Below are 72,089 nucleotides of genomic sequence, written 5' to 3'. Positions count from 1 at the left end.
GCCACACACACCATCTCTGCATTGGCCTCCAGCTTCCTTTGCTAGTCCATTTTTCCCTTACCTTTATCTGCAGTATAAGAAAAATAGAATCTGTAAGCTTAAAGCTTAGTAAGAAACCAACTACCTCACTAAAACATGCAACGATGCAAACATGCTTTTAAAGAATGCTATTTGAAAACATGTACTGGCATGGCATACTATGGTTGCAAGCATAAACTGAAATAACTGAACATGTATACTGAACATGGCATGACAACTAATCATATGAATCAATAAAGATAACTGAACTGAACATATAATAAGCTAAACTGATACTGAATTCCAACTCAACAAACATAACTAATTTGAGCTTTGAAAACTAATTCATAATAAGTGAAAATACATAATCATGTTGTTTGGGCCGGCAACTGTACTTGCTGTGCGCGCATCCCTAACTAGACCCGGGTTTGCAAGTCCCGAATTTAGTAGGGTTAACTAGGTTATCTAAACCTAGGGACGACTGTGGGAGTCCAACCCAATGGATATCTGATCTAGTACAGTGCCACTGAAAATAAAATACTGAATATAGCTAACTGTTTTAACTTGTTGTTTCTAGGTTATCTGAACCTAGAGCTAGGTTGTCTGAACCTAGAGGCGACTGTGGGAGCCCACCCATTGGACCGTGGTCCCATATAAGCTAAAATAAACTGATTTACTGATTTAAATGCTTCTAATGCATTTAACTAAGCTATTAAAATGCCTAATTTGCATTTTAACTTAACTAGCTATTTTATCGAACACCTAGTGTACCCCAACTCTCCCCTCTATTAGGGAGACCACTTCTAGGCACCCGACAACGTCTAGGAACCCCCACTGAAGAGGGAATACGTGTCCGGTCCATCTAGAAGTACTCACTAAATCCCTAAATCTGCGAGGAGGGTCAAATTCACCCTATGCGTCGATAAAAACTACATATAGCTAAACTAGTACGTATAAAACCAAACGGAGCTACTTATACTGCAGGTGAGGGGTTTCTTACATCGTATATGAAGTTTCTTACGATTCTAATCGCTGAAATTCCGGTGGAGGTGACCCCTTCGACAAACTTCTCGCGTTTATGCATTCCTCTCGCGAAGGAGTGCGTCCTCGTGCCGGAGTTGTCGCCGGAAGGTGTCCTTGGGGCCCTAGGGAGAGAACCCTAGGTCTCCTTGTGGTTTGTTTGGGCGCCGAGAGGAAGAGGGAGGAGAGGGGCGGCGTGAGGTCTCGGTGGAGAAGGTTTTTGCCGAACCAAAGAATAAACCCAAACCAACTTATGTTTTCCTATTTATATTAAGTGGGTATTTTGGCCCAACTCAATTATAAATATATTTGATTCTCCTTTCTCTCAGCATGGCCCTTCTGGGTTCACCGGTTACTAAGGCTAACTAAAGGTTTAGCGGACCCGAGAGGTCCCGGGTTCGATTCCCGCTTAAACCATTTTACTTTTCTATTCATTTTTGCTACTTCCGATACTCTAAAATTTCCATAAAAATATCTAATAATTCCAGAAAAATCATAGAATATTCCTAAAATAGTTTTGAGAATTTTCGGGTGTTACATAACTCTATTCTATTTTTCTCTCCTCTCTTCTTCCTTGGTGTGGCCGACCATATCCTCCTCTTATCTTATTCTTTAGTGGTCGGTTCATCTATCTCTTGGAGCTCTTGTTGGTGGCCGGTTCTAGCTAGGAGAAGGAGAGAAAGGAGGCTTTGCTCTTGCATCCCTTAGAGCTTGAAGGTTGGTGGCCGGACCTCTACATCCTTGGAGGAGTTTTGGTGGCCAAAACTTGGTGAAGAAGAAAGAAGGGCTTGGGTGGTTCTCATCTCGGAAGATCGTTGCCCACACAACGTCCGAGATTAGAAGAGAAATAAGGTAGAAGATCAAGAGGCTAGTGATTCTAAATTTTCGGATTAGATATTCGATGTTGTGTTTCTTTTGTTTTGTTTTTCAATCTTGTTATTCGATTGTTCCTTTTGGTTAAACCTAGAGTTATATAAGGAAATTAAATATTAAATTTCTTTAAAAGAATTTGTCTAGGAAGTGGTGGTTGCTCCCATATCCAAGAAGGCCTAGTGCCTCGCCATGTTTAACCTGGAAGTCAATTTTAGAAATTAATATTTAATTGAATTTATAACATAGGTGGATTTAGATCAATAATGTTAAGTATCGTTTGTGATCTAAGTTTAAACCATTAAGAACAGATAAGTTAAATTTGGAATCAATAATATTAATTTTCGTTTGCGATTCCGAATTTAATTTCTAAAGAACACAATAGGTTGTTAGGAAAGGTTCAACACTTGTACAAAATTTTTGTACAATGGAACCAGTATGATCTTCCTAGGACCAACCAACACTATCATCTTGATTTGGATCGAAATATTTACGATCTTCTTGTCTTCGGTTCTTTTCTTTTGTATCATGGAGTAAATCTTCTTGTTCTAGGATGGAGGGAGTATTTGTGATGTGAACTGATGTAAGATTTCAAGGATTTGCCATCTTCTTGTTTCAATGACATTGTTATGTTTTGTATCAATTCAATCTTGAGTGGATTGTTGTGTTTTGAATGTAATTACCATTCTTGGTTGATTATTTGCATTTCTTGTGGAATCTTGTAGAGTAATTCTCTAGATTGTATGACCGAGGGGTGTCGTGACAGGGCTGCCCCGTTAATGGACATTTAGGGGATCATCTTGAAGGGTGAAGCAAGAACCTACAAAGAAGTGGGATAGATAGATGAGCTGAATTCTATATCTTGATGTAAATTGATTAGTGAAGTATTTCTATGTTGTATGACCAAGGGGTGTCGTGACAGGGTTGCCCCGCTAATGGACTTCATAGGAGTCATAACTATTTAATTGCTTTAGGTGTAGATAAAAGTCCCTTGACAGATGTTTTCTGCAGGAAATAACCAGTGACTTCTTACAAATACATTGCAATTGAGGATAAGGATTGGTAGATCGTATTACATTGATGAGTATCACAAAGAAACCAAAACTCCTAGAACCTTCATTAAACCTAGTTTTCTATATTTACCTTTTATTTCTATTTTCTAATTGGTACTTAGATTATATAATTCTTTGATCGATTGTTTAGCTAATTCACTTTGAGACATCTTTAGTGGTTATAACCAGTCCCTGTAGATTTGATATTCTTTTATTACTAACGACGTAACCGTACACTTGCGGTAACATAACAAAGTTCAAATCAAAACTTAATCTAATTTGGTTTTAAACTCCTACCTATTGTAGGAAACCAAGTGGATATTGGACAGTGGTTGCTCCAAACACATGATTGGGGATCACACCAAATTCACTCAATTAACATACAAAAGCTTAGGAACAGTTGCCTTTAGAAATAACGGTAAACTCAAGATAATTGGAATAGGTAATATTGAACTCAAAACTAATTTTATTATTAAGAAAGTATTACTTGTTGAAAATCTCAAATACAATCTCCTTAGCATCAGTCAATTGTGTAATTCTGGATATAAAGTTATGTTCTTATCCTCGGAATACTTAATTAAGCACATAGATAATCCTACCATAAAACTAAAAGGGTTTAGAAAAGACAATATCTATGCAGTTAACCTGACTAGTTCCTCACTTAAGTGTCACTTGATACAAAAAGAAGAAACTTGGTTATGACATAGAAGAATATCACACATAAACTTTAGAAATATAAGTAAATTAAATGGATTAGTTAGAGGCTTACCAAAGTTACCCAACTTAAACTCAACAATTTGTAATGTCTGTCAACAATGAAAACAAACAAAGTTAACTCATAAGTCAACTAATCAACTTCAAACAAATTCTATATTAGAATTATTGCATTTAGACCTATTTAATTCCCATGGAATCAAAGCAATAAGTGGGAGTCTTTACTGCCTAGTAATAATGGATGATCACTCTAGATTCACCTGGATAAATTTCTTAAAAAGTAAGGATGAAACATTTGAAGTATTTAGTAATTTTTACAAACAAATTAAAAATAAAAAGGACAGAAAAATTAAAAGAATCAGAAGTGATAATGGAAGTGAATTTAAAAATCACAATTTCAATCAATTCTGCCTTGAAAATTGATATTATCACAAATTTTCTTGTCCTAGGACACCCCAATAAAATGGAATAGTAGAAAGAAAAAATAGAACTCTACTTGAAACCTCTAGGACAATACTAAATGAGTATAATCTACCAAAATATTTTTAAGCAAAAGCGGTTAGCACAGCTTGCTATGTACAAAACAAAACCACAATAAATAAAACTTATAATAAAACCTCATTTGAACTCTATTATAATAAACAACTTAATATAAAATACTTTAAAGTATTTGGATGCCTGACCTACATACTAAACACAAGAGAATACTTAAGAAAATTTACTTCAAAAATAAAAAATGAAATCTTTGTAGGTTACTCATTAAACAATAGAGGATACATAGTATATTACAAAGTAACACTAAGAATTGAAGAAACCTCTAATGTAATATTTGAAGAGACCAACCAACACTTAAAATAGACTCAGGTTCAAACTCAAGGTAACAGTAGTGATACGGGTTATGATAGGTCGACCTGTCAAATGAAGAAGGAGTCAGGTTATGATAGGTCGGCCTGTCGAATGAAGAAGGAGTTATGATCAAGAAGGATAGGAGAGCTATGTAGCCAATGAACCTTCACGTGTATATTACCGGCCGAGTAAAAGTCGAGCGAGCACCAAGGTGCCTTCACACACTTGGTCAGGCAAAGCCCAATCGAGCATAAAGGTACTTAGCATTATAGAAGCTCATAGTATATTACCGGCCGAGTGAAGACCAAGTGAGCACCAATGTGCCTACATGCGCTCGATCAGGCAAAGCCCGACAGAACGTAAAGGTACTTAGCCTTATAGAAGCTCATAGTACATTATCGACCGAGTGAAGGCTGAGTGAGCATCAAGGTGCCTTCACGCGCTCCGTCAGGGAAAGCCCGATCGAGCGTAAAGGTACTTAGCCTTATAGAAGCTCATAGTATATTACCGATTGAGTGATGGCCGAACGAGTACTAGTATGTGTATATGCGCTCGGTCAGATAAAATCTAACCAAGCATAAGGATACTTAGCCTAATCTACAGTTTTTAGTACGATCCTGGTTGAGGGCCGAGCGAGCACCCATGTGCTTACATTCACTCGGTCAAGTAAAGCCCGACCGAGCGTAAAGGCATTTAGCTTTATAGAAGCTCTTAGTATATTATCAGCCGGTTGAAATCCAAGTAAGCACCAGTGTGTGTATATGTGCTCGGCCGGGTAAACCCCGACCGAACATAAAGGTATTCATCCTTATAAAGCTCATAAACATTCTTAGTCGGAACATGCTTAACAAAAGGTATTGTTAAGGTATTCTCAATGTATATACGACCAGCTTAAACGATCGGTCGAGAAATGCTTAACAGAAATATGTAAGTGTGACAACCTGGTAAATTCGGCGGAAGATGTCTTCTAGAAGCTTCTTCAGTTATAATGATGTGTTCATATGCATATCTCATCATAAATATGAGTCACAAATGACAAAAGAGTTACATCTGGAGTACAAAAAAGATTTCTTAAAAATATTATTACATGAAGCTCAGGAGATGACTTCATCTCCTAAAAAACTCTAACAAACTGGGGACCACTTCATGACTACGGAGGTTACATGAGGTAGTATAAAAAGGGGGATTCTCTCCATTAGCAAGGTACGCAAACTCTAGCATCTCAAACTCCACTTCAAAGTACTTTCATTACTATACTTCTTCGGCTTCTTCTTCTTCTTTCCACCTTCAACAGAGGAACTAACTTGAGCGTCGGAGGGTCTAGCTGTTGGATTTTTCAGGCCGCGAAAACCGCTTTTTCGCGTCGCGGAAACCCCGAATCACCCATGCCACTGGATCTCGTGCGAAGAAAAATTTCGAAAACACGAGTACGAGTTTCAAACTACGATCTACAGTAGATCTACAAAGGAAAAACATTTTACCTTCGAAGCGTGCCCTCGCAAATCCCACTCGTCCAACGGTACGCCAGATCTCAAAGTTGTCAACGTAGACAACTCTCTAGTGATATCCACACGAACAAGAGGTGTTCTCTAACACTCAAGGATGGAGAAGAGAGCACCCAAGTGTGCTAGCACTCTCTAGGGCTCTCGGGTAGGATTTAAAAAGGGGAGAAATGAGAGAAAGAAAAGGGATCTCACATAATCCTCTAGGTACCCTCCTTTGTGACCTTCACTTCACCCTTTTCTTGGAACACAACTCATACACCTTCTCCCTCCATGAAAGCTCACGGCAACCACAGCAAAGGAGGAGGAAGAAGCTAGGAAGAAGATGGAATAATTACCACCTAATCAATTGCCACAAAAAAAATGAAACCTCCTTTCATTATGTGGCCGACCACACATGGGTAACCCCCTCATTTAATGTGGCCGGCCACATTAAATGGAGGATTGTAACCTCCTTGACAACTAGGAGATGATGTGGCTGCCATGTAGGATGAATCATCCTCCATGAAGTGGCAATTCATCAAGTCAAACTTGATGTTTCAACTTCCCATTTTGGTCAAGTCAAAATTGACCAAATCTCTTCCATGTTGAGTTGAATTCATTCTTTGATTCAAGCCAATTTCAATCTAATGAATCTCAATTCATTAATATAAATTGACTTAATGAATCAAATTTAAATTAGACTCATTCAACAATTGAATCTAATTGAGTCTAACTCAATAAGTCTAATTTAAATCAATCCGAATCCAATTGGTTCATCATATGAACCTAATCCAATTGGTTCATCATATGAACCTAATCTCCATCCACTTGTTCTTTGTGTGTGACCCAATAGGTTCTTGTAACGTTGGCAATGTTTCTAAACTCCTTTAAAAACATAAGCAATGAGCGGCATCTAGCAATACATCATTGCTACCCAAGTTACAAGAAATGTTGAGATCCAACATCACCTTGTGACTATTAATTGTAACTCCTCACAATATATGACAAGTGTCCTTCTATCCTAGACATCTAGATTGATCAATATGAGGCATAGACCGTGTCATCCTCTGATCAACCTAAATCCTGAACTCCAAGTAGACTCACTAAATCAAATGAGCTCAATATCTCATATTGACTCATTTGGGCATGGCCATGCACTTCGTGGTCTCACTCTATCAGGAATACCGATGTCTCTCCCATCATATAGGAGGGATAGATCCCATCTACATCACTCACATCCCTCCACATAATTTGTTACATACCCAGTAGTCGCCTTTATAGTCCACCCAGTTACGGGTGACGTTTGACGAAACCAAAGTACATAACTCCTTATATAGGGATCTATGGTGACTTCAGGTCTAAGGACTAGTAGTCATACTAATAGCCACATGATAAAGTATATGACACTCATATAATGATCCATGATACTTTCTCATGGCGGGTCATTCAGTATACATTCTCTAATGTATACCCATGTGTCAACTTGATATCTCTATATCCATGACTTGTGAGATCAAGTCATCAAGTTGACCTACATGCTAGTCTTATTGCATTAACATTGTCCCTGAATGTTAATACTCGACTAGGAATGATTAAGAGTAGTGTTCCCTATATCATCTCACTATCGGTTCAACTAACCGATTGATATAGGTGAGAACCGTCTACTCAAGGACATTATTATACTTAGTTTATTTGGCACCAATACAAGTAAGTATAATAACCAAAATCCAAATGCCTTTATTTATATAGAATATGATACAATAACTCCAAAATACAATCATCAAATGATTGGCTCTAGGGCTCTAGCTAACACTAGCCAGGGATCCCCACCCCGGTCTTAGGTCACTACGCTTTGTTGGCTCATCTCACTCTGTGCAGGATCGTTGAGGGGCTTCTTTCGGATCCTCGAGAGGTTATCTTCATCAGAGATCATCATTCACCGGAGCTAGCGCACCACTTCAAAGATTTCAGACAGGTTCAAATTTGGCGCTGTCTGTAGGAACTATTCACCTGAATCTAAAGCTACGAAGATGGAGAAAGCTGAAAAACTCAACACCATTACTATATCACAGGAGGATCTGGATCTGCTCATCCAGGCCAAAGCGCAAAAGCTTTTTCAACGACATCAAGCCAACATTGGAGAGCATTCTTTTGTACCCCTTTAGAACAAGGAGGTCGAAAGGAATTTCCCCAAGAATCCTCTAGAGAAGCGCCAGTACGTGATAAGTGCAAAGGGAAGATAGTGGCTAGTGATAGCTCTCCGGAATGGATCGTCACTCCATTCTCTCAGCGGATGCTAGATGATCCGCTTACAAAGCATTACCCAGAATATGAATATCAGAGAATATTCGGGAACAACTGATTCTGAGGACCATCTATTGAAATTTGAAAACACTACTTTGCTTCAATAATTTTCTAATGGTGTCAAGTGCTGAATGTTTCTTACTACATTTGGAGGAGCGGCACAAAGATGGTTCAAGCGATTACCAGATAATTCTATTTGGCGCTTCAAGGACTTTCACAAGGTATTTCTACATCATTTTTCTAGCAATCGGAGGTATAACAAAATCCCTTGGAGTCTTTTTTTCAATCAAGAAAGGACCTAAAGAATCTATCAGAGCTTATATTAAACGGTTCAACCAAGTGGCCATCGATGCCCCTTTGGCCACCACGGAGATTTTGGTAAGCGTCTGTTCGCAAGGGATTAAAGATAATGATTTCTTTAAAGATTTAGTCAAGAACCCTCCCACCAATTTTGATATATTAATTGAGCGAGCTTCAGAGTTTAACAATGTGGAGGAGGCTCAAGCCGCATGGAGGAAGGATACTACCACTTCTACGTCAGTTCCTACTGTAGTACATCCGGGGGGACCTGCCCAGCCTCCTAAAGGACCTCGGGCGGATCCTCATTATCGTCACCCAGAGCCTTGGCCTCAAGCAGTACAACATGTGGATGTTCCTCCATATTTTTCTCAAAGGTGGTGCACGTATCATCTGACAAATACTCACAATACGGAGAATTATTTTACTTAGAAGAATCAACAGGAGGGTAATACTCGTTATCGTCAGCATTCCCCAATTCCAAATCATCGACAATATCCATGACAGAATAGTCTTCTCAAAATTGAATATCATCTGAGCGGATCATAGACGGAAATTTTACCCCTCCCGGTAGGACAAACTCAAGGGCTGGATCAAGTACAATGAGAAAAATCGTCAACTCGGCAAGAAGAAAATCACAACAATGTTGCTCGAGGCAGTATAAATATGATAGCGGGAGGACCCACTGATGGTGATTCCAACTGGGTGAGAAAGTCGCATACTCGGCGGTTAGTAATTCATGTTGTCGAATGCAGTGCCGAGAAGGCGGCGGGGTCAGAAATCAGTTTTGGGCCCAGAGATTTAGTAGCGGTAGAGGTGCCCCATGATGATGTACTAATAATAAAGGTTGTTATAGTCAATTATAACATTTCTCGTACTTTTATTGATACCGACAGCTCTGTTAATATTATATTTAAACAAGCTTTTGATCAGCTGTAGATAGACCCAAGTGAGCTTTAGCCTATGGTTACTCCATTATATGAGTTTACTGGCAATGAAGTACACTAGGTCAAATAAAATTGGGCATAACTTTGGGGGAGGAGCCCCTTATATGGACATGTCGATCATCCTTCATGGTGGTGGACGCTCCATCAGCATATAATGGTATATTGGATCGGCCAGCCTTGAATGAGTTCAGGGTGGTCATTTTTACTTTTTGTCAGAAGATTAAATTCCCTATTGATGACCAAGTGGGTGAGGTCAAGAGAGATCAAGTAATGGCACACAAATGCTATATGGAGGTGGTTAAGGATAGAAGCCAATGCTGCCCGAAAGATACAAAGGATGGAGATTAATGTCATCCATGAAAAGTCGCTCGTTCTTGTATATGAGGAAAAGGAAGAGGTGTAAATACAAATCGGTCGGCCGGAAGCTACTACTCACATTGTGTCTGATCTCTCTCCTGAACTCAAAAAGGACCTGGTAAAATGCTTGATGAAGAATAGTGATGTGTTCGCATGGACACCTAAAGGGGTAAAAGGAGTGGCACTAATAGTTATGGAACACGCTCTTCATGTGTATCCAGACGCTCGGTCGGTCAAGCAAAAGAAAAGAGACTTCAGAGCTGATCAGAATAAAATTAACAAAGAAGAAGTGGACAGACTATTGGAGGCTAGATATATTCAGGAAGTACAATTCCCGAGGTGGTTGACTAATGTCGTCCTGGTTTCTAAACCAGGGAACAAGTGGAGAGTTTGCATTGATTTTTGGAATCTCAACAAAGCTTGCTCGAAAGATTATTATCCTCTGCCTCGCATAGATTAAGTGGTGGATTCCACTGCTGGATATGAATTTATCAGTATGTTGTATGCTTATCAGGGATATCATCAGGTCCCGCTCGCCAAAGAGGATTAGGAAAAAGTTAGTTTTATAACTGCTGAAGGTACTTATTGTTATAATGTTATGTCTTTTAGTCTAAAGAATACAGGAGCTACTTATCAGTGGCTTATGAACAAAGTTTTTCAAAAATAGATTGGAAGAAACATAGAAGTTTATGTGGATGATATCCTTATTAAATCTATACAAGCTTCCTTAAGGGGAACCGGAGACTTTAAACCTCCATCTAGTCGATCGGGGATCTTAAGGAATGACCAGATAGGCTTCCTTAAGGGGAACCGGAGACTTTAAACCTCTATCTAGTCAATCGGAGACTTTAAGGAGTGACCGAACAGACTTCCTTAAGAGGAACCGAAAAATTTAAACCTCCATCTAGTCTATCGAGGACCTTAAGGAGTGATCGGACAGGCTTGCTTAAGGGGAACTGGAGACTTTAAACTATTATACAGTCGATCGGGGATCTTAAGGAGTGACCAGACATGCTTCATTAAGGGGAACCGGAGACTTTAAACCATCATATAGTCGATCAGGGACCTTAAGTAATGACCGGACAAGCTTTCTTAAGTGGAACCGAAGACTTTAAACTCTTAGCGAGTTAATTAAAGTATATGGATTATGGATATTATCTTTATCTCACTTCGTTCAGTGATATAAGGTTGTTCGATCTATCTCTTATAAGTTATCTTGTTCAGGAACCATCATATAGTCGATCGAGGACCTTAAGGAGTGACCAAACATGCTTTCTTAATGGAAACTGGAGACTTTAAACCATCATATAGTCGATCAGAGACCTTAAGGAGTGTCCAGACTAGCTTCCTTAAGGGGAACTGGAGATTTTAAACTCTCAGCAAGTTAATCAAAGTATATGAATTATGAATATTATCTTTATCTCACTTCGTTCGGTGATATAAGGTTGATCGATCTATCACTTATAAATTATCTTGTTCTGAAATATACGCTCGACCGGCCTACTAGACGAGTCAGGGATTCTTTATAAGAAAGACATTCAGCCCATCATAAAAACCCAGAGATCATCAAGAAAAATTCATTCAGCATTATATATCACTCAGGAGATGATTATGAGGTCTACTTCTTTTGATTATAATTTCTCTATGGGATTTTTCTACAAGATATATGTGGCGAATATATTGTAGGAGTTAATCTATATGAATACTTGGGTGGTTCTGAAGACAGAAGAAGCTACACAAAGAAAGACAAGTAATTACAAATTTTCATTAACATTTGATAAACAACAAGTAGTATACAGTAGTGATGAAATGATAAGAAGGTATAAATACAAGATTCCAAGTTCACTCAAATTTACTTAGAAAGTCTTTTGGAAGCTCTTGGTTAAGTCATTGGTGATCTACGAACAAGGGAGGAGGTTCTCTTGATATGTAACCCCCTTCTCTTAACTATTGAATTACCCCTTCAATAGAATGGGTAAGGGTTCCTACGATGCGCCAAGCGTATTCTCCACCAAACTCAGGAGAATCCAAATAGGATCTGCGCTTGCTCTACTAGCGCTCTTCCTCACTTGCCTTATATGTCTAGAATTCAGATTGTAGGTTGTCCTTCTCCCCTTATAAGGTAGCTTTCTCTGCCTTAGCCTCCTCTAGTTCTTTCAAAAGTGAGCTTATCTGCGAGTCTTGGGCTCATAATCTTTCCTGTTGTTGAAGCAAAGCAAAATCTTTAGAAGCTAGTTCTGGGGCTAGCTCAGGAGACCTCGAGCTATATGAGGATTATAGTTGAGCAGCGTTTGAGAGAGCTTTATCTTTTAAGGCCTTTTCAACATTAAGCTGAGAATTAAGCCCTTGTAATTGTAGTTCTAAGCTTTTCTTTTTCTCGCAATCGTAGCAATTGGAGATAATCTTATAGAGTTTTTTCTAGGTTAGCGTTAAGTTCAGCCTGTGAATTCACTTTATCCCATAGTTGAATAAATTCATTGTTAGGGAGGTTGGAAGTAACTTGTAATTCCTCCACTTTATCTTTTAAAGATTGATTGGTCCTTTCTAAATCTATAACTAGCTTACTCAGATGTAGGCTCGAAACATAGAGCTAGATGGAATAACATTATGGTTACGTTCTGTAGTTACAAACTAAGGAAGTTTGGTTAGAGACTTACCGCAATACCTTGGCAATTATGATCATCGGCACATTCAGATACGGTGCTTCTTTTCATATATGCATGTGACTGTAACTAGGATTCACCTAATGACTCCTTCTTAGCTCAGTTGGTTAGAGTAAACAAAATTGAAACTCGTGTTTAGTTAGTCGATCATACCTTCTTCGACTAGACTTGAAGGGGAGGCTAGTGATATGGGTTATGATAGGTCGGCCTGTCAAATGAAGAAGGAGTCAGGTTATGATAGGCCGGCCTGTCGAATGAAGAAGGAGTCAAGTTATGATAGGTCGGCTTGTCAAATGAAGAAGGAGTCATGATCGAGAAGGATAAGGGGAGGTATATAGCCAATATACCTTCGCGCACTCGGTCAGGCAAAGCCCGACCGAGTGTAAAGGTAATTAGCCTTATAGAAGCTCGTAGTATATTACCGGCTGAGTGAAGGCCGAGTGAGCACCAAGGTGCCTTGATGCACTTGGTCAGGCAAAGCCCACCCAAGCATAAAGGTACTTAGCATTATAGAAGCTCGTAGTATATTACTGGCCAAGTGAAGACCGAACGAGCACCAATGTGCCTACATGCGCTCGGTCAGGCAAAGCCTAACCGAGCGTAAAGGTGCTTAGCCTTATAGAAGCTCGTAGTACATTATCGACCGAGTGAAGGCTGAGGGAGCATCAAGGTGCCTTCACGTGCTCGGTCAGGCAAGGCCCAACTGAGCGTAAAGGTACTTAACCTTATAGAAGCTCGTAGTATATTATCGATCGAGTGAGGGTCGAACGAGTGCTAGTATGTGTATATGCGCTCGGCCGGATAAAGTCTGACAGAGCATAAAGATACTTAGCCTTATCTATAGTTTTTAGTACGATCCCAGTCGAGTGAGGGCCGAGCGAGCACCCATGTGCTTACACGCACTCGGTCAAGTAAAGCCCGACCGAGGGTAAAGGCATTTAACTTTATAAAAGCTCTTAATATATTATCAATTGGTTGAAAGCCAAACAAGCACCAGTGTGTGTATATGTGCTCGGTCAGGTAAAACCTGACCGAACGTAAGGACATTCATCCTTATAAAGCTCATAAACATTCTCGCTCAGAACATGCTTAACAAAGGTATTCTTAAGGTATTCTCAATGTATATACGACCGGCTTGAACGATCAGTCGAGAAATGTTTAACAGAAGTATATAAGTTTGTCAACCTGGTAAATTCGACGGAAAATATCTTCTAGAAGCTTCTTCAGTTATAATGACGTGTTCATATGCATATCTCATCATAAATATGAGTCACAAATAACAAAAGAGGTACATCGGGGTACAAAAACGATTCCTTAAAAAGATTATTGCGTGAAGCTCAGGAGATGACTTCATCTCCTAACAAACTCTAACAAACCAGGGACCACTTCATGACTACGGAGATTACATGAGGTAGCATAAAAAATGGGATCCTCGCCATTGGCAAGGTACGCAAACTCTAGCATCTCAAACTCCACTTCAAAGTACTTTCATTACTGTACTTCTTCTTCTTCTTTCCACCTTCAAGAGAGGAACTAACTTGAGCGTCGGAGTGCCCAGCCAGAGATCCCCACCCCGGTCTTATGTCACTAATGCTTTGTTGACTCATCTCACTGTGCATAGGATCATTGAGAGGCTTCTTCCGGATCCTCAGGATGTTATCTTCATCAGACATCATCGTTCATCAGAGCCAGCGCACCACTTCACAGATTTCAGACAAGATCAAGTAGTAAAGGAGAAGGCAGTGAAAACCTAAGTCATGAATATGAAGAAGAAGATCAACCTCAAGTAAAGGAACCTACTAGAACTGTAAGAGTCAACCTAAACCATCCAATTGACCAAATAATTGGTGACCCAGACCTAAGAGTTCAGACTAGATCATTATTTAGAAATTTAAGTCAAATATCCTTGATCTCAAAAATTAAACTCAAAATGATAGAAGAATCCTTACTTGACTCAGACTAGATCATAGCCATGCAGGAAGAACTAGCCTAATTTGAAAGAAACAAAGTCTAGAAATTAGTGCCACCACCCAACAATAAAAAGGTCATAGAAACAAAGTAGGTGTTCAGAAATAAACTAAGTGAAAGTGGAGAAATTATTAGAAACAAGGTTAGACTAGTGGTCAAAGGGTTTAGTCAAGTAGAAGGACTTGACTATGATGAAATGTATGCCCCAGTAGCTAGACTTTAGTCTATCAGAACGCTACTAAGCTATGCAACCCATAAGGTATTTAAGATTTATCAAATGGATGTTAAATCCACCTTTTTAAATGGATTGATAAAAGAAGAAGTTTATGTGGGTCAACCACCTGGGTTTGAAAATCTAGACTATTCTGACCATGTTTTTAAACTCAAGAAAGCCTTGCATGGTCTTAAACAAACACTTAGGGGCTGGTATGAAAGGTTGACTTCCTACCTAACTTTCAAAGGATTCAACCAAGGACAAATTGATCCAACTTTATTTGTAAAATCAATCAACCAAGATATTTTTATAGCCTAAGTATATATAGACCACATAATCTTTGGTTCAATCAATTTAGAATTTTTACAAGAATTTATAACCTTAATGGAACAAGAGTTTGAAATGAGCTTAGTGGGTAAACTAACTTACTTCTTAGGTTTACAAATTAAACAAACTAATGAAGGAAATTATGTTTACCAACAAAAGTATATCAAGGAATTACTTAAAAAATTTGGAATGGAAAACTCCAAGGAAATAAAAACACCAATGGCAACTAACATAACCTTGGATAATGGCCCAAATGGAAAACCCATAGACCTAAAATACTATAGAAGTGTGATAGATAGTCTTCTATACTTAACCGTAAGCCGACCTGATATTTTATTTACGATTAGTGTGTGTACTAGATACCAAACCTATGCTAAAGAATCCCACTTAACTAACATAAAATGAATTTTTAGATATCTAAAGGGAACATCAAATGTAGGAATTTGGTATCCTAGAACACTCAACATTGAACTCAAAGGTTACTTTGACTCAAACTATACTGGTTATAAACTTGATCGTAAAAGTACAAGTGGTGGATGTCAATTACTTGGACCATCGCTTGTCAGCTGGTTTAGTAGAAAGCAACATTGTGTTGTCTTATCTACTACTAAGGCAGAATATATGGCAATAGGAGAATGTGTTGCATAATTGTTATGGATGATACACACTCTAAAAGATTTTAATTTAAACTTTACAAAAATGAAAGTACTAATTGACAATGTTAACTTAATTAATTTAACAAAAAATCATGTGCATCATTCAAGAACCAAACACATTGAAATTAGACATCACTTTATCAGGGATCATGTCACTAAAAGTGACATTCAACTCAATTACATTGAATCCAAGTCAAACTTAGCTGATATATTCACCAAACCCCTCCCTGAAAGTGAATTTAGCAACTTACAACGTTAGTTAGGAATGTGTTTCATAGACTAGGACCAATATTTTCAAAATTATTTTCAATAATTTTCAAATTCTAGGATAAAGTTGTTTACTTATACTTTTCTCAAAATTCTCTTATTTTTAGAATTTTCAAAATCATTTTTAGCCTTAGTCTAGGTCAAATCCATAGAAAGCATGTTCCTATAGATTTAGGACTTGAGCATCTCACCAACACATTAGAGCTACTTTTTTTGTGATTGTCAAACTTAGAAAGGGGTGAGATGCATAGGCAGATTGCCTGGACTTAAGATTCTTATATCAGTGCATCAACATAAGTTTGGGTGTTAAATATTAAATTTATAGCAATCAGGTTAAGTAATCCATGCTAGTTAAACACTAACTAGATACAAAGAGCTAACCTAACTAACCAAGTGAACACTGATATGTTCTGATAGTTAGTTAGTAACTAACGGTTAGACAGTTAAGAACAATTTATAGTTGACTAGATTATTTTGAAATAATCTCAAGTTCAAGAGGAGGATTAATAAGTCAATCAATTTTGAAAACATTCATTTTTTCAACAATCCATTTTTAAAAATGATTATCACATGTTTTGAAAAATTATTTTGAAAACTGTTTCAATTTTTCCAAACTACTTTAAAAGAATTTTAAATGTTGCAGCACTCAGTATTTTAATTTTTACTTTGGAGAACTTTAACTTTAAATCCTTTAAGTTTTTTTTAGAGAACTTAACACTGTCAAATTTTTCTGAAAAACTTTAAAGTTTCTAAAGTTAGTATATTTTAAAAGTATTTTCAACTGTGTTAGCCTTGTAAAAATGCTAATGTACAGTGTTTTTGAATTTGTTTTGAAAGATATCTTTAAAAAAAATTTAAAATTTTTGAAATATACTTTACAAGATGTCTTGAAAACACTTTGGAAATTTTTTTGAAAAGATATTTTCAAAACCATTTTTTTTAGATTTTTAAGAAGTTGTTTTCTTTATCATTCTGAAATGCTAAGTCGTTTTAAAACTATCTTTGAGCATACTTTAACATATGCTGTAAAACATTTTGAAAAGGGCTTATGGTTATAACATTTTTTCCTCCTTCAAGTAATCCTGAGAATTATTTTATTGTAAAACAAATTTCTCTATTTACTTTCCTTAGCACATTTTTTTTAAATATCTATTCATGTTTCTTGATGAATGTCACAGGGGGAGGGTTAAGGGGTTAAGTTGAAACTAATCTAAATATGAATAACTTAAACCATATTATTTGTCTATTTTTTGTATTTTTTTCCTAACTTAACCCAGGTTATCATTGCATCAAAAAGGGGAAGATTATTGGTACAGTTTTGGACTAACGATCTAACTTAGGTTTTGATGAATGACAAGTTAAGTTAGGTTTTGTTGTAATTTAACCACATGATTAAGTGTGTAGGAAATCCAGCTAGGTCAATGGGCCGACCGAATAGCTGGTACGAAATTCATCTAGGTCGACGGACCGACAGAATAACTGGTACAAAGTCCAGATACGTCGATGAGTTGACTGGATATCTGACAAGAAGTTCAGTTATGTCAACGGGTCGACTGCATAATTGGCATAAAGTGCAAACAAGTCAATGGGTTGACCGGATGTCTAGCAAACTGGTAAGTTAAGGTAAGTTACTAGAGGAGAGTGACCAAGTGAGGACGTATCCTGATTGAAGGGACAATAGACGTCGATCCAATTTAGGTCCATTTGGGATCCCTAAGCTGAGACCGACTACTTCCTATCCTTCTTCCTGGTCTTGGGAGGATAGGAACTAATTAATACTGCTCATTATTATTGTACTAACATTTGTCTTGCAGGTTATTATTTTATTTATTGAACTAACATTGTTTTGTAGGACAAAGGAGCACATTTGCCTTTGTATGAACAATGTCCGAAGGCGCTTTCAAGCTTGATAGAAGGCGCCTTCGTACTGTTCATAGAAGGCACCTTCCATAACTATGGAAGGCGCCTTCCGCAAGATAAATTTTGGTCGAAGTCGTGGATAAGCATCGGGCTATTCAGGATCGAATCTGCCTCATTGGAGGCGCCTTCCATGGCTATGGAAGGCACCTTCCATGCCTTTTATAAGGCTATCTCGAAATGGCATTGTAGAACAACACTTACACGAGCTACTGCGCATTCATTTGAAGTCCAGATTGCTCCGGGCTCCTGCTACGACTCTGCTGCAAAGCTTCTGTGCCCGTTGACTGCTCCGAGGACTTTCGATCGCAGTCGGCAGACCGACATTGACACAAGTGCTCCCACTTTGATCTTTAAGTGTTGGTAATTTTCTTGTGTAATTAATTACTACAAAAAGAACAAGTGCAGTGTGTTGTACTTGTCAACCTTCTTGTACTCAATTCTCTTTTCTGGAGATACCGAAAAAGGTTTTTAGTAGATTACCTGTCGATAGGTCCACAGGACCTGAGTCTTGGAGTAGGAGTCGTCGAAGGCTACGAACTAAGTAAACCGACCATGTCTATTTCTATTTCGCTTAATTATCCTTTTGATTTATGTTTTTCTTTTCTGTTGCGTTCGTACTTTAATTTTAAAATAGAAAACAAAATTTTGAAAATCACGTGATTCACCCTCCCCCTCCCCTCTCACGTGCATAATCGATCCAACACATAGCACTGAAGGTGCCTTCCATGAACAATACGAAAGTACCTTCCGTAGCATGGAAGGCACCTCAGATAGTATTCACCCGAGGCCTTTGTGTTTCTTTTTCCCTACAAAAAGTGTTAGTCCAATAACATGCAAAACAATATTAACACAGTAATAATAAGGAGTAGTAATTGACCCTATCTTCCCAAGACCAGGATCTAGTCAGAGTTTTAATTTAGGTTTTCGAAATGAACCTAAATTGGATCGACACCTATTGTCCCTTCAAACTGAAATGTGTCCTCACTTATTCACTCTCCTTCAGTGACTTACATCTACTTACTAGGTGTAGAGTTACCTCCAGAATCACACATTTGGACTTCGGGAATCAAACATCCCGACCTACCGGAATCGCACATCCGGTCTTCTCTAATCGCGCATCCCAACCGTTGCCAGAATCCCACATCTGGACTTCAACCTATTGAGAATCAAACATCCTGACTTGCCGGAATCACACATCCGGTCTTCAACCAATCAAGAATCGAACATCCTGACTGGAGTTAGTCAACTATGAATATTCGGTAACAAGGTTAGATCGCAACACGTCTAACTTTAACCTATTTATCATTTATCAAAACTTAAGTTTGATTATTAGTATAAATTGTACCAACAAATACAACAAGAATAAACATGAGCAAATACAAAGAAAATCGAATACGATTTACAACAATGAACTCTTGCTTAGCTTGCTTTCTTCTTGCTTGTATTTTCCTCTTGGTAGTGGAAAATACAGCAACATTTTGTCTCCAAGCACCCCAAGAACCAACGGTGAAAAGTGGAGAAGAAGTTATTTAATTGGAACTTGATGAAACCCTTTATACCTCATGATCTAAGGTTTCCAATCGATTAGTCTTACCCCCAATCGATTGTCACGTCAAATCCAAGTACATCTAGTTGTCCAAACCTTGCAACGACTTTTTCTTTTTCTCCTAATCGATTACCTAATTGATTAAGCCCTTCTTGATCAATCACCTAATCGATCAAGAAGGTCTCTGTGCTCTCGCGATAAGCCTCGTAATCGATTGGGTGCATTCCCTATCGATTCACCACTTTCGCGAGGAGTTCATGAAAAACTCGCCTCCATCGATTGAGGATGCTCTGGATCGATTGCGCAATAAATCCAGAAGCCCATTGTTCTCACGAAATTTGCCTTAATCGATTACCCAATCGATTGATTTCCGACTGAATCAATTAGTCGATCGATTCATCACACCTCTTCGCGACAACACTCCCAATCAATCCACTGATCGATTGAACTTGGGTCAATCGATTACCCAATCAATTACTCCAACCCTAACTCACTTAATCTGAGTCTAGGTTTCTCTTGCCCAATATTTCGATCAACTTCAACCTGTTGGGGCTTCCCCATCAAGTGTCCGATCAATCTTTGATCCATTTGGACTTTGCTAACTTTCCATTGGACTTCCGATCACCAAGTATGGTCCTCCTTGACCCACTTGGATTTTCTTTTGCCTAACCCTCGAGTTAAGACTTTTCTTTGGCAACGCGCAATCGTTCTTAACCTACTTGGATTTCCCTTTGCCTAACTACAGTTAGGACTTTACTTTGTCAATATGCGGTCCTCTTTGACCCATTTGGACTTTTTTTGCCAACGTGCGGTTCTCCCTGATCCACTTGGACTTTCTCTTTGCATAACTCTCGAGTTAGGATTTGTCTAACCTCTAGTTAAAACTTTACCAGTCAAGTACAGGTCCTCCTTGACCTACTTGACCTGTACTCATATATTGTCCAATAATATATTATCCAAATATGTTGTCCACACATTATCCAAATATCGAAACTCAAATTCGAATCTACTCGAGTTTAGTCAAACAGGTCAACCTTACTCTGAAAAATAATTGCATCAATAATCTCCCAACAAATGTCACAACCTGGATCTTCTTACTTGAAAAAAAAAACTATCTATTGATCAATAAACTGATCCAAAAACAACAAATATCGATTTATACTTGACACCTTTGATCAGTCCGCCCTTCGTACAAGTCTTGCTCATCTAAAAGAGTTCAGTTTTGCAACAGTAAGGTCTACTCTTCTTACTTTCCTGGCAGAGCACTTTGGAAAGGATTCTAAGGTACTTTGGATTCTTTCCTCCACCAACTTTGCTTCACCACCATCAAATGTGGTGCATATCACACTAGTTGGGGATGCACAGCTCACTGCCATTGTTTATTGATTCGGAAATGGAAAACGAAGTATCTTCATCAACAGCTAATTGAAGAAAAAAATATGAGAGAGGAAGAAAATTCTAAAGAAAGTAGAATCTAGTAGTTCTTAATCATTTACTTGTTGAGGAAGCATCACATAAAGGTTTCAGGAAAGCTAAATGACAATTGTCCAACTCTTATGTGGGTGGCTAGTGTCATAAATAGAATTAAAATGCACTGTTTCGTCCATTGACTGATATTAATATCATCTTTTAGTAGGTATAAGTGTGATTGCGTCACTTTTATATAACAATGAAAGTCAAAAAGGACTTTTCTTTTTATTAGAATAATGTCAAAAGAGGCTTTTTTTTATTTATTTAATATTAAAATAACTTTTCATCCCACCTCACTCTATTTTTATTTTTTAAAAATATGATGTTATAATAATTATAAAATCATAGCTACTATATAATTATAATAATTATTAGTCATCGTGCATGCACATTACGTGTATAATATAATACATAAATACACATAAATTATATAAAATAAATATTTACTATCAAGTAATTAAATAACATTATTCAATGCTATTATGATTTATTCTATAAAAATTTTATTCCGAAAATAAAGTAAAAATTAAGTTATTAATCATATCTCAAGTTAGGTAGCGAGAATGTCTTATATCATCCGAGAAATCGATGAGATAACTGATAAGATATAAAGATAAATAAATGTGGTTGTAATTTTTCTCGAAGAATCGATGAAATACAGATGGGTTGATATGACTATATTGATATGTAGAATAGCTGAAACAGATGAATTGATGCGTTGTGATATAAAAATGATAAGGAGAAAGTTGTAGCAAAAATTGGAGAGGGAGGCCAATGAGGTTTGAGGCGGCGAGAAGAAGCGATTCAGATAGTAGAAATTAGATTATGTGTCTGTAATTTGAGAATGACAAGAAGTTAAAATTACTAATAAGTTTTGAAATTATTTTCGATGTGAAAAAAGGACATTAACATAACTTAATCTTGGATTTCACTAATTAAGAGTTGATTATTAAAGAGTCCAAATTCTTAATTAAATAATAAGATGATTATGTATCTATTACACAGTTGTAGCAGTTATAATAATAGGTATTGATCAAAAATAAATTGTCTATGTTGTAACAATTATGACTCTTAATTACTACAATATAATATTGACTAGTGTTTGTTGTAACAATTATAAACTATAGTTATTATAACACATTGTTATTAATATTAATAGCGTTTATATTGTAACAACTATTATAATATAATATTGATTTGTATTAATCAGAATTGAAATGCTCATATTATAATAACTATGAACTGTAATTACTACAATATAATATTATTAGTGCGGATTAGAGTTGAAATGTTCATGTTATATTATTTTGTATCCCCTAGTACTTTTGAAATTGGGTGAGAGATAAGAAAAATCCTTTTTGGATGCTAAGAAGATTACCAGCTCTAATCAACATAGTTTTGCCTTCTAAAATACTCCAAATCTACATGGCATAAGGATATATGTTTCACTAGATATATTCTAGGGTTTTACATTGATGTTAAATAGCATAATGCACAAGGAGGACAAATAGGGTTCTGTGAACATGATTATATATCTGTCCTCTTTTCAAGACCCTTTGCATTCTTTCCGTGAAATGCAAAATTCTTCTACTTCAAGGCACAATCAACATCTCATCCATGGAGATGAAAAGTTGAATCCATAAGACAATGCGCGGAAATGATCTTGCACAAACCTACTCGAATGCACGGAAGGATTCACAACATCTTTAGGGATCGTGCTTGGCAATGCAGATGGGTCAGTTGAATTCGACTGCGCCATGATGTTCGATAGCTGAGGGGACGAGAGGGTTTGGTCATCCGACAAATTAGCAGTGGTGATGTCGTGAATGCTCGACCTCCTCTTGTCTTTGCCACCGGAGTTCAACCTGATGAAGTACTTCTGCGCATGGCTAGCCACTTGGGTGGGAGTTCTTGTGGTTACAAAATTCCTCGATATGTTTCTCCAATCGCCCTTGCCGTACTTCTCGAGACCGCGCAAGAAGAGTCTGATGAAAAAACAAAATCACATTTTGCATCATTAACAAACCTCTTCGGCGATATTAAATACATCGAAACTCGATGCTAAATAAAGCATTTCATACAATTCGAGCATCTATAGGCCTACACAACCAATTTCTTGAACTTTGAATATTTTTTTATAACTAAATTACTAGAGGGGATTTGTTGAATAATATACTAAACAATAATGATTGATAGTACAATTGGGAATTATTAATCTACAATGAGGAATTAAATAGGGAATTGTGGGGGAAAAACACAATTTTACAGTGGAGACAAGATTAGGCACAAACCTATGTTCCTCCTCGGTCCAAGGAACTCCCTTCTTCCTCTCATGGTCGGCCGGTCGGCTGCCGAACCGTTTTCCGGCGAGGTAGCAGCGCGGCGGGCTGGTGGCCCCGAGGGCGTAGCGGCCGTCCCAGTCCAATGCGAAGGCGGCGGGGCTGTAGCCGGGGCAGGGGATCCTCCCGGCTTCGATCTCCTTCACGTCGTCGAGGAGGTGGACGTAGTGGCTCACCACGTCGGCCACGGTCTTCCCGGGGATGCAGGCCGCCACCTTCTCCCACCGGTCGGGGGCGTCGCCGTCGAACTTGGCTAGAGCATCCTCGAAGCTCTTGTTCTGCTCCTGCGTCCACCTCCCGGCGCCTAACCCGCCGCACGCCTTCCGACCGAGGAACAGGCTCGAGTTGGGGTAGTATGGCGCCGCCGCCATCGCGGACGGGAGGACCTCCATCCACGGCGCCGCCATTAATTGGTCAACCCCAGCTTAAAAATACAACTTTGGACCAGATTACAGCCCAAACTCACCGATCAAAGCACCAACAAGTCAACGATCTGCTACAGGAATCGACTACTTGAAAAAAGAAAACAAAACCATGAATTGGCCGAACAAAGCAATGGACTCAAAACACAGCCCTCGCCATTGCATCTCGAGTCGGCCCAAAATTAATCTCCAAATAGCGACAAGATCGAAACTTTAAATACCTCCAAAGACTTCTTCTTCCATTAGTTACAGAAATCAAGAAGAACAGGAGGAAGACGATGAGATTCAGATGCAAAGATGAGACCTTTCCTCCTCTTCCTCTTTCAAAAGATCGAAACTCTGAACACTTCCAAAGTTTCTTTTTTCCCTCCCCCCGATTAATTACAGAAATCAAGAAGAACAGGAGGAAGAGGACGACACGTCGCGGAGAAGAAGAGGGTTCGGAAGCAAAGATGAGACCTTCTCCTCTTCCCCTCTTTCTCTCTCACAGAGAAGGAAGGAGAAGAGAGAGGAATGGAGATCTTCCCAGGACGGTGCCTCAATATTCTATTCCTCCCTCTTTCCCTTGAGTGAAGGAAAAGGTGGGAGGTGGGCCGCCATTGGCCCTTGGTGGAGCTTGAGGCCGCCACTGAACCAAACCAGGCTTATTGAAAAGTTTGTCTTGTCGCCATGAAATCTTTCGGAGGCAGATGGAATTAAAGGTGAAATTAAACAAGATTAAATTGATGTTCGACAAGGAATAAACTATTAAATTATGGCGTTGGGATCTTTGCTACTGTGAAGAGCACTTTATCATCCAATCCAATGGCCGTTCAGAGGTGTGGAGATTAAAGAGACCGCACTCAACTGCTCCAAGCTTGGGGCAAACACAATAAATAAATGAAATAGGAAGAAATTATTTCATTTATTTACATTTTTAGTTTTGAGATGAGTAAATCTCTCTCTCTCTTTTTAAATAATATTTCATTTGTTTACTCTGTTGGAATAATTCTCAATGTACTTTGAAGATGATTAAATTATATGTTTAAGGTAAGCTAATTGGAGAATTAGTTAAATTAATATACTAAATCCTCAATTTATAAGAATATTAGAAACAAGAAGAAAGTTTTCTTCTATATCTATTTATGTTTATGAAACGTGTAAGTTTTTTTTCGCTTATTTCCATCTAATTTTAGGTGAAAATAGAACGAAGAACATAAATATGTCGAATTAAGTTCATTCATCAAACAAGAAAACCAAGTGTTCTATTTTACTTTTTATTTTTTATGTTTTTGCTCTTTTTAGTTAGTCTTTTCAAATTGACTGAATTAAGATCCTATTTTTTTCCCCACACTATCTCATCTTTTAAAATAAATTAAATAAAAAGGAAAAGAAAAATCTATTCTATTTTTTATTTTATTTATTTACAAGGAATTGAAGAGAGGGGCATACTTTGTATCTTTAAGATGCATGTGTAATTTTCTTTTTCATGATTTTTGTCTAATATGAGAAAAAAGAAAATATAAATTAAATTAAATTTTATTGTTTTCTATTTCCTTCTAAGTTAAGACGCGAAAACAAACATTTTAATGATTTCAACGGGATCAAAAGATTTTTCAATTTAATTGATATTGGTCATTTGGTTCCATTTTTAAAATGCTTAAGCGTCCACTAAGAGCAAGAAAATAAAAAGTAACTGATAATTAAGTGTTGATTAGACTTTCTTTTGGAAAATGATTTAGACGTTGATCTTGTTCGAAAGTTTAATCAGATAAAGACCGATGAAGGTGGCGTCGGTATTGACGGAGTGACGACTTTGATACACCCTATATGTGTGTGTCAGAAACTTGACCCCCCCCCCCCCCCCCCCAGTGAAACCAGAGGCCTGTGATAACGGAACCGGTGGTACTTATGTCCTGCACACACCTAGACAAGCACACGAAGTGTTAGAGACCAAAAACTAGGGAAGGGGTTCTTGGTGCAAGCCCTCCGACGCTCAAGTTAGGTCCTTTTCGCGACGAAGCAGTGTACGAAGGAAGGAAGGAAGAAAAACGAATTCCTAAAGATCGTACGGATGTGCGCGTACCTGGCTAATGAATAGGACCTCCCTTTTTATACAACTCTGCTCGCCTTTTGAGCTTACACGCTGCTAGAGAATGTCAGGTGTCAGGGCGTGTCGGGCGAGAGAGGATGTCTAGCAGCGTCTCATTGGTAAGAGGAAGGTTCCACTCTTAGTGTGTGGCAGAACATTGGAATATTCCTTGACTCATTGTAGTTATTCTTTGACAGAAAGTTATGATTCTCTGACACTGTTGTCGCTTAGTATTATCCGTCCTACCCAGGTTCAATCGTAAACATCTTGAGATGATTGTTCAAATGCGGTGCAAGGACTGAGCCTTGATGCCCTGGTCTATGTGCAGTCGGCCAAGGGCTATCAAGGGAAGAGAATGAGCTTTGCAGAACTGGCCGGGAGTCATCTAAAATTGTGACCGAGAAGTAAGCTTGTATGACCTGACTAGGGCAAAGCCGGTCGGGGATTGTCCGGCATATGTGCCAGGGCCATATGTAGAGACTAAGCTTCGATAACCTGAGCAGTAGGTAGCTAGGCATGAACTAGTTAAAACCTCAGCCCGGGACTCAGCCATGAGGACCTGACCTGTCTGTGACCGCCTGGGAATTATACGAAGGGTGATGCGAGGAAGCTGAATCGCCACCTCCCCTTGACTGTTGACTGTCACGACCTCTTGACTATTGATTTTCTGGCATTATTGGGCTCATCATTTACACATCGTATCATAAGTCTCCCCTCCAAGTCTAGTCAAAAGAGGTCTATCCAACTGACTAGACTCAAGCTCTAGTCTCATTTACTTCTTCTCTCAAACCAAACGCCTGATGTGCTAAAGAATGAGGCATGTGTAGGGCTAGGAGATGATTGAGTGCTCGCTTATAACTTGCACTGGGCCAAGAGTTTGAAACCTGACCGAGAGCTCGTTGTTCATGAGAGTCATGCTCGCTTATAACTCGTACTGGGGTGAGAGCCTGGAAACCGACTAAGAGGTTGATGGTCCCGAGAGCCCTTCTCGCTTATAACTCACATTGGAGTGAGAGCCTGGAAAGCTGACCAGGAGGTCGATAGTCGTGAGAGCCCTGCTCGCTTATAAATCGCACTGGGACCTGAGTCTGGAAAGCTGACTGAGAGGTCGATGGTCGCGAGAATCATGCTCGCTTATAACTCGCATAGGGACAAAAGGCTGTGTTGGAGCAATCCCAATAGTCCGTGAGACAATGTGTTTTGGTGTTTGGGCAAAGGGTTTAAGTTAGGTTCACCCTTGTTATTTGATATGTGTATGTGAGTGTGTAGGTATGCAGGATACACATGTGACTCAGGTTGATGGCTTCGGGTCCGGTGAAGGATGGAGCATCCGAGGGACCATGGACAAGGCCGAGGGAAGCGACTTCGAGGCATACGCGAAGGATGACATTGGGGACGAGCCGCGGGCTTAAATGCATCCGAGGGATGAGAGCCAAAGGAAGTATGCTTGAAGGCAAGAGGTCAAGGCTGCAAAGAAACGTCAAGTGAGTCATAAGGGTGAGGGTACGAGTGCATGAGAGATTGTACTCGGAGTAAAATCCTAGTTTTAGGGTTTTACTGTAGCGTTACTGTAGCGTTACTGTAGCAGTCGACTGCATGTTTTAGCAGTCGACTAGTGCAGTCGACCATGCAGTCGACTGGGAACGAATAGAATGTTTCTGTTCGTTCGGTCAGTGTGGAGCAGTCGACTGCTAGTTTTAGCAGTTGACTGGTATTGAGTCGTTGGGATGTAACGGTCGAATTTTTACAGAGGGCAGTCGACTGATAGGCGGGGTTTTCAACCCGCGGGCTATATAACCAAAACTTGGGAGCTTGGTTAGAGTTGACGAAATTAGTGGTGGTAAAACTTAATTAGTAGTCTACTAGTTTCAAGAGTCTTGGTTGGTGTTGTGATGAGATTTCTCCACCCACAAGAAGCGACTTGAGATAGCCGGAGTTTGTCGGGGGCTAATCCACCGACGGATAGGGATCGTCCACCTCAAGGACACGCCGTTAAGTAGGAGCAAGCAATCTCTGAACCATGTTAAATGATTGTGTAGCTTGGTTTGATTTCTTTCTTGTCTTTAGCTTTCTTTGTATTCATATTAGTTTGTATTTCCGCTTCGCAAACTAACAAGTGTAGGAAGCAAGTATTTGGGGGTATCGTCTATCCAACCACCTTCAATACGGCCACCGATCTCTTACAAGTGGTATCAGAGCGAGGACGCTCTCCATTGAACTAACCGCCAAGGAGGCAAAAGATAACCGACTTGATTGAACCGCCGAAGTTTGAAGGCGGAGGCTTATGGGGCATCACCTATTGGATGATGAAGATGGAGGTCTTCTTCAACACGGATTGGGATACCATGATGGTGATCAAGGAATTGTTCGAAGTCCTGAAAGACAAGAAAAGGAAGAAGCTCCGACCACGAAATTGGACGGTGGAGCAAACCTCGAGATCGGAGGCAAACAATAAGGTAATATCAATTTTAATTGATATGTTGCCTTCTAATATGATGAGGTGTGTAGGTGAGTATGAGAATGCTCACAATTTATGGAGCAAGATAAATAAGGTTCAATGGGAAGAACTCATGCCTACACATGAAGAGGAAAAATCCGAAGAAAAGGGTGAAGTGGTCCAAGAGGAGAAGAAGGACCAATCGGATGTGGAGACCAATTCAACATCAAAAGAAAAAGAGGAAGTGAATTCGGTCACGTTCGAGGAGGAGGATGAAGAGAGGTCATCCACAAGTGTGGATAAGGAAAATGAGACATCATCCATATTCTCAAGGGTTGAAGAAGAATCCAAGACAAGTGAAAAAGAGGAAGAGGTCTTGGAGGTCAACCTAGTGGGCACCTCCACCGAAGCAAAGTCAAAGGACCACATTGTGTGCTTTAGGTGCAATGAGAAAGGACACTACAAGAGTAGGTGTCCATTGGGTAAGAAGAAGGTATCTCCTAAACTCAATCAAGTTATTTTAGATACTAATGTGGGTTGTAGGAATGATGGTGCCAAGAAGAAGAAGGAGAATAAATGGCACATAGTGTGCTTCACGTGTGGTAAGCGGGATCATTACCACACCAAATGCCCAAAGAAGAAAGAAATCAAGAAGTTGGTGCATTTGAAGAAGGAGGTAAAGAAGTGGAGGAAGAATAGAGGCTCATGTCAAGGGGGAGCTCTAAAGGTAAAGGGTAAGGTAAATCCTAGTTTAAATTTGAAATGCAATTCAAATTTTCAATTTCCCATGCATACTAGGAGAAATGATTTTGTTAATCATAGTATGCCCATGCAAAATTTTTGATTCAAATATCATGATAGGAATAGAGTTAATGTAGATCAAAACCCTAGGAAATTTATTCACGATAAGTCTAGAAACGGTAGACCTAAGGAGACCCAAGGCATTAATTCTAAGAAGGGGAGACATATGCCTAGAAAGGGTAGGTCTAGGAATGTCCATGGTGGACATGTTGACTCTAGGGTTAGGAACCTAGAGAGGGAAAATCAAGTCTTGAAGGCAAAGCTTGATCATTTAGAGAAACCCCTAGAAAGATCCAGTATGGTGTTGGGTAGTCAAAGACCCAACAATGATAGATCGGGTTGATCTAGGGTCTCCAATGCTAAGGGAAAGTCTTATGCTAGGGTTGTATATGACTATAGCAAGGAGAAACCAATAAATGGCAAGGGAAAGCCATTTAAAGGTAAGGAGAAATTAACCAAGGACAAGATGTTCAAGGTTAAGAAGGTTAGGTTTGTAGGCTAAGTGTCACCGGAGGAGCACCGATGTGGCTTAGCCATTGTAAATGAGTCACCTAGGGAGGTGGCTAAGGCTAAGGGCTCTAGGGGGGAGCTCAAAGAGTCAATTTGGGACTCATGGCCAATGGATCTCAAGTGGGTACTACTTGGGAATTTAGGTTAGGTCATGGAATGTGCCAAGTGGTTTGAAGACAGACTTGAGTCTCAAACCTAGGGTTTTGGCACAATTTGTTGAACCCAGTGGTAGTTTTGATGTGATCAACCAAGTTGGTTAGGTCCTGCTTTGTGTTTGATCCCTGTGTCTGAGTGTGCAAGAGCTTAGGAGCGCAGGAAGTCGAGTGGAAGACGTAGCTAGCGAGAAGGACGGCACGAGAAGGGAGCCGACGGGCTCGGTGCGTCCGAAGGACGAGAGAGCTGCGGAAGAGTACTCCGGTGGGCGTGAAGAACGTGTGCGGCGTTCGAGGGACGTTAAGCCAGGATGGAAGGCTGCTCGAGGAGAAGGCCAGAAATTGGATTCGGGTGAGCCCTATTTCGGTTGGCCGAAATCACCAAAAAGAACGGAGCGTCGGAAGCTGAAGAAAGCCAACGCAAAAGAAGCTGAGCTGGATAAAACAACTCAAGGCGCCTTCAAGCTGCCTTGAAGGCGCCTTCAAGGCTGATGAAGGTGTCTTAAGCCAGGTCATACAGACCGTTTGTGCAGCGGATAAAGTTTTATCCGCTGAACCCTTGGAGGCGCCTTGGACCCCCTATTGGAGGCGCCTTGGACCTTCGAGATCAGATTTTCAGAGGCTATTTAAAGGCCCCTGGAGCTAGGAATTCATCACAACTCAAGCAATCAATACTGTAAGCAATTCCTAAGCAACTAGTGAGCTTCCAAAAGTGTAAAAGGCTTCTCCGCCTTCAGAGAAGAAGATTTTTGTTAGTGCGCTTTTCATCGCCCTGGATTAACAACCCTCTTGGTTGTAACCAGGTTAAATTCTGTTTCTGATTTATTTTCTGTCTCTTTAATTTAGTTGCTATTATTTTACTGCTGATTTTATTTCTGAGTTGAAATCCGAGGAGGGTAGTTTTATTTTTGTTTACAGCAATTCACCCCCCCTCTTGCCGGCCTCCGCTGCACCTACAATTGGTATCAGAGCCTAATCGCCTCAGAAGAACTAACCGCCAACTGAAGCACTACAATCAAGACAATGGCCGGCGCGAACATTCATCCCCCGAAGTTTGACGAAGATTTCGCTACATGGAAGCGAAAAATGGAGGTATTCTTTAAAACAGACTTTGATATTTTAATTACTATGAAATATGGTTTTGCAGCTCCTAAAGACAAAGAAGAAAACACATGGAGCAAGAAGGAGCAAGCCGATTTCATCGCCAACAGAAAAGCTGAATTCCACCTCCTCAGCGTTCTGCCACCTCAGGAGGTAAGTCGAATCGGAAGCTACGACTCAGCGAAAGATCTCTGGGAGAAATTCCTGGAGCTTCACGAAGGTACCTTTGAAGGCGTGACATCCTCCGGACACAACTAACAAACCTCCGGATGAACAACGGCGAGAAGGTAGCGCAACTCCAAGCGAGAATCAAGGAGCTGATAACGCAACTAACGAACCTTGGAGAAGAAGTAACCAACCGGGATTCCATCCGATACGCGCTCAATGCCTTCCCGAGGACTTCAGAATGGGCGTCCTTAGTAGATGCTTACTACATCTCTAAGGACTTTGAGGTAAGTAGTTTAGAAAACTTGTTTTCAACTTTCAAACTTCACGAGTCTCGACTTGCAGAAAAAAGTAGAGAAGTCAAACCTCAACGTTGCCCTACGAGCTGAAAAGGACGATCCCGACTCCGAAGCGTCAATCGATGAAAACGAAGCTGCATTAATGGTAAGATGTTTTAATAAGTTTTTTAAATCTAACAAGTTTAGATCGCAGTCAAGTAAACGTCATCAAAAAGGAAGGACAGTCCGGTGCTACAATTGCAATGAAGAAGGGCATATCAAGGATGATTGCCCAAAATTGAAGAGCAAACAGAAAGATAAGGAAAGAAGCAAGAAGCCAGCTCGACCCAAGCACAAAAACCTGAAGGCGACATGGGACAACTCTTCATCCTCCGAGTCAGAAGTCGAAGAATTCTCAGGATTAGCTCTACTAGCTAACCATCAGCTAGAAGAAACGTCTAGCTCAGAGATGAGCATCGATGAAGGGGGAGGACCATCAGAAGATGAAAGCAGCAGTGAAGGGGGAGCGTCACCAGATCAGGTAAGTAAGATACGCAATCTAACCCCGTCTCAGTCTTTTCGATTTATTAAATCGCTTTCTAAAGACTTATTCGAATTAGAAAAAGAAAATAAAGAATTGAAAATGAAATTAGCAAAAGCATGTCCACTTGAAATGTACGATAGTATAAAATCAGAAAATGATACATTAAAATTAGAAATTGAAAAATTGAAATCTGATGCATGCTTAAATAAATTTCCTAAATCAAAATTAAGAACTTATGGAAAATTAAATTGGTACATTAGAAAACACCAGGGTCAACTTAGAAAAGTGCCCAAAAATCATGTACCCCCTAAGTTTTTGACCAACCCTGTAGAAAGGAGCCTTTATTGGGTTCCAAAATTTTTGTTAGTTTAAATTTCTCTGTTAGTTAATAGCTTACAGTGAGAAAATTTAACATTGAAATTCTTTATGGAAGCTTTGTCTAAGGAAGTAGTTGTTGCTCTAATAACCAAGAAGGCCTAGTGTCTCGCCATGACCTGGAAGCTGAAATATTGAAATAAAATGTTTAATTAACTTTATGAAAAATCATTAAAAATTAGAATTAAATAATGCTTTGAAAGTTTAATCAAACATTTTTGGAAAATGATTTTTATAAATTCAAAAAAAAAAATTCAGTTTAGTTAGAAATATTTTTTCTGGAAAATTCTAAAAGTTCATATTACTTAGAATTTTTTTGGGGAAATTTCAAAAATTCAATTTAACTTAGAAATTTTTTTGTAAAATTCTAAAAATTCATTTTTTGCTTAGAAATTTTTTTCTAAGAAATTCAATTTAACTTAGAAATTTTTTTCTAAATATTCATTTTTGCTCAGAATTTACTCTACCTTAATAATTTGCTTAATATTCTCTTATTGGTACCCCATTGTTGCTGTGATCAAAGGGGGAGAGAAAAGTACAAGTTTAGGGGGAGTTAGGAAAATTAAAAATTAAAAATTTAATATTTTTTCCTAAAATGTGTTGCAATTTTATTTATTGCAAAATTTATGCTTAATATGCTAGTTTAGTAATTTTTCTTTAAAATTACTTTTTGTGTCTATTTTTTCCCTAACTTGAACTTGGGTTGATGCACATCAAAAAGGGAGAGATTGTTGGACTCAGTGGTAGTTTTGATGTGATCAACCAAGTTGGTTAGGTCCTACTTTGTGTTTGATCCCTGTGTCTGAGTGTGCAGGAGCTTAGGAGCGCAGGAAGTCGAGCGGAAGACGCAACTAGCGAGAAGGACGGCACGGGAAGGGAGCCGACGGGCTCGGTGCGTCCGAAGGATGAGAGAGCTGCGGAAGAGTACTCCGGTGGGCGTGAAGAGCGTGCGCGGCGTTCGAGGGACGTTAACCTAGGACGGAAGGCTGCTCAAGGAGAAGGCCGGAAATTAGGTTCAGGTGAGCCCTATTTCGGTTGGCCGAAATCACCCAAAAGAACGGAGCGTCGGAAGCTGAAGAAAGCCAACGCAAAAGAAGTTGAGCTGGATAAAACAGCTCAAGGCGCCTTCAAGCTGCCTTGAAGGCGCCTTTAGCTTGAAGGCGCCTTTAAGGCTGATGAAGGCACCTTAAGCCTGGTCATACAGACCTTTTGCGCAGCGGATAAAGTTTTATCCGCTGAACCCTTAGAGGCGCCTTGGACCCGACCCCTATTGGAGGCGCCTTGGACCTTCGAGATCAGATTTCCAGAGGCTATTTAAAGGCCTCTGGAGTTAGGAATTCATCACAACTCAAGCAATCAATACTGTAAGCAATTCCTAAGCAACTAGTGAGGTTCCAAAAGTGTAAAAGGCTTCTCCGCCTTCAGAGAAGGAGATTTTTGTTAGTGCATTTTTCATCGCCCTGGATTAACAACCCTCTTGGTTGTAACCAGGTTAAATTCTGTTTTTGATTTATTTTCTGTCTCTTTAATTTAGTTGCTATTATTTTACTACCGATTTTATTTCTGAGTTGAAATCCGGGGAGGGTAGTTTTATTTTTGTTTACAGCAATTCACCCCCCTCTTGCCGGCCTCAGCTGCACCTACACAATTGGGTTGTGTTTCATGCAAGAAATATGACAATTGGGGTCATATAGCATGAAAATTAATTTTGGATGTATAGATGTCATATAAACCAATGCTAGGGATGCATTGTGGGTTAGTATGGGCAAATACATCAAGAGAAAGCCAAAACTAGGGCTTTAGGTCAAGGTTCAATTGACCTTTTAAGCTAGTTTTGTGTTTTGGGTCAATCTTAGAATTTGTGATAAATATATTTTTATATATATTTTTCCCAAGTAGACATTGATAAAATAGATCTCTCCACAAAATTTATGATTTTTTTGGAGGTCTGTGGAATTTCTGGTACATTTCTGAAGTTGGTCAAATAATGTTGATTTTTTCAGAAATAGCGTACCAGTTGACTGCTACAGTTATCAGTCAACTGGTAACAGTGTTTTTGAGCACAGAATGTCTCTGTAAGCTCATTTCGATAAGGGCAGTTGACTGGTACTTCTTGCAGTCGACTGATACCAGTCTGAAAGTGTTTTTAGCACTAGATTTTGATCGGGTCAGCTCGTATAGATGTATGGGATCCATGGGGGATAAATACAGAAGTTTAGGGTCAGTTGGATGATAAGTTTTTAACAATTGGGATATTGTTCAAAAGCTTTTTGGATGTTAGGAAAAGGGAGAGAAGTAAGGTTTAGTTGGGAAAACCTTAAGTGTCTTTATGTAGGGGGAGCCTTATGATAGGTTCTTAAAAATCCCTATGGAAAAATTCCTAGCTCAATGGGGAGCATAGGTGTAGGGGGAGCCTTGGGATAGGTTCTAATGCATGTGTGCATTTTTATTTCGGAAGTATAAGTCCAAGTGTGTAGCCTTGGTATCATAAGTCCATTCGGCGTTGTAAGTCTAAGTGTGTAGCCTTGGCAACGTAAGTCCATTCGGCGGTGTAAGTCCAAGTGTGTAGCCTTGGCAACATAAGTCTATTTGTTTTAGCATGTTTATTTGCTATTATGTTTTCTCTAACTTAAACGTATTTCCAAACATCAAAAAGGGGGAGATTGTTGGATCAATTCCAATAGTCATTGGGACCATGTGTTTTGGTGTTTGGGCAAAGGGTTTAAGTTAGGTTCACCCTTGTTATTTGATATGTGTATGTGAGTGTGTAGATATACAGGATACACATGTGACTCAGGTTGATGGCTTCGGGTCAGGTGAAGGATGGAGCATCCGAGGGACCGTGGACAAGGCAGCGAGGACAAGGGCCGAGGGAAGCGACTTCGAGGCATACGCGAAGGATGACATTGGAGACGAGCCGCGGGCTTGAATGCATCCGAGGGATGAGAGCCAGAGGAAGTAGACTTGAAGGCAAGAGGTCAAGGCTGCAAAGAAGCGTCAAGTGAGTCATAAGGGTGAGGGTACGAGTGCATGAGAGATTGTACTCGGAGTAAAATCCTAGTTTGAGGATTTTACTGTAGTGTTACTGTAGCAACACTGTAGTGTTACTGTTGGTGCGGGAAGCATCCGACGATCGAACCTAAGTTTTAATAATGGCAAATGCTTCAAAGTTAAGATGTGTGGTGATCTAACGGTCTGAATGAGATTGCAGGAAAGTCCTAAGTGTACTTAGGCAAAAGCCCTAACAGTGGTTAGGTAAGGAAAAAACCCTAGGGGGTGGTAACCCTAGGTCATAGGGGGTGGTAACCCTATGCGAAAAGTCTTGGTGGGTCGAGTGCTTCAGGCAAAAGTCCTAGGGGGTAACCCTAGGTGGAAAGTCCTGGTGTCGCGAACCAGGTGAAAGACTGGACCAGCCGGGAAGCGGAAGTCCAGCAGAAAGTCCGGAAGCATCGAGCACCGAGCAAAAGTCCAATCGATCTGGAGGATCGCACTGGCATCAGGTAAATCTCCTGAGTGGAGTAGGTGAGGACGCGTTCCCTGTAGAGGGATCCGGTTGGAAATCCGAAGTCAGACCCGGACAGTCCGGAGACTGCCATAATATTCTATTATCATATCTAATATTATCTCTGTGCTAACTTGGTTTTACAGGACGTGTTTTGTAGTTGTGGACTAACATGTTTTGCAGGGCCAAAATTTAGAGTTTAGCCTCGGATGAACAGTGTCCGAGGCGCCTCCATGGTGCTTAGAGGCACCTCGGGTGCAAGCCAGCACATATCTGCGCAAAAGACTTGGAGGCGCCTCAGACGTGGCTGGAGGCGCCTTGGACCAGACGTTGGAGGCGCCTTGGAGCAACCTGGAGGCGCCTTAAGCAGGATAAAGCGCGACTTGTTCTGCACTAATCACCGCAGCAGACTCAGTGCCTGGAGGCGCCTCGGACAGCCTTGGAGGCGCCTCCAGCACACTATAAAAGGGCACTTCGAACAACAGCTTAATCCAACTCATTCCAAGCAATCCTTTTGATACAAGCTGCCTACAAGACGATCCTGAAGTGCTGCGACTTGACGCCGACAACCCGGAGCTCTGCATCTACTATTTCTCTTGTTGTTGGTAAATTTAACAGCTTTTATTGTAATTAGTTTGTAACACATTTCCGAAATATAGTTGTTGCCCACGGAAAGCGATCAAGGATCGCGGGCCTTCAAGTAGGAGTCGATCTAGGCTCCGAACGAAGTAAATTCCCCTGTGTCTCTGTGTTTTGTTCTTTATTCCGCTGTATGTTTTAACTCTGATAGTTTTATGAATCGAACGAAATAGCCGCGAGCGCTATTCACCCCCCCTCTAGCGCTTCTCGATCCAACAGTTACTGTAGCTGTACTGTAGCAGTCGATTGCATGTTTTAGCAGTCGATTGGTGCAGTCGACTGGGAGTGAATAGAATGCTTCTGTTTGTTCGGTTAGTGTGGAGCAGTCGACTGCTAGTTTTAGCAGTCGACTGGTATCGAACCGTTGGGTCGAATTTTCACAGAGGGCAGTTGACTGTATATTTTGGCAGTCGACTGGTAGGCGGAGTTTTCAACCCACGAGATATATAACTAAAGCTTGGGAGCTTGGTTAGAGCTGACGAAATTAGTGGTGGTAAACCCTAATTAGTAGTCTACTAGTCTCAAGAGTCTTTGTTGGTGTTGTGGTGAGGTTTCTCCACCCACAAGGTGTTAGGATGTATACTAAAAGCCTAGCTTTTGGTATAAATATTTATCTAGAAATAAGAATCACATTGGTCAAATGTCTACATTTATGATAAATGTAATTGTTCAATTAATTTATATTGTAGATAACATGGTGTGTGGTGTCACACACAGAAGATCATGTTATCGGTTCCTTATAAATTATAAACAGTAGCTCACGACCAAGATGGAAAGGAACAAACCATTGGAAGGTCGTAGTGTAATTAGGTATTAGTTTATCTTAACTATATAATTACACTAGTACACTTAGAGTGTATTGAGTAGGACCATTTGATTTTGATTTTGTATACGTCCACACTATCGTGACATACAAAATTCATAGGGATTTTAAAAGAATTGATCTTGACCAAATATTTTTGTGATTCTTAGGATTTAAAATGTTTGTCAATCCCCTAGTTGTTATACTATAGAAAAGACTTAGTAGTCCCAATTGTAATGATTGGAAATAGGACTTGGACATTAAGGTAGACTGTCTTCTTAGAACTAAGAACAATTTAGGTGTATTTAATTCATTAGTTGAAACATGTCTAGTGGTGTTATCTACCAGAACCTGGAGTGTAGATACTGATGCCATTAATCATGTCTACAATTCATTGCAGGGTTCCAGGAAACCCGACAACTAAATGAAAATTAAAACACCGTCCACATGGGCATTACTGCAAAAGTAGCAGCTGTTGCAGTGGGAGAGGTTTATTCTCTAATAGGAATAAAATATGGATTATTAGAAATTGTCTTTACATACTAAGTTTAGAAAAAACCTGATTTCAGTTTCTAAACTATTATACAATAGATATTGTGTCTATTTTGATAACAAAGTTGTTATCAAGAAAAATAGGAAAGTTATCTATTCTGGTATGTTGGTTGACAATTTATAATACAATAACTCCCACGATGCAACAAATGAAAATTAGTAACACATCTTCTAACTTTAAGAGAAAGCAACCTTCGGAAATGAACCAATTATATCTTTGGCATCTAAAGCTAGGTTATATTAACTTAAGTAGGATTCATTGGTAGCTGATGAACTTTTGAGTTCATTAGTAGTGGAAATCTTTCCAACCTGCGAGTCTTAGAAGGAAAAATAACCAAGAAGCTTTTAAGTCTAAGGGGTATGGAGCCAAAGATATGTTGGAATTATTTCATTATGATTTGTGTGATCCTATGACTATCCAGACAAGAGGTAGTATCGAATATTTTATAGACAACTATTCAAGATACAAATACATTTACTTAATGTGCCGCAAGACTAAGTGCTTTGATTAGTTCAAAGAGTACAAGGCTGATGCGGAGAAACGTCAAAGTAAAAGTATTAAGACACTACGGTGAGATTGTAGTGGCAAGTACCTCTTGGGAGAATTTAGAAGTCACTTATCAAAAGTAGGGATTCAATTCCAACTAACTGCACCTGGTACACCCCTACAGAATGGTGTAGAAAAAGGAAGGTATAGGATTATTATGGAAGTAAGTAGATTGATGATGAGTTATTTGAAAAATTACCAAATTCATTTTAAGGATATACTCTGGAAACGGAAGTGAATATAGTGTTAGGATCGATGATCGCGGCTAGAGAGGGGGGTGTGAATAGCTGATAAGCTATGAATTAACATATTAATTTTGGGTTAATATTTGGTGTTCTTTATATATTTGCACATGTTTAATTCCAATTTTGATTATATTTCCCCAAACAAGGTTTTTATGAGCTTTATGATGTTTTTCCATCTTATGCGTGATTTATTCCTCATTTTGTGAATTTGGTCTTGTAGGGTACACAAGGACTCATGATTCAAGTGAAGGCTTAGTTTACTCAACCAAATGGAGTAGTGCAAGGCCATCTTTGGGCTCAATTAAACCTGGATTCCAATGGATTTCAAGGAGCTTAAACCCAAGCTAGATCACACATGAGCCTTACACCAACTTAGGGCTCAATGAGCCAAAACCCTAGGTATTTAAAGAACATTTTGGCACGGTGAACAGTGAGCTCGCGCTACTGTTCATCGTGCCAGTTTCTTGACGGCGCGGTCGCGGCTCCTCCCTGCTACCAGATCTTCGAGCAAGCTCGTCTTCATCAGTGTGAGGTTTCCAGCTTCGGGCGTTTAGTTCCTGAGCACAGTTCGTCTTCGTCGGGTGAATTTGGCGGACGGAGCACTGTTACTGCGACGCGCATTTTCTTCCTAATTTCAGTGGTCTTTCTCTGATTTTAGTTCACAATCCACTCCAGAGCTATCGGCGGTGGTCCTCCGGTGCTTCTGGTCTAATTCCGACAGCTTCCTATCCCTTCCAGCCCCTTCGTCTAGCTCGCGTTTTCAGCGACAGTGAACCCAGCAGACGCGACAGTGAGAAACTTGAACTCGTTGAAGCTTTGTGAGCTGATTCATGTGAATCTGAGTTCGTCCTCAAGTGCGAGATCATCACTCTGAATCTGTTGGAGTGTTCTCTGCAGAACCTTGCGTGACTGCAAGGAGAAGACGAGTTTGGTTTAAGATTTGGTGTAGGGATGTTTAGTTTTTCTTGCAGTTATTTCTTAGTTTAAATTTCTTGTTCTTGAAGTTTTGTTTCTGAATTTCCTCGTTCATAGCTTAGAATTGTTTGTAGTCTTATTTTATGCACGAATTTGATCTTTTATTTCTGTTCTTTGGAATTCTATCTTGCTCTGTTGTGCAGCAGAATTGCTTCAATGTTGTTTCCTTTTGCTGAGATAAACATTTCTGTTGTGGCCTTCTATTAGCTGATAAACTAGTCAGAATTATTTTTAGTGTGATGAGTTAGAAGTGGTGTTACCTCTTGCACATTTTGATCTGCAGTTAGTTACGTTAAATTCAGCAATTTGGTTTCCATTTAGGTCAATTTAATTAGTGGAGCGCATTCAGTTTAGATTAATTTCTGATAACTCAAGGTGAGTTCTTAAGTTGTTTAGGAATTATTTAGAATCTGTGGTTTTCATCAGTGCAATTTGGTTGAATTCCACTTAATGCAAGTGTGGCTCAAGTGTTCGATTTTTAGTTTGTTTACAAATTCATTTCTGCATAAATAAACAGCCTGTATGCAAGTTCAATTCTGATCTTTTCTTGCATTTTAATACCAAACCCCCATTTCATATCTAGAAAACCCCAAAAGAGTGTTCTTAATCCAAAACAAGCACGTTCTAGCATAATCCTCGAAAAAGTCGACTCGGGCCTTATACTAAAACATTTCCTTGTGTAGTTGTGGGTTTTCGATCATAATATTAATTTGGGAGTTTATTTGTGACATCTATTTAGAGAGCTCACCAAATTTTGGCGCCGTTGCCGGGGAACTAAAATTTTGCTAGAATTGTTTGTTTGTTTTGGATTGTGAATAATTTTCTCAGCTTTATTTTGCTGATTTTTCTGATTTTATTGAATATCTACTGAATTTTGATTGTTTATTGGCTTGCATGACTAGGTCTTCCTTTGCAACATTACTTGAACTTGACCCGGAGATTGAGAGAACCTTTTGGGCTTTAAGGAGACAAGCTAGGTCAGCAGCAACTTGTGAGAGCAGAATTTCAGAGATGGATAATCAGATAACAGAAGGGGATCGAACTATGAAAGAACTTGCAGCACCAGATGTGGCTTATAAGTACTCATGCATCACTTATCCAGACTTTGCAGGAGATTTTGAACTTAGATCAGGACTTATTCATCTGCTTCCCAAATTTCAAGGGTTATCAGGAGAGGATCCCAACCGCCATCTACATGAGTTCCATGTGGTTTGTTCTACCATGAAACCACAAGGGATTTCAGAAGAAGACATTAAGTTGAGGGCTTTTCAATTCTCTTTGACAAGAGCAGCAAAGGACTGGTTGTATTGCCTTCCAGCTGGATACATTACTAGTTGGATTGATATGAAGAAAGCATTTTTGGAGAAATTTTTCCCAGCTTCTAGGACTGCAACTATCAGGAAGAGCATTTGTGGTATTCAGCAAGTAGTGGGAGAGACTCTTTATGATTATTGGGAGAGATTCAAGAAGTTGTGTTCGAGTTGTCCACAACATCAAATTAGTGACCAGCTCCTTGTTCAATATTTCTATGAGGGTCTACTTCCTATGGATAGGAGCATGATAGATGCAGCAGCTGGAGGAGCCTTGGTGAATAAGACTCCAAATCAAGCAAGAGAGTTGATTTCAAATATGGCAGAAAATTCACAGCAATTTGGGAGTAGAGCTCTTGGGACTAGAGTGGTTAATGAAACTCATTTGGTTTCGAATGAGCAACAAGAAATCAGAAACAATTTGCAAGAATTGACCTCTCTAGTGAAGCAAATGGCGTTGCAAAATTCAAGTCATGTTTCCAATTTTCCTTTACCAATGATGAAGTTGTGTGGAATTTGTTCAAGCCAAGATCATTCTTCAGATCATTGTCCTAATCTCCATCAAGATGAATCCGTTGCAGCCATTTCAAGACCTCAATTTCAGCAACACAAGTATGATCCCAACTCTTCAACTTATAACCCGGGATGGAGGGATCATCCTAATTTGAGGTATGGGAACACATTTTATCAGCAGCCAACACAAAATCAGATTGGACAGCCATCATTTCAGCATCAGCAGAATCAACATTATTTCCAGAACCATCCAGCAGTTCATTCTCAGCAAAATCAACACTTCCAGCAGCCACAATTTCAGCAAAACTTCAACCAAAATCAGCAATTTCAACCATTCCAGAATTTTCAGCATTCGAATGTTGCATTTCAGCCACAATTTCAGAATGCACAGAATCAGCAAAACCATTTCCAGCAAATTCAGCAACCTGTGCAGAATTTCCAGCAGCCAAGCAATGCGAATCAGCACCAATCTCAGCTTGCACTACCTTCTTCTACAAGCCCAAGATCAATGCAACCTCAGCAGAACTTTAGCAGCTCAAAAATTGAGGATTTGATGCAGCAAGTGTTACAACAGCAACAGCAAATGATGCAACAGCAGCAACATCAGCAGAGGACTGATACAGCATTGCAAAACATTGAAAGGCAGATTGGGCAGCTTGCTAGCAACATTAATCAAATGCAGAATCAAGGATCTGGACAATTGCCTTCACAACCGACTCCAAATCCTAAGGGAAATGTGAGTGCATTAACTCTTCGAAGTGGTAAAACAATTTTAGACCCAAATCCGAATTTTACAGCAGGAGCACAGCAGAATATTTCCAGGCCATTTGCAGCTTCAAGTTCACAAAATTTCCAGAATTTTCCAGCAAATTCAGAGCAGCCAGATTCAGCACAGAATGGGATTACTGGATTTGATCAACAACATTTCAATCAACCAGAAGTTTCAGATTCTGATCAAATTAATGGAGCAGATTTCGGCTTGGAATTTACTCCAACAGCAGATTCAAATTCAGCTCCAAATTCAGCACAGAATCTGGAAAATTCTGCACAGAATCGGGACAGAACTTTTAACCAGCAAGAAGCCGAGCATTCCACTCCGTTACCTTTCCCTCAAAGAAGTGTACAACCAAGAAAAGAAATGGAGGAAGAAAAGGCTAGGGAATATCAAGAATTGGTGAAATTATTCAGCAAGGTTGAAGTGAATGTGCCTTTGCTTACCATGATCAAACAAATTCCGAAATATGCCAAATTTCTCAAGGATCTTTGTGTGCACAAAAAGAAATTAAAGGGGAATGAATTGATAAGTATGGGAAAGAATGTTTCAGCATTACTTCAGCCAGTTCCTCAGAAGTGTGAAGATCCAGGAGTTTTCACCGTGCCTTGTGTTATAGGAGATTGTATTTTTGAGGATGCGATGTTAGATCTTGGAGCTTCTATTAATGTGATGCCTAAATCAGTTTTTCAGTCATTAAGAATTGGACCTTTGCAGCCTACAGGTGTAGTGATTCAGTTGGCCAACCGTAGTCAAGCACACCCAGCTGGAGTGATAGAAGATGTATTAGTAAAAGTGAGGGAGTTAATTTTTCCTGCAGATTTTTACATCTTAGACATGGAGGGTGATGTGCTTGCAAACAGGGCTCCGCTTATTCTTGGACGTCCATTCTTGAAGACTGCTAGAACGAAGATTGATGTGCATGCTGGAACTCTTTCTATGGAGATAGGAGACACAGTGGTTAGATTCAGCATTTTTGAGGCTATGAAGCATCCTAGAGAGGATCATTCTATTCTTAGCGTGGATATCTCAGAGGAGCTGGATGGCATGGAGTTCTTGTCAGAGATTGATTCAGACTTAGAGATTTCTGATTTTGGTACAGTGAATGAATTTGTTGCATTATTGGAAGATGTTTTAGATGTGGAATCTGATGTCAATTCAAGTGAATGCGTAGGGGATTGCTTAGGAGAAGCATTACCCCTAGGATCGCTCAGAGAGGAAGAGGTATGTGTAGGGGATTGTTCAGCAGCATTACCCCTAGGATCACCTATTATGGAGCAGACACAAGAGGAGTTGAAACCATTGCCCCAACATCTGAAATATGCATATTTGGGAGAAAATCAGCAGCTACCTGTCATCATAGCTCAGAATTTGGAACCAGATCAGGAGGAGAGATTATTAGAGATTTTGAGACAGCATAGGAAGGCCATTGGATGGACTTTGGCGGACATTCCTGAGATTAGTCCTTCCATTTGTATGCATAAGATTCACTTAGAGGAGGATGTGAGGCCAGTGAGACAGCCACAAAGATGACTGAACCCTTTGATCTTGGATGTGGTAAAGAAGGAGGTGACTAGACTCTTACAGGCAGGCATTATTTATCCGATTTCTGACAGTAAATGGGTCAGTCCCATCCATGTGGTTCCGAAGAAGTCAGGGGTGACAGTGGTAGCTAATGAAGAGAACGAACTGGTGCCCACGAGAGTGAAGAATTCTTGGAGAGTATGCGTGGACTATAGGAAGCTGAACCAAGCAAGCCGAAAGGATCATTATCCACTTCCTTTTATTGATCAGATGTTGGAGAGGCTGGCAAGTAAATCCCGTTATTGTTTTCTTGATGGGTACACTGGTTATTTTCAGATTTGCATCGACCCAGAGGACCAGGAGAAGACGACCTTCACTTGCCCTTTTGGGACATTCGCGTATCGTAGGATGCCATTTGGTTTGTGCAATGCTCCAGGTACTTTTCAGCGGTGCATGGTGAGTATTTTTGGTGATTTATTAGAGCATTGCATGGAAGTTTTCATGGATGATTTTTCTGTTTATGGCTCTTCTTTTGATGCATGTTTGGATAACTTGTCTAGAGTTTTGAGTAGATGTATCGACACGGATTTGGTTTTGAATTTTGAAAAGTGTCACTTTATGGTAGAGCATGGCATTGTTTTAGGTCATATAGTCTCTAGGAAGGGCATTGAAGTAGATCCTGCTAAAGTTAGCGCTATATCTTCTTTATCTTACCCCGCATGCATGCGGGAGGTGCGAGCTTTTCTTGGACATGCAGGATTCTACAGGAGATTTATTAGGGACTTCAGTAAGATTGCTCTGCCATTATCTCAGCTACTTCAGAAGGATGTCGTTTTTGATTTTGATCAGAGGTGTATGGAGGCTTTTGACAGATTGAAGGAGGCTCTTACTTCAGCACCTATTATCGGACCCCCAGATTGGTCCTTACCTTTTGAGTTGATGTGTGATGCTTCAGATTATGCAGTGGGAGATGTACTAGCACAGAGAGTGGATGGAGCACCCCATGTTATTTGCTATGCTTCCAAGACTTTGGACTCAGCTCAAGCGAACTACACAACAACAGAAAAAGAGCTTCTTTCTATTGTTTTTGCTTTAGATAAATTCAGATCATATCTTCTTTGTTCTCATGTGATTATTTTTTCTGATCATGCAGCTTTGAAGTATCTCCTCAAGAAGCCTGATGCAAAGCCTAGATTAATCAGATGGATGCTTCTGCTTCAAGAATTCGACGTAGAGATACGTGATAGGAGCGGGAAGGAGAACTTGGTTGCAGATCACTTGAGCAGGATTGAAAGAGACTTGGACCATTCGACCATTGATGATGATTTCAGGGATGAGCAGCTTCTACAGCTGTAGGGTGAGTCTCCATGGTATGCAGATCTAGTGAATTTCTTAGTTGCACATGTTTATCCCAAACAATTTTCGAAAGCTCAAAGAGATAAATTAAGAAGTGATTCAAAATTCTATGTTTGGGATGATCCTTATTTGTGGAAATTTTGTAGTGATCAGATCATTAGGAGATGCATACCTGACTCTGAGTTTCAGTCTGTACTTACTTTTTGTCATTCTTTTGAGTGTGGAGGACATTTTGGACCACAAAGAACTGCTAGGAAAATATTAGAATGTGGTTTGTATTGGCCTACCTTTTTTCGTGATGCCTATGCTTTTTATCGATCATGTGATAGGTGTCAACGAACTGGGAACATAGGACTTAGAAATGAAATGCCTCAACAATTTATATTATTTTGTGAGATTTTTGATGTTTGGGGTATTGACTTTATGGGTCCATTTCCTACCTCTTTTGGATTTGCATATATTTTATTGGCAGTTGATTATGTTTCCAAATGGGTGGAGGCCATTCCCACTCGGACTGATGACTCTTCTGTTGTTGTTAGTTTTGTCAGGTCTCACATATTTTGCAAGTTTGGAGTACCCAGGGCGATCATTAGTGATCAAGGGTCTCATTTTTGTAACAGACACATGAAGGCTTTGCTACATAAGTACGGGGTTACACATAAAGTTTCTACATCCTATCATCCTCAAACAAATGGGCAAGCAGAAGTGTCTAACAGGGAGGTGAAATCAATTCTTGAAAAGACTGTGAGACCGGATAGAAAGGATTGGAGCAAAAGACTTGAAGATGCACTATGGGCTTATAGGACCGCTTTCAAAACCCCTATTGGAATGTCCCCTTACAGGATTGTATATGGAAAAGCATGTCATTTGCCTGTGGAGATTGAACATAGAGCGTATTGGGCGGTTAAAGCATGCAACCTTGATAGTGACACGGTTGGAGAAGAAAGAAAGATGCAACTTCAAGAACTTGAAGAGATTAGATTGGAAGCCTTTGAGAACTCACGGATTTACAAAGAAAAAGCCAAGAGATTTCATGACAAACAAATTGAAGTGAAAGAGTTTCAAATTGGTGACAAAGTACTTCTATATCGATCTCGTCTCAAATTGATTAAAGGTAAGTTGAGATCTAGATGGGAAGGACCTTATTGTGTTACTAATGTTTTCTTTTATGGAGTGGTTGAGATTCAGGATATGTCTACTGGCCGGATTTTTAAAGTTAATGGACAAAGGCTTAAAAAGTTTCATGAAGAAGTGAAGGGCTTGGTGGTGGAGGAAATGGAACATGTTGATGCTATCTACCCGAGTTAGAGGGGAGTTTCACTTTATCTTTTGTTTCTTTGCAAATTAATAAATTTTAGGTGTAGGTAGTTTTCTTATTTGTTTAGGTAAAATTTTGGTTTCATTTAGAATTTTCTTGCATCAATAAATTTTGAGTTACATTAGTAATTTTTATTTTTGCATAGTTATAGTTTTGGAATTTAGGTTTTATGATAGTTACCATTTCTTAGAGTTTGTTAGTCTTTGTTTTAGGAATAAATGGTACTTCCTTCTTTTGACATTTCCTTGTATCATTTTAAGGGATTTGAAAAGGGATGTTAAATTTGATTATCTTGTTTAAAGACTTTATGGCATGATTGATCTCTAGGATTGCATGAGGTTGATACTAGTGATGGATTCTTGATTGATGAAATGGTATGATAAATTTTATTTACCTAGTAAGGTTTGAGCCTAGTTTGAGTGATGCACTTGTAGCTTATTTCACTCTAGAACTTGCTTCAAATCTGATTTATACCATTAGAGCAGTGTTGAGTCATTTTTATGAAATTTGCTCCATTATCACATTGCCCTCACCTATTTTTGCTATTTCTCTTGTCATGTATCATCATATCTTTGTTTTTTTTTTTCTCATGTCTTACTTCTTTGGATGTGGTTATCTCGGATGATATGTGATGAATTTATTTTGGCCGGGACGGACAAAAGAATGAGTGTGGGGGAGGTGTTTAATTGAAATTGAGTTCTTTTGTTTTGGTGGAGAATGTTTTGATTGAGAAATTGAATTCTGCAGAATTAAGTAAGTTCAGTGGATGAAAATTGCTGTGTATCATTGTTCCAATATTGATACACTTGATTGAAAATCTTGTGAACAGATTATAATCCGGGAACTGATGCATGGTTAGTTTTTATAGAACAGAATTATGCAGAAGTGGAGCAGATCTGGGAATTCTGTACTAGTTTTGTACCAAAATCAGAGTGCAATAGTCGAAGTGAAGGAAGCTTAATTGGAATGTAGAAGTCAGTTCATTTGTAGCTGTCATGGCATTTGCAAGATAACAAAAAAAAAAAAAAAAACCAGAAACTTAATCTGGACAGCAAGAATTCAGTTTATTTGTAGCTTCATTCGTAGCTGGGAAATCTGATCGAAATGGACTTTAATAGGGAATTCAATTGGTGGCAATTATTTCATCAACGAAGCACTTGAATGGAGTATCAATTACCTTGAAAACTTGAAGGAAAAAGGCATCAATTGGTACCTTTAACAGTGAGGAAAATGCTGGATCAGAATGGAGTTTTCAGAATTTCAAGAGTGTGCAATATTTTCGTTATCAGCTTTGAAATCCTTGGGAATGAAGTGAAACTCTTTCTGGCAGCTAATTGTGTTTATTTCCTCTTCATTCTCAACCGGCTGGAAGAATTCTGGTAGCAGAAACTTGCTGAAATTTTGAATTTTCGGTAACCTTCTAAGTGCTGATATAAGCTGAAATTAGATGGAACCAAGCTATTATTCGATTATAATGATTGTTAAGTTCATTGGGAATGAATTGTTGAAGCTTGAATTGAGTAAGCAGTAGCATCAAATGAAGATATCAAGAATTCAAAGCTGAAATTCAGAATTTGATGAGATGCAGAATTGACAGCTCTGAAAAGAATTGGAATTCTGTGCATGTTTGAAATGAATGAGTATCAAATTTCGGAAATGATAGCAAGGAAGGAAGAAGTTTGGAGGAAGCTTTATAATGTGAAGAAACAAATGGAATGTCAAGTAGGGAATGGAACAAATGTAACGAAAGGAAACGTTGGCTGCAAGAAAAGAAAGTAAAACAATGCAGAATGCTAGAAGGTGCAGAATTGCAGGAGAAATGACAGTTTTGTGCCAATTTTGGAATGAGAATTGTGATGAGCCAGGGGTGCTGGAAAATGGAAGGTCTTTGGATATGCATTGTAAAAGGTTTGTAGAGACAAGAGGAAGGAGTATTGAAAATTTTTTGTGGCTGAACATGATAGATTGATACAAAGTCTAGCATTGAAGGAAATCTGAAACTAGCAGTGCAGAATGAACTTTAAGGGGCTAATGACCATAGCAAAATCTGAAACCTAGCTACCACTTAGTATTGATAATTGGTTATCCTTCTTCTCCAGAGTTTACAAGATTTAAGAGAAGGAATTGGATACCAAAACAGGGAAGATTAAGCTGTAAACTGAAGAAGATTGAACCAAAACTGCAGCTTGATATTTTGGACTGTTAATGCAGTGAGAAAAAAAATAAATCCAAGCTGAAAATTTTTGTGCCATTGAAGAACAAGAGGTGGAGTCTTGAATTCGTACCATTGCTGAAGAGGATGCTTAGATAAAAGAAGTGAACTTCTGAAACAGAAACTGAATTCTGATTTAAATGCAGAAAAGTTTTGTGTAGCAGGTCATGTGCTGTTTTTGTGCCAAACTTTCAGATTCATACACCGGGAATGAAGTGGAGTAAAAGGAAGAGTGCAAATTAGAGTGTTTGCATAACCAAATCAGCAACAAGGATGCAGTGACAAGAAGAAATGCAGAAATTTTATGCTTGGCTGAAATTGAACATCACATAGCATTCTAGTTCCATGTCTTCCACTTTAAGTTGAAACTTATTTTCTTCTTTGCTCTATTAACATTAATTCTTTCAATTATTTCTTAATTTGCTCTTCCTTCCAATGGTTGTGAATTTTCATGATTATGCATCTTAATATCTGTGATGGAGGTTAAAATTAGATGAGGAGCAAGCTTATGGTAGTGATTTTGCTATGAGAGGCTTGAGGGATCTCCACCATTGAAAAAAAAAAAAATTGAGATTAGGATGAGAGCCACTTCAAATTACCTTGTGAGGATTAGAAATGCTATCATTTTCATTTTATTCATGATGGATGAAGTTTACTAAGTATTGAACCAAGGTAAAAATAGAGGTCATGAATGTGTGAGTCTATGAACTTGATACTTATTTGTAACTTCCTTTTACTTTCTTTTAGATATGATCAAGAATAGTTAGGAGAAGGAGGTACCATCTTAGTTGATATTTTGGTGGGCTCACTTGCACGAGGCGTGCAAGAATAAGTGTGGGGGATTTGATAAGCTATGAATTAACATATTAATTTTGGGTTAATATTTGGTGTTCTTTATATATTTGCACATGTTTAATTCCAATTTTGATTATATTTCCCCAAACAAGGTTTTTATGAGCTTTATGATGTTTTTCCATCTTATGCGTGATTTATTCCTCATTTTGTGAATTTGGTCTTGTAGGGTACACAAGGACTCATGATTCAAGTGAAGGCTTAGTTTACTCAACCAAATGGAGTAGTGCAAGGCCATCTTTGGGCTCAATTAAACCTGGATTCCAATGGATTTCAAGGAGCTTAAACCCAAGCTAGATCACACATGAGCCTTACACCAACTTAGGGTTCAATGAGCCAAAACCCTAGGTATTTAAAGAACATTTTGGCACGGTGAACAGTGAGCTCGCGCTACTGTTCATCGTGCCAGTTTCTTGACGGCGCGGTCGCGGCTCCTCCCTGCTACCAGATCTTCGAGCAAGCTCGTCTTCATCAGTGTGAGGTTTCCAGCTTCGGGCGTTTAGTTCCTGAGCACAGTTCGTCTTCATCGGGTGAATTTGGCGGACGGAGCACTGTTACTACGACGCGCGTTTTCTTCCTAATTTCAGTGGTCTTTCTCTGATTTTAGTTCACAATCCACTCCAGAGCTATCGGCGGTGGTCCTCCGGTGCTTCTGGTCTAATTCCGACAGCTTCCTATCCCTTCCAGCCCCTTCGTCTAGCTCGCGTTTTCAGCGACAGTGAACCCAGCAGACGCGACAGTGAGAAACTTGAACTCGTTGAAGCTTTGTGAGCTGATTCATGTGAATCTGAGTTCGTCCTCAAGTGCGAGATCATCACTCTGAATCTGTTGGAGTGTTCTCTGCAGAACCTTGCGTGACTGCAAGGAGAAGACGAGTTTGGTTTAAGATTTGGTGTAGGGATGTTTAGTTTTTCTTGCAGTTATTTCTTAGTTTAAATTTCTTGTTCTTGAAGTTTTGTTTCTGAATTTCCTCGTTCATAGCTTAGATTTGTTTGTAGTCTTATTTTATGCACGAATTTGATCTTTTATTTCTGTTCTTTGGAATTCTATCTTGCTCTGTTGTGCAGCAGAATTGCTTCAATGTTGTTTCCTTTTGCTGAGATAAACATTTCTGTTGTGGCCTTCTATTAGCTGATAAACTAGTCAGAATTATTTTTAGTGTGATGAGTTAGAAGTGGTGTTACCTCTTGCACATTTTGATCTGCAGTTAGTTACGTTAAATTCAGCAATTTGGTTTCCATTTAGGTCAATTTAATTAGTGGAGCGCATTCAGTTTAGATTAATTTCTGATAACTCAAGGTGAGTTCTTAAGTTGTTTAGGAATTATTTAGAATCTGTGGTTTTCATCAGTGCAATTTGGTTGAATTCCACTTAATGCAAGTGTGGCTCAAGTGTTCGATTTTTAGTTTGTTTACAAATTCATTTCTGCATAAATAAACAGCCTGTATGCAAGTTCAATTATGATCTTTTCTTGCATTTTAATACCAAACCCCCATTTCATATCTAGAAAACCCCAAAAGAGTGTTCTTAATCCAAAACAAGCACGTTCTAGCATAATCCTCGAAAAAGTCGACTCGGGCCTTATACTAAAACATTTCCTTGTGTAGTTGTGGGTTTTCGATCATAATATTAATTTGGGAGTTTATTTGTGACATCTATTTAGAGAGCTCACCAATAGCCGACCCCAAATCTTCGCGTTTCTTCCTACGATTAGGGTTAGCGCAGCGGAAATAAACAAAAGAAACGATAATGGAGAATAGCAAACCTCAAACTCGTCGATGTAACGAGGTTAGGAGATGATACTCCTACTCCTCGGCATGTCCGTAAGGTGGACGAAGCCTATCAATCCGTCGGTGGATGAGACCCCGGAAAACCGGCTAATAACAACTCTTTCTGGGTGGAGAAACCTCGCCACAATAACTTGCAACAACAAGATAGAAATACAGCAAGAAATACAAACAATATGAATGTAAAACACCTTGCTTGCCTTCGACTGGTTTCCATTGTCGAAGCAGCAACTTCACGGAAGAACAGCAGCAGCTGACCTGCCGGGGAAGCTCACACGAAGCTTCACGAATCAGAGAGCTCAGCAAAGCTCAAGTGCAACAAGAAGCAGGGGCAAGAAGGAAGAAGTAACCCTGGAACAGTAGCTCCTCAACCCATTTTATAACCTGCGAAGAAGACACAGAAGAGACTAGCCGTTGCTACGCAACGGCTAGGACGTGGACCGATCAGGCTTCATCCTGATCGGTCCACAAGGGTCCTGATCGGTCACAAGACCGATCAGGCCCTTCCCTGATCGGTCATGAGGACCGATCAGGTCCTTCCCTGATCGGTCCCATGACCGATCAGGACCTTTCCCTCCCGAAGGTGATCTCCTTCTGATCAATCACTGATCGGTCAGCAGACCGATCAGACAAGCAACAGAATGCTTCTATTTGGTTACTGATCGGTCACCAGACCGATCAGATAACCCAGCGTATCACTGGATCGGTCACTAGACCGATCCAGGTTTAGAGCTCCCAGCCCTAAACCCTACTTGGTCCTGAGAACGAGCTACCGAGCCCTCTCTGACCTAGTCCAGAGAACGAGCTACCGAGCCCTCTCCGACTCCATCCGGTCCAGAGAACGAGCTACCGAGCCCTCTCTGACCTAGTCCGGAGAACGAGCTACCGAGCCCTCTCCGACTTCGCATGCCAAGCTTCCATACTTGGACTTTTCCCGTGCCAAGCTCCCTGCTTGGACTTTTCCCGTGCCAAGCTCCCTGCTTGGACTTTTCCGTGCCAAGTCTCCATACTTGGACTTTACCCGTGCCAAGTCTCCATACTTGGACTTTTCACCAGATGTCTGGTCAACCTTGACCCATCTGGATTCCCCTTGCCTGACTTCACTCACCAGGACTTCCGAACTGCCTAGCTTCACTCACTAGGTCTTTCCCCTGCCTGGCTTCACTCACCAGGTCTTTCCCAATTGCCTAGCTTCACTCACCAGGACTTTCTCCAACTGTCTGGCTTCACTCACCAGGACTTCCCGACTGCCTGGCTTCACTCACCAGGACTTTTCGAACTGCCTAACATCCCAGTTAGGACTTCCCAGTCAAGTATCCGGTCAACCTTGACCTACTTGACTCTTCTTCATCCAACCTGATCAGACCTTGATCAGTATCTCTCCGCATGGACAATTGCACCTGCATTGTCCATGTCTACATATCTTTCTGTATTGTCAAACATCGAAACCATGACCAAGGTTTACGCTTGGTCAACTAGGTCAACCTTGACCTACTGGAAATTGCACCAACAATCTCCCCTTTTTTGATGTTTGACAATACCTTTAAGTTAGGCTAATCCAATAGCCTCAACTTTCCTCATGCCACTAGGTAATGAAACATAAGTTACAACCTTACATTCTCCTTCTAAGAAGGCAACCTCCTTCTTAGATAAAGAAGGCCTAACTTAAACCCTTCATTCTCCCCCTATTGGCACACATCAACAAACTCTCCCCCTGAAGAGTAAGTTATCGTTGTTCACAACTTCACTCGTCGTGATCAACAAACTCTCCCACTAACTCCAATGTTCTTCCTTGAACATTCTCTAGACATTCTTCCCCTTTTCGACACACATCAAAAAGAGTGAATATTAAGGTCAAGAGTTTCTTCCTAATGAAAGTCCCATACCTTTCATTGAAACCCTTAATTTCCCCCTTGATACTAATGTCAATAGTCAATTTAGTGATAATCCCATATCACTCATGACAACTCCCCCTAAAGGTCAACTCCCCTTGACCAATAGGTAAAACTCCCCCTAAAGATCAACTCCCCCTTGACCATTACACCAACAATGTCTTGGAGAGTTCCAAACCTTTAGAAACCTAAAACACCACTTCCCGAGCTGAAATTTCAGACAACCAGTCGAATTTCAGCAAGTTGGCACGCCCTGATCGGTCACCAGACCGATCAGCCTTCATTGGATCGGTCCAGTGACCGATCCAGCATCCCCTGGATCGGTCCTAGTGACCGATCCACTCTTTCCTGGACCGATCAGAATCCTCTCTGATCGGTCCACAAGTCTGATATCAGAATTTCTGATTTTCTTCCCGAAATTCATAAACTCCTAGAAAATTCCAAAAAATTCCAAAAATTGTAAAACTTTGAGGATACATTCCTCATCACATAAACTATCATGGAAAAATAGTTTTCTATGAAAATAACTTCCATTTTTAAATCTTGATACAAAGTTCGAAAAACTTTGAAACAGTTCAAGTTTAACTCAACTTTGAATCAACTTGCTCAATGATGAATGCTATCACTAGAAAAACTTCATCAAGGTTTTTCAAATCAATTTTAAAATGATTTTAAACCATTTAATTTAGGACCACAATCTTTGGGCTAAATGTACATGACTTGTACATAAGCTTTCCCTATGATCCCCAATTTTGAATTAGGCTCATCTAGGTACAAGAACCATGCACCTTGATCCTAACTCATCGTCCTAATATCTCACACATATCTAAGGTGTATCAAACACATTCAAGTCAATTTTGATGTGAGATATGGGTTTAGGTTATCTTATTCTAAGGTCTCATGCATTTTCTAAACATCAATTTGATCTCCATATCAAATTGTGTTTTTATCCTTAAATCAATTTCATTGATTATAAATGCAAGAGAAGAGATGATGACATGGCATATAATGATATCGTACATAATAACATGTGCCAATGTCATGATGTCATGACATAAAGTATGAAACTTAAATAAAGCATGACATTTGACTAACCTAAGCATTATCATGACATTTTAAATTATCATAAAATGAATATGATGTCATGACATGGCATATGGCAAACAATATATGGCAAATAGCACATAAAGGTATAGAAAATACCTAATTCTAGCCTTATTTTTCATTTTTGATAATTTCGATCATTTTGCCATAAATTCTATATTCCTAAGTGTGATAGACCTCAAATCATATACCAAAGATGTTTAGATCACTATGTGCCAATTAGATTGACTCTAGACAACTCCTCAAATTTGATTGGCACATTCTAATCACCTTAGGAATAATTTTCCATTTCATTTTCAAGGCTTGATTACACCTTGATAATTCCCAAAGTGCCACGTTTTGCCATGATTAGGTTAACTACCTATTCAAGTAAGGTTGGCACACTCTAATCCATCTAGCGTGATGGAATCATGCTCTTAGGAACCCAATACCTATTGGAGCTCATTGGGTTCACTAAGTATTCACTAGGGATAACTTCCCTAGCAACCCTTCTAATGACCCTCCTAGGCTTTGAAGCCTTGGTCATTTGGGACTCATCAAGATCAACTCTAGGGGTAACTCCCCTTGTGACCTTGGTGATGGTCTTCCTAGCCCTAGATTTTGTTCCATAATCGAATGGAACATTGTGATAAGTGGGCTTGACCATTTGGGACTTAGGTTTGTGACCCAAACCTTTCTTGTCCTTGGACATTGGTTTTTGACCCTTAAACCCTAGAGATGACTTCTCCAAGTTCTTAAGAGCCTTTTCCAAAGTATCAAGTCTTGACCTCAAGACTTGATTCTCCTTCTCTAATACCTCAATTTTTAATTTTTCATTTTTCATTTTTCTTTGAGGTATTCCTAGGCATGTGTCTAGTTGTTTTGGGGTTTCTACCTAGGTTCTCCCTAACCTTAGATGAACTAATCCTAGGGTTGGTATTTCTAGTGTTATCCTTATCTAGGCTCACATGTTTGGCACCTAAGCATGTGTATCGATTTCTATAATTATCATGCTTACCATTGTTATCAATTGCAATCAAACTACTAGCATACATCTTATTAGAATTGCGATAATGAGCCTTAAAGGTTACCTTAGGGTTTGCCTTAGCTCCCCCTATCGATGTGCTTGGTTTCTTGTCCTTGTGAGGTTGCCTCCCCCTCGGACATTGGCTCCTATAGTGTCCCTTTCGCTTGCATTGGAAGCACACCACGTGCTCCTTGCTCTTGCGTGTTGGGACTCCGGCTTCCTTGACTTTTGGTGCCGGTGGAGTCTTCCTAATCCTCCTTGGACACTTACTCTTGTAATGTCCATACTCCCTACACTCAAAGCACATTATGTGTAATTTATTTGAAATTGAAATGCTTGAGTTACCTAGGGTTGAGGATGGATGAAGACTTTCTTCTTCATCCCTTCCGGAGGTAGAAGCTTCTTCCTCTTGCTCCATTCTTGAAGAAGAACTCTCCTCCTCTTCTTCTTTAGATGTTGAGTGGCCCTCAACTTCTAAATCCATTCCTCCATGAAGTGAACTCCTTGGCTCACTTGACTCCTCTTCATGGCTTGAAGTGGAGTTCCCCTCATGGAACTTAGCCAAGTTGTTCCACAACTCCTTGGCATTGTTATATCCACTTATCCTACACAAAACATCATTAGGTAAAGAAAATTCAAAAATTTTCAATACCTCATTGTTGACTAGGGATTGGTGGACTTGTTCCTTGGTCCACTCCTTCTTCTCTAGGGTTTCTCCTTTCTTGTCCATCGGAGGCTTGAACCCTAATTGAACACAACTCCAATTTTCAAGGTTAGTCATAAGAAAGTACTTCATTCTTACCTTCCAAAACGCGAAGTCGTCGCGATCGTAGAAGGGTGGAATGGTGATGTCTTCTCCGAGTTGATCCATCTCTAGCTTGTGCTCCCTCGGGTGTTAATCCGGCGAAGAGCGACCTCGCTCTGATACCACTTGTTAGGATCGATGATCGCGGCTAGAGAGGGGGGTGTGAATAGCCGACCCCAAATCTTCGCGTTTCTTCCTACGATTAGGGTTAGCGCAGCGGAAATAAACAAAAGAAACGATAACAGAGAATAGCGAACCTCAAACTCGTCGATGTAACGAGGTTCGGAGATGATACTCCTACTCCTCGGCGTGTTCGTAAGGTGGACGAAGCCTATCAATCCGTCGGTGGATGAGACCCCGGAAAACCGGCTAATAACAACTCCTTCTGGGTGGAGAAACCTCGCCACAATAACTTGCAACAACAAGATAGAAATACAGCAAGAAATATAAACAATATGAATGTAAAACACCTTGCTTGCCTTCGACTGGTTTCCGTTGTCGAAGCAGCAACTTCACGGAAGAACAGCAGCAGCTGACCAGCCGGGGAAGCTCACACGAAGCTTCACTAATCAGAGAGCTCAGCAAAGCTCAAGTGCAGCAAGAAGCAGGGGCAAGAAGGAAGAAGTAACCCTGGAACAGTAGCTCCTCAACCCATTTTATAACCTGCGAAGAAGACACAGAAGAGACTAGCCGTTGCTACGCAACGGCTAGGACGTGGACCGATCAGGCTTCATCCTGATCAGTCCACAAGGGTCCTGATCGGTCACAAGACCGATCAGGCCCTTCCCTGATCGGTCATGAGGACCGATCAGGTCCTTCCCTGATCGGTCCCATGACCGATCAGGACCTTTCCCTCCCGAAGGTGATCTCCTTCTGATCAATCACTGATCGGTCAGCAGACCGATCAGACAAGCAACAGAATGCTTCTGTTTGGTTACTGATCAGTCACCAGACCGATCAGATAACCCAGTGTATCACTGGATCGGTCACCAGACCGATCCAGGTTTAGAGCTCCCAGCCCTAAACCCTACTTGGTCCTGAGAACGAGCTACCGAGCCCTCTCTGACCTAGTCCGGAGAACGAGCTACCGAGCCCTCTCCGACTCCATCCGGTCCAGAGATCGAGCTACCGAGCCCTCTCTGACCTAGTCTGGAGAACGAGCTACCGAGCCCTCTCCGACTTTGCATGCCAAGCTTCCATACTTGGACTTTTCCCGTGCCAAGCTCCCTGCTTGGACTTTTCCCGTGCCAAGCTCCCTGCTTGGACTTTTCCGTGCCAAGTCTCCATACTTGGACTTTACCCGTGCCAAGTCTCCATACTTGGACTTTTCACCAGATGTCTGGTCAACCTTGACCCATCTGGATTCCCCTTGCCTGGCTTCACTCACCAGGACTTCCGAACTGCCTAGCTTCACTCACTAGGTCTTTCCCCTGCCTGGCTTCACTCACCAGGTCTTTCCCAATTGCCTAGCTTCACTCACCAGAACTTTCTCCAACTGTCTGGCTTCACTCACCAGGACTTCCCGACTGCCTGGCTTCACTCACCAGGACTTTCCGAACTGCCTAACATCCCAGTTAGGATTCCCAGTCAAGTATCCGGTCAACCTTGACCTACTTGACTCTTCTTCATCCAACCTGATCAGACCCTGATCAGTATCTCTCCGCATGGACAACTGCACCTGCATTGTCCATGTCTACATATCTTTCTGTATTGTCAAACATCGAAACCATGACCAAGGTTTACGCTTGGTCAACTAGGTCAACCTTGACCTCCTGGAAATTGCACCAACATATAGTACCTTCCAAAGTCAGAACTCTCTACTCATATAGAATTGCTAAATAGGCATAAGCCTATTTTGAAGCATATTTGGATTCGTGTAGTCCAACACATATGCTGAAGAGAGACAATGATAAGTTGGAAAGGAATTCACTTGTTTGTAAGTTATCCTAGAGAACTGAAAGTAGGTTTATAGTCTTAAAAATCAGAAGGTCATTGTTAGCATCAATGATCGATTTTTAGAAAATGACTATGTAATAAACCACAAGCTCATAAGTAAATTTGTTCTTAAAGAAATTATAAAGGACATGTCTAATCTAGTACCAACTGTACAAGATGAAATATCACAAGAAACTGCAACACGTATCACAATTGATACACAATTATAGACAGTACATCATCGTAGTGGGAGGGTTGTCAAACAACCAAAAGGATTCATGTTTTGGGAGAGTTTTTGGACTTGATCCCAAATGAACATGAGTCTGATCCCGGAAATATGATGAAACACTCCAAAATAAAGATGCAACATCTTGGCAAAGAGCAATGAATACAGAATTAGAATATATGTATCAAATCTGAAAGCTTGTAGAACCACCAGATGGTGTAAAAGCCATTAGGTGAAAATATGTCTACAATAGGAAAAGATGGATAGACAGGAAGGTAGAAACTTTCAAAGCAAGGCTTGATGAAAAAGGAAACTTTTTCATTGGTAGCCATGCTTAAGTCTATCTGGATTCTTTTATCTATTTGGCAAGTGGATGTCAAGACAGCATTTCTTAATGGAAGTCTTGAAGAAAGCATCCATATAAAGCAACCAGAAGGGTTCATTGCAAAGGGCTAAGAGCATCTTGTGTGCAAGCTCAATCAGTCTATGGACTGAGAGAAAGCTTCAAAGGTCTTGGAACATCCGGTTTATCAAAGGAATCCAGACCTATGGATTCATTTAGTAACCGGATAAGTCTTGTGTATACAAAAAGTGTGATGGAAACGTGGTGGTATTTCTTGTACTATACGTAGATAACATTTTTGGTAGTTGGAAACAATATCAAAATGTTGTCAGAAGTAAGGGTATGGTTGTCCAAGCAATTCGATATGAAGGACTTGGGAGAATGAATATATTCTTGGGATCAAAGTAATAAGGGATCGCAAGAAAAGAATATTTTAATTATCCCAAGCTTCATATATCGAAAAAAAAATCCTTGCTCTTTTTAAGCATGCAGAACTCCAAAGAAAGATTTTCTACCTTTTGGGCTAGGAGTAGCTTTATCTAAAGAGATGTCTTCGAAGACATCAAAGGAGATAGAGGAAATGAAGGCAGATCTTTATGCTTCGTCTATCGAAAGCCTAATGTATGCTATGCACGAGATCAGAAATCTGTTTTGCCAAGGTCATAGTTAGCAGATATCAAAGTAACCCTGGACAAGGACATTGGACTGCAGTAAAGCATATATTGAAGTACCTTAGAGGCACATAAGATTATATGCTAGCTTACAAGGCAGTTAATTTGGTCCCTGTGGGTTGCACGGATTTTGATTTCCAATCGGATAGGGACAATAGTAAGTCAACCTCGGGGTTTTATGTTTAATTTAGGAGGAAAAGTCATAACTATGGAAGAGTGATAAGTATAGGTGTTTTTCTGGACTCCACCATAGAAGCTGAGTATATGGCAAGCCTCTGAGGTAGCCATAAAAGCTGAATGACTCAATAACCTCAAGATAGACTTAGATATGATTTCTGGTTTGTCCAAAGATTATTACAATTTATTGTAATGATATTGGTGCAGTAACAAACTCGAAGAAACCATAAGTCTATAAGGCAGGTAAACACAATAGAGCGCAAGTACCACCCAATACGAGAAATCGTATAAATGAGGAGAAGTTGTTGCTGCCTAAATTACATTAGATGATGACCTATAGATCTTTTCACTAAGGCCTTTAAGGCAAGAGCTTTTGATGAGCATGTTGAAGAGTTGTGAATCAGATGTATGGCAGCAGATATAGCAGCTTAGTCTTTTATTATAAGTGGGAGATTGTTAGGATGTATACTAAAAGCCTAGCTTTTGGTATAAACATTTATCTAGAAATAAGAATCATATTTGTCAAATATCTACATTTATGATAAATGTAATTATTCAATTAATTTATATTGTAGATAACATGGTGTGTGGTGTCACACACAGAAGATCATGTTATCGATTCCTTATAAATTATAAACAGTAGCTCATGACCAAGATGGAAAGGAAGAAACCATTGGAAGGTCGTAGTGTAATTAGGTATTAGTTTATCTTAACTATATAATTACACTAGTACACTTAGAGTGTATTGAGTAGGATCATTTGAGGTCGTTTCTTTTATACTGACTTTATAAAGGAACAAAGACCTCAGTTATTATGGAAGTGTGTGCTCTTAATCCTAATATAATAACAAGCACATATATTTGATATTTATTTATTTAATTTATCAATGGGTGAGATTTAGTTCGATAAATCAATAAGCCCGATAAGTTGGGAAATGATATCACTTATAGTGTGTGTGTTGTTGATTATAGAAGGAAACTGTGTCCTAGTGATCTAGGTTGAGAATGTCCCCAAGAGGAGCTCATAAGGATTGTCATGTTAAACCCTGCAGGTGGACTTAGTTCGACATGACGATGAAGTTGAGTCGTACTGCTCTTGGAGCTAGATATTAATTAAGTGAGTTGTCAGTAACTTACTTAATTGGTGGACATTCGATATCTTAAACACAGGGAGACTAACACACTCATAATAAGAAGGAGCCCAAAATGTAATTTGGGATTAGTGCGGTAGTTCAATAATAGTTCTCTAATGGAATGAATTATTATTGATAAAATTAAGTTGTGTGTTCGGGGCGAACACGGGATGCTTAATTTTATTGGGAGACCAAAACCAATTCCTCCTCTCGGTCCCTATCGTAGCCTCTTAATTATAGAGTACTATACCCACCTTCTTACCCATCCCATAGGGGTCAGCCAAGCTAGCTTGGAGACCAAGCTAGGGCCGGCCAAAGTGTGGTTCATGGGTGCTTCAAGGTGGCCGGCCCTAGCTTGGGTTCAAGCTTGGTGTGGCCGGCCCAAATTAAAATAAAAGGATTTTTATTTTTTTTAAAATTTTTCTTATGTGGATAATATGATTTAAAAGAGAGTTTAAAATTTTAAATCTTTCCTTTTATAAGATTCTACAAAAGATTAAGAGAAGAGCTAAATCTCTTTGCTTATTTGTAAATTAAAAGGTTGATTTTAATTTTGGTAAAAACTTTCCTTTTAATTATGTTCATGATTTAAAAGAAAGTTTAAAAATTAAAAATTCTCTTTTATTAGTATCTACAAAAGATTAAGAAAAGATTTAATATCTTTCCTTATTTGTAGATTGAAAGGAGATTTTAATTTTTAGAGATAACTTTCCTTTTTGGAAATTATCCACACGTTTAAAAGAAAGATTTTAATTTATAAAATTTCTTTTTATTAACCAATCATGAAGGGATTAAAATTATTGGAGAAATTTTTATAAATTTCTAGAAACAAATTAGGAAGTTTTAATTTTTGTTTTAATTAAAACTCTCCTTGTTTTGGGGAAAGAGGTGGCCGGCCAAATAAATTGGAGAAGAGAAAATTATTTTTAATTAAATAAATTTTCCTTTTCATGGCAAAAGAATTAAGGAAGTTTTTATTTAAATTTCCTTATTTGCCAAGACCAAGGATTATAAAAGAGGGGGTATAGGAGGCTTCATTGTGAACGACTCTATTCTTTTTCTTCCTCTCTTTTCTTCCTTGGTGTGGCCGGCCCCTAGACACTACAAGAATTTTTGCATTCAACAACACCCAATAGACAACGCTTTTTAATAAAAACGTTGTCGTTCTTTGTTTTACAACGCTTTTAGTGAAAAGCATTGTCTATGGTATTTACTTTTTACTAAAGACAACGGTTTTTAATGAAGTGTTGTCTTTAGTGTTGTTGTTTATGGTCAAAGACAACATTTTTTTAAAAAACGTTTTTTAAAGTGTTGTGTATGTTTCCCCTAAACTCACTTAAAATAAATTCGCAGCCCTCGCTTTGCTAAACTCTAAACCCTCAACGCGCGCGCGCCTTCTCCTCACCACTCCTCTCCACGAGTTCTCCTCTCCACTCCTCTCCACGAGTGCCTTCTCCTCTCCTTCTCCTCTCCACGAGTGCCTTCTCCTCTCCTTCTCCTCCCCACGAGCGCCTTCTCCTCTCCACGAGCGCCTTCTCCTCTCCACTCCTCTCCACGAGCGCCTTCTCCTCTCCACGAGCGCCTTCTCCTCTCCTTGCCGCGTGATCTCCTCTGAACCCTAATCTCGACCCAAACTCCTCACGCAAAACTCCTCACGCCGGCCCAACTCCTCCAAGTCGAGATCCCTAATCTCGCATTTCCCCATCTCCTCAATCAAAGTCAGCTTACCCTTCCTAATCTTCTCACGGCTCCTCAACTCCTCTGAACCCTTCGATCTTAGTTCCTTCCTCGCAGAGCAGATTCGAGAGTAGGAGGAACGGAAGAAAGAAAGGTAAAATTTCTTCCATCCCTCTAGAATAAGATTTTGTTTATTTTTGATTATTTTCCGAACTAGCCATTTTGCCGGATTCATACTGCATCAATTTTCCCCCTCCCCTGATTGTATTTTCTCATGATTTAGTCATTCCTCGATGGCACGGATCGATGAGTACATAATCTGATGAAGACTGATTAAAAATATGGTTTGCATAGATGAGTACATAATCTGATGAAGTTTGTGCTAGGCACTATATATTTAGAGTTGTTGAAGTCAAAGTGAGGCTCAATCTGACTAAAATACCAAAACACTTTAATTAGGATTCCTGGTTCTCAATCACGTGGGAATCAAAGAGGAAGTCCTACTCAAAAGAGGATGTCCAACTTAACTAAGGAGACTTCTTATATATCATTACATTATTTTTTTCATTGAAAATGAGGTTTTTTTCCATTTTTTATTATATGTTTAATAAGGAGGTCCTGTTTAGTAAATCTACAGGCATTTTGCATATTATTGGCAACTGATGATCCTATACAGAATTGATAAACCTCTATAGTTCTACTTGTCACACTACTTTTTATTGCTTTGTACTGCTTTTGATGTTTTGATTTAATTGAAATTTGGAAGCCAATGTTAATTCATATTTTTTTCCAGGTATCTTGTTCAGATAATCACATTCATCTGCTAAAAATGCCTACAATGGATATCTCAAAATCCATATCGGGAATCAAGGTTTGTCATACCATATGGTTTAGACATCAATGCTTTGTTGGCTTAGTTTTACTGAAAACCTTTCCTGGATAAACTTTCGTATGTTGATATATTCTAGTATATCTTCAGCCTCCTTTTTCGTTTCCTCTCAAACATGAAGGATCCTGCACACAAGTTGCATTTGAGCAGACAACTGGATTAGTTGCTGTTTCCACTGAAGATTATTGTGTACAATTCTATAGCTTGTTTGACAACCATGAGGTTTCAGAGGTGATGGCTCTATTTTTGCATTCTGATATTATCATCTAGAGCTTGACATCTCTTTTTTCCTTTTAAGAAAAAGCAAGTTCTCATGATATTTATTTTATTGCTTAGGTCCAAGTGTGCAAAAGAAATTTTCAGCCTGCAGATGACGTTATGGTACGCCATTAACTAATCAAGATATATTTGCGGTGCTGTATCTGTTATGACTATTACCTTAACTTTTGTTCTGTTGTATCCGTAGCTCTTTGAGTCAATCGTCCATGCATTAGTAGGCTGTTAGTTTAGAAGCAATTCTAATTTGTAGTTTGACATTTGGAAAGAATGCATTATTTGTACCAACTGCCAAATTTCTGTAAACAGCTTGATTGGAGTTGCATTTTTATGGATTCTATGGGTCATTTTTTGCTAAGACATTATTGCTTCCAGGAATTAGCTCTGTAAATATCACTGTTACTGTTGGGTTCCATTAACTAGAAACAAGTATATTTGATACAACTCAGTTATGGGGTACAAAAATATCCATTTTGATTCTGATTAGCCAGCCACATAGAAGGCAGGGATATAAGCTAGAAAGTACCACAATTGGTTCCTATTTGCTGGAAACTGGAAATGCACGTGTCATAACTCCCACAGGCTCTCTTTGTGGCAGTTGTGGGGTATTCAATTACATGTTTCTATTGCTGGAGTAATCAGTCATGGATTGTCTGGGACAAGATAGAGATTTAATTTAGTTTAAAGCTCAATAATTTCTGAGATTCATGCTAAACTACCATGCTAGGATTGGTGTGTAGTTTGTGTTTCAATAGAGCGAGATCACAAATTTGCACCTATTTAAATAATGTCTTGGGGATGCATTTTGAGAGAGTCAATCTTAAAATCTGCTTGGTTGCTGTCATAATTTGTTTTAAGCATGTAATTACTTTTGCATTACAACATAGATAGCTATCATAATTCTTGTAGATGATGAATTAGATCTTTGAATTTTTGGCTAACTCTTCGTGGATGTACTTGTACTTCGATGGTTGCAGCTATATGTGGCTCTTGTAGCCATTTCTCTTGATGGCTCCTTAATGGCTACCATTGATGTGACAATTCCTGAAGAAAAATTAGGGGGTTTGGTTTGTCTAAAATACTAGACTCGTGGTTCCCTAGTGGCAGAGTACTTATTATCCACTGTCATATATGAGCCTCACAGGTAAGAAGACTACAAACAGAGCTTCATCTATTGTTCTTTATTTTTTTGTTTATTTATTCTATAAATCTTTCATAACTTTGCGAATAGGGACCATCAATCTTTTAATTTTCTATGATGTCAATTGGAGAAGTATTTAATTTGGCACACCAATGTGGTCTTTCATATCAGTGAGACAAACATATTTCCTTTTCAATTTTCTAGATACTTTAGTTTTATGTAACAGAAGTTTCATTGGTTTTTAATTTCTATATAGTTTTGGTGCTTATGATTTGGTTATTATATCCGCACATTCACGCATTTCTTTTGCAATATGAAAAGCATCCTTGAATGATCAGATCATATCTTATTCCAGCATATTGAACCTTTTGATTGTTGGAAAAGAGTGATAAGTTTGATTGTTACCATTACTCATTTTAGAGAAATTCTTCAAGTTGACAATCTTGAATTAGTTAAATGTTGATCAATTTTATATTGAAACTTCATTTCTGGTCTATATGGTTATGGGCTGACGTTGCTTATCCTTGAGTGATCCATATGGTTGTGGGCTGGCTTAGCTCTTCTTTGAGTGATTGGTTGCCAAGTTGTTCTCTGCTGCTTAATAATTCTTGGTTCTGTGTTGTTACTGCTGCCGTTATCATTACTACCATCCCATGTTTGTCCCAACTGTTTGGAATCAGTTACATGAATCTTATCCTTTGGAGCTCCAGGACAAATTATAAGATTTTCACTACTTGACTAATGTTTTCTTTGCACTTCTTTAACCCTTTACACCTTCCACTCTAACAGATAAAATAAACCACCTTTTTATATTTTCTTTACTTTCTGATGTAGTGATGCTCAAGTTTCATCTCTTGCATTTCGCCCTGGACACAACATGGCTGTCACATCATCTTATGGTGGTGATTTTAAGGTAGTGTCTATTAGGCTCTTTTCTTTCTGTTGCCCCATTGTATATAATGATTAAATGAGTAATCTATTTTTCAGGTTTGGGTTCATGGTTCTCATGCCGACAGAAATAATGAATCAATCCAGAGAACTGGTTGGAGATGCCAATCTGTTGGTTCATACAAGTATTAAATTTTGCTGCCAATGAAATGTTTTTTCCTTTATTATATTAATATCATTGCTCATTTGATGCCTTTTAGTTTTTATGATTTATTTTAACATAAAAAATTATTTGTATCGAATGAAATTGAAATAATTTGTGGAAGCAGACAGCTTTCAAATCAAGCAGAGATATTTAAAGTAATACTTGTATTTGATGCTACTCAGAGCTGAACCAGTTGATTGGGCGTATGGAACTTGCAATTTTGTATATACATTAATTATGAAAAAAAGATACTGTTTCTTAATTTAAAGGATGCCTTGTTTTTTAATTGAATTATTGGTGAAATCTTTAAACTATTTTTTGAAATTATTTGCTTGCATATATTTCTTTTCCCATCATATAGTGTTGTTGCACAGTGGAACTCCCATGAAATTAATTTCTTTGAATTGATGACAGGGGAAAATCATTAACAGCTGCTGCTTTTTCTGCCGATGGATCAGTCCTTGCTATTGCAGCTGAGACTATAATTACATTATGGGATCCAGATTCCAATATTCTTGTGGCTATGATTGGAGATACACTTTCGGTAATCATCATTTTGCCTATATTGTTATCTGGCAAATCGAAATAGCAGTGAATGTCCTTACATCTGTTTTTTTTTCCTTTTTCTTGTACAGCCAATTACAAAGCTTTCATTTGTTGGGGAATCAGAATATCTGGTGTCCTATACACACGGTTTAAAGCCACAACTTTCAGTTTGGAGTACTTCAAATTTGGCATTGTACTGGTCTCACGGGATTGTTACAGAAGGTGTGCATTTTTTGGCTCTTAAATGATCGTAGTATAAATCCAAGACTAAAAGAACCAGAAAATTAAAATGAAATAAAAAGAACCAGTCCATTTTTGGCACTTTAGATATTCATGTCAACAGTTCCATACAACAACAATCTTGAGTCCTAAAGCTTCTATTTTGCAAGTGTCTCTAGCATACATGCACTAATATTAATAAATTGCAAATGTCCAAAATAGGCAGCAAGAACCAGTCCATTGTTGGACCAGTATAAACTTACCGTGGCTTTGCGAATGGTGTATGATTACAAACAAAGCTCACATTTTGTGAAATATTTATAGAATTTTTTATATTTCTTTAACTTTATACTATTTTCTCTTTGAGTAGTTAGAAGATTGTAATCTTTTGTCTTGTTGATGGTTCCCATTTTTTTACAGCCGTAAGCTGTTCCCATGATGAATCTCAATTCGCCGTCTTAGCTCTTCTCAGTTCAGCAGGTGATGCTGATGCAAAAGGAAATGGGGTAATATTTTTCTTCGATGTGGAAGATCCTGTTCCTATGGCAACCTAAGAGGAATAAGTCATTTCCTCGATGGCACGGATGAATACCTGAAATCCATCCTCTACTCCACCATTCTTTGCCACTCCTCAAGCCGAAACAACTGCAAAGGTAGAGTCAACATCAAGTATTACATTGTGCCTGGCTACAAGAAGACCGAGGCCGCAAAATCCAATAAAGACAGGTCAAACATCAAGTAGCATTTTGTAACTTATTCCTCTTAGGTTATATGCTTGGTTAATATATATGCTTAGAACTTGTAAAGACAGGTCAAACATTAATATGCTTGGTTAATATATCCATCTACAGCACTCCCGCTTTTTCCTCTAAATATGATTTTCATTTAGCACAGAACTAATGCCAATTTTTTTATTTTGATGCAGTGTTTAAAGAGCTTGAGTAGAAGTTGGCCCTAAAGAAAACTTGTCAGTTACGATATAAACACACTTACGGTATGAATTACATGTATATATAACATTGACATATTATTTAGTACGAGATTTACATGTATGAAAGTTTTCATACAAAATTTCTTGATTGCCTACAACCCCAGGTGTACTGATGACAAGTTGAAGAAGATGGCTCTAAGAGTGATAGCTGAAAGCCTTTCAGAAGAAGAGATTGCTGGACTTAAAGAAGCAATTCCATGCGATGGACACCAACAACAGCGGTTAGTCAATGATGAGGTTTTGTAAAACTTGTGTGTTTGAAAAATTATTGTCATGAAGTTAAGGATAACTTGTATGATACAAATTTAATTTGTGGATCAATATGTATACATTTTGTTTGTATAATATAAAGTTTTATTTATTTGTTAAATAGTCTTATTATAAAAATGATTGTGGTTGTGGATATTCAATTATATGTAAATTTTGAGTATTTTTATAATTTTGCTATTTAATTAAGAAAACACTATTTTTATAAATTTAAAAAGACAACGTTTTTAAGTAATAAAAGACAACGCTTAAAAAACAATGTCTTTGAGACCAACCACAACGCTTTTAAAGCGTTGTCTTTGATATGTGCATTTTTACAACAGCATCTTTAACAACGCTTTTTAAGAACGAATAGACAACGCTTAAAAAGCGTTGTCTTTGTGACCAACCACAACGCTTTTAAAGCGTTGTCTTTGATATGTGCATTTTTACAACAGCATCTATAACAACGCTTTTTAAGAACGAAAAGACAACGCTTAAAAAGCGTTGTCTTTGTGACCAACCACAACGCTTTTAAAGCGTTGTCTTTGATATGACTTTCTACAACACCATCTACAACATCACTTTTTAAGTACATACGACAACGCCAAAAAAGCGTTGTTGTTTAGCTTTTTTCTTGTAGTGAGAGGTTCCCCTTCTCCTTCTCTCTTCTCCTTCTTGTGGCCGAGACTTCATCATCTCTTGGAGGCATAGAAGTGGCCGGATCTAGCTTGGAGAAAAGGAGAGAAAGGAGTCTTGTTTCATGCATCCCTTGGAGCTTGGTTGGTGGAAAAAGATCTTCATCTTTTGGAAGCATTGTGCTTGGCCGAAACTTGAAGAAAGGAGAAGAAGGTTCTTTGGTGGTTTCTCATCTCAAAAGATCGTTTCCCACACAACGTCCGAGGTTAGAAGAGAAATACGGTAGAAGATCAAGAGGTCTTTCTAAAAGGTATAACTAGTATTTTTCCTTTCCGCATCATACTAGTTATTTTAGGAAATAATACTAAATACAAGAGGCATACGATTCTAGTATTTCGAATTTGTTTTCGATGTTGTGTTCTTTTTGTTTTTTCTTTTCCTCGTGATTTGATTGTTCTTTTTGGTTGACCTAAAGTTATTTAAGGAAATTAAATATTAACTTTCCTTAAAAGGCTTTGTCTAGTCGGTGGTAGTTGTTCTCATATCCAAGAAGGTCATGTGCCTCGCCACGTCAGTACTGGGAGTCAATTTTGGAAACTAATATTTAATAAAAGTAAAAACCTAGGTGATTTGGATCAAACGTGTTAAGTTTCGCAGGAGATCCAAGTCAAAACCTAAAAGAACAAATAGATTAAACTTTGGATCAAACGTGTTAAGTTCCGCAGGTGATCCAAGTTTAATTTAAAAGAACACATGGTAGCTAGGAAAAGGTTCAGACCTTTGTACAAAATTTTTGTACAGTGGAATCATTAGGTTTTCCGAGTAGCAACCAATAATTGGTATCAGAGCTAGGGTTTTGCCTCTGTGTATTTGGTATTAGTTTAATTATGCACATGTCATACATAATTTAGGCAATTTAATAGTAGGATGTGCTAACTTTGTGGATGCATGATCCAACTATTATGGCTTATAGTTATTATGTGTGTGATTGGACCCTTGGACATGTCAAGGGCATTTTATTCTGTGTGCATGATTGTATTATAAAATACAGCAGGAGCTGTATTTAGTTTTATTAGGATTTTATTTTTTGATCTAGTTACATGTACATTCCTTTTATGGAATATAGGATCGATGGATGTAAATTTTATTTTATGTTCGATCTAGTTTACATGTACATTCCTTCGAGGAATATAGGATCGAAAAATGTAAAATTCTATTTATGTCGCGGATCAAATCTTGCAAGGCGTGGAACCTTTTGAGGACCAGAGGCACAGCGGAACAAGGAGCAAGATGGATGCGACAACTAGACCTGGTGGCGGTGGCCAAAGATGGCATCAGCTAGGGTTGGCGGCACACGGAGGACAGCAATAGATAAAAGCCATAATAGTTGAAAATTAATTTTTCTATTTATTGTTTTTTTATGCTGTGTTGTGTGTGCTTGTTAGTATGCATGCTAAGTAGTCTAGCATAGTCAAAATTCCTCACTTTAAATAACTAAGTGGGAGAGAGATTTATTTTTAAATAAATTCCACGGTCTCCATTACTGGTTTATAAGTGATGCAACAAGCTTGCGCGTTGGCTCTGAGTGCCTTCCTCCATATCGGATGAGCTTGTTTGCAGATCACTAGCTTAAACTTCCATTTTGGATGACTATAGGAAGTTAATTAAGAGCGTGTGATCTTCCCCATCGGAAGGGGCGCAATCTTATTAATGGACTTAGTGTCAAGTAATGGTATACACTTAGGCACGTCTAATAGTATCCTCCCCATCGGAGTCACTGCTATTGTTTGTGTGACCGAAGAAAACCAACTATTAATTTGTCAAATAAATAAGTTGACAAGATAATAAAATTAAAAACTCCTCTTACAAATATTTGATTTTGTATGCGTCCACACTATCGTGGCATACAAAATTCACGGTGTTTGAGGTAATTTTATTTTGTCATAAAGATTTATTGACAAGATAATTAATGGGTAAAACCCTCCTCTTACAAATGTTTAAATTTTGTATACGTCCACACTATCGTGACATGCAAAATTCACAGTGTTTGAGGTGTTGGTGAATTTAAATAATATTGTTTGAGGAATCAATGTTATTTTAAATTCAAAAAGTTTTGACCAAATATTTGATCAAAGACAGATCAACTATTAATTTTATTCGTCATAAAGTAAAGTTGACGAGATAATAAAATTAATGGATAAAATCTCTTTTTTGATTTTGTATACGTCCACACTATCGTGGCATACAAAATTCATAGGGATTTTAAAAGAATTGATCTTGACCAAATATTTTTGTGATTCTTAGGATTTAAAATGTTTGTCAATCCCCTAGTTGTTATACTATAGAAAAGACTTAGTAGTCCCAATTGTAATGATTGGAAAAAGGACTTGGACATTAAGGTAGACTGTCTTCTTAGAACTAAGACCAATTTAGGTGCATTTAATTCATTAGTTGAAGCATGTCTAGTGGTGTTATCTACCAGAACCTGAAGTGTAGATATTGATGCCATTAATCATGTCTGCAATTCATTGCAGGGTTCCAGGAAACCCGACAACTAAATGAAAATAAAAACACCGTCCACATGGGCATTACTGTAAAAGTAGCAGCTGTTGCAGTGGGAGAGGTTTATTCTCTAATAGGAATAAAATATGGATTATTAGAAATTGTCTTTACATACTAAGTTTTGAAAAAACCTGATTTCAGTTTCTAAATTATTATAGAATAGATATTGTGTCTATTTTGATAACAAAGTTGTTATCAAGAAAAATAGGGAAGTTATCTATTCTGGTATGTTGGTTGACAATTTATAATCCAATAACTCCCATGATGCAACAAATGAAAATTAGTAACACATCTTCTAACTTTAAGAGAAAGCAACTTTCGGAAATGAACCAATTATATCTTTGGCATCTAAAGCTAGGTTATATTAACTTAAGTAGGATTCATTGGTAGCTGATGAAGTTTTGAGTTCATTAGTAGTGGAAATCTTTCCAACCTGCGAGTCTTACTTGGAAGGAAAAATAACCAAGAAGTTTTTAAGTCTAAGGGGTATGGAGCCAAAGATATGTTGGAATTGTTTCATTCTGATTTGTGTGATCCTATGACTATCCAGACAAGAGGTAGTATCGAATATTTCATAGACAACTATTCAAGATACAAATACATTTACTTAATGTGCCGCAAGACTAAGTGCTTTGATTAGTTCAAAGAGTACAAGACTGATGCGGAGAAACGTCAAAGTAAAAGTATTAAGACACTACGGTGAGATCGTAGTGGCAAGTACCTCTTGGGAGAATTTAGGAGTCACTTATCAAAAGTAGGGATTCAATCCCAACTAACTGCACCTGGTACACCCCTACAGAATGGTGTAGAAAAAGGAAGGTATAGGACTCTTATGGAAGTAAGTAGATTGATGATGAATTATTTGGAAAATTACCAAATTCATTTTAAGGATATACTCTGGAAACGGAAGTGAATATAGTACCTTCCAAAGTCAGAACTCTCTACTCATATAGAATTGCTAAATAGGCATAAGTCTATTTTGAAGCATATTCGGATTCGGGTAGTCCAGCACATATGCTGAAGAGAGACAATGATAAGTTGGAAAGGAATTCACTTGTTTGTAAGTTATCCTAGAGAAATGAAAGTAGGTTTATAGTCTTAAAAATCAGAAGGTCATTGTTAGCATTAATGATCGATTTTTAGAAAAGGACTATGTAATAAACCACAAGCCCATAAGTAAATTTGTTCTTAAAGAAATTATAAAGGACATGTCTAATCTAGTACCAACTGTACAAGATGAAATATCACAAGAAACTGCAACACGTATCACAATTGATACACAATTATAGACAGTACATCATCGTAGTGGGAGGGTTGTCAAACAACCAAAAGGATTCATGTTTTGGGAGAGTTTTTGGACTTGATCCCAAATGAACATGAGTCTGATCCCGGAAATATGATGAAACACTCCAAAATAAAGATGCAGCATCTTGGCAAAGAGCAATGAATACAGAATTTGAATATATGTATCAAATCTG

The 72,089-nt window shown here is 38.9% G+C and overlaps 4 protein-coding genes across 5 annotated transcripts; 3 read left to right on the top strand and 1 right to left on the bottom strand.

Annotated features, from left to right (window-relative positions):
• Positions 1-22,324: 22,324 nt before the first annotated feature.
• On the bottom strand, positions 22,325-24,331 carry LOC122006765 (transcription factor DIVARICATA-like). Of its 2 annotated transcripts, XM_042562381.1 has the most exons (3): positions 23,923-24,331; positions 23,232-23,772; positions 22,325-22,925 (listed from the first exon to the last, which is right to left on the bottom strand). In XM_042562381.1, the coding sequence occupies exons 2-3, from the start codon at positions 23,684-23,686 to the stop codon at positions 22,544-22,546; spliced, it is 837 nt and encodes a 278-aa protein (XP_042418315.1). In that variant the 5' UTR covers positions 23,687-23,772; positions 23,923-24,331; the 3' UTR covers positions 22,325-22,543. The 2 variants fall into 2 exon arrangements, with proteins under 2 accessions (XP_042418315.1, XP_042418314.1); XM_042562380.1 differs by having other exon boundaries at positions 23,232-24,331.
• Positions 24,332-40,088: 15,757 nt separating this feature from the next.
• On the top strand, positions 40,089-45,818 carry LOC122004650. The gene has a single exon (XM_042559502.1). It carries the CDS (start codon positions 40,292-40,294, stop codon positions 43,523-43,525), a length of 3,234 nt encoding a protein of 1,077 aa, XP_042415436.1. The 5' UTR covers positions 40,089-40,291; the 3' UTR covers positions 43,526-45,818.
• On the top strand, positions 43,787-44,872 carry LOC122004648. The gene is made up of 3 exons (XM_042559501.1): positions 43,787-43,952; positions 44,142-44,459; positions 44,670-44,872. Exons 1-3 carry the CDS (start codon positions 43,787-43,789, stop codon positions 44,870-44,872), a joined length of 687 nt encoding a protein of 228 aa, XP_042415435.1.
• A 16,981-nt stretch (positions 45,819-62,799) lies between the features above and the next one.
• LOC122004038 lies at positions 62,800-65,225 on the top strand. Its single transcript, XM_042558985.1, has 5 exons — positions 62,800-62,880; positions 62,989-63,129; positions 63,235-63,279; positions 64,152-64,318; positions 65,150-65,225. The coding sequence occupies exons 1-4, from the start codon at positions 62,839-62,841 to the stop codon at positions 64,257-64,259; spliced, it is 336 nt and encodes a 111-aa protein (XP_042414919.1). The 5' UTR covers positions 62,800-62,838; the 3' UTR covers positions 64,260-64,318; positions 65,150-65,225.
• Positions 65,226-72,089: the final 6,864 nt, after the last annotated feature.

This window comes from Zingiber officinale, chromosome 7B (genome assembly GCF_018446385.1).
Source record: "Zingiber officinale cultivar Zhangliang chromosome 7B, Zo_v1.1, whole genome shotgun sequence".
Taxonomy (NCBI): Eukaryota; Viridiplantae; Streptophyta; class Magnoliopsida; order Zingiberales; family Zingiberaceae; genus Zingiber; species Zingiber officinale.
Note: the sequence above shows the minus strand (reverse complement) of the source record. Positions and strands in the feature narration are given on the sequence as shown.

What these genes read in the sequence shown, in the direction of transcription:
- LOC122006765 (XM_042562380.1), bottom strand. Translation starts at nt 23,686, where the DNA reads ATGGCGGCGCCGTGGATGGAGGTCCTCCCGTCCGCGATGGCGGCGGCG. An exon ending in TGGACCGAGGAGGAACATAG is followed by an intron (nt 22,926 to 23,231) that starts GTTTGTGCCTAA and finishes TTTTTTCATCAG; the next exon opens with ACTCTTCTTGCGCGGTCTCG.
- LOC122004650 (XM_042559502.1), top strand. Translation starts at nt 40,292, where the DNA reads ATGACTAGGTCTTCCTTTGCAACATTACTTGAACTTGACCCGGAGATT.
- LOC122004648 (XM_042559501.1), top strand. Translation starts at nt 43,787, where the DNA reads ATGTTGGAGAGGCTGGCAAGTAAATCCCGTTATTGTTTTCTTGATGGG. An exon ending in TGGTTTGTGCAATGCTCCAG is followed by an intron (nt 43,953 to 44,141) that starts GTACTTTTCAGC and finishes ACTTTATGGTAG; the next exon opens with AGCATGGCATTGTTTTAGGT. An exon ending in CTTACCTTTTGAGTTGATGT is followed by an intron (nt 44,460 to 44,669) that starts GTGATGCTTCAG and finishes CTGATCATGCAG; the next exon opens with CTTTGAAGTATCTCCTCAAG.
- LOC122004038 (XM_042558985.1), top strand. Translation starts at nt 62,839, where the DNA reads ATGCCTACAATGGATATCTCAAAATCCATATCGGGAATCAAG. An exon ending in AATCCATATCGGGAATCAAG is followed by an intron (nt 62,881 to 62,988) that starts GTTTGTCATACC and finishes GTATATCTTCAG; the next exon opens with CCTCCTTTTTCGTTTCCTCT. An exon ending in AGCCTGCAGATGACGTTATG is followed by an intron (nt 63,280 to 64,151) that starts GTACGCCATTAA and finishes CGATGGTTGCAG; the next exon opens with CTATATGTGGCTCTTGTAGC.